Source organism: Scatophagus argus, chromosome 7, assembly GCF_020382885.2.
Source record: "Scatophagus argus isolate fScaArg1 chromosome 7, fScaArg1.pri, whole genome shotgun sequence".
Classification (NCBI taxonomy): domain Eukaryota; kingdom Metazoa; phylum Chordata; class Actinopteri; family Scatophagidae; genus Scatophagus; species Scatophagus argus.
In genome coordinates this window covers 2142913-2201078 of record NC_058499.1, presented here as the reverse complement: position 1 = coordinate 2201078, position 58166 = coordinate 2142913, and the positions used below count along the sequence as shown (strand labels likewise).

The following is a 58166-nucleotide window of genomic DNA, read 5'->3' as shown; positions in this document are numbered from 1 at the left end:
ACACACTCAACCTGACAACGTGTTTTCAGGTGTGTTTCTGCAGCCAGAGAGGCTGGTGAGATTTAGAATACGACGTTAAAGAACGTGTTTGTTTTTAGTCATGAAATGTCAGACAATGTGGGTCAGGCATTCACCTTCTCCTCAGGATGAACCCTTAAAGGAGACAGTTCACCCAAACATGCAAAGTCAGTCATTATCTACTCGCCCTCACGCCAGTCGAAAGTCAGGTGGAGTTTCTCCGTCCACAAAACATTTCTGGAGCTTCCCAACAAAACAGATTGTGACTTTTCTTTGGTCTCGACTTGGGTTCAAGTGAGTTCAAGCTGCTGCATCCACTTTAGACGAGGTGGTGGTGGTTTTAAAACAAGCCGCCAGCTTCTTCAGTGGTTTTAGGAGCGAGCTGCAACACCGTTTAACTGTGGAGCGCCGACTTTTCATCAGCATGGAGACGAGGAGCTCAACCTCCCGTTAAAACGCAAGCCTGCACGGAGCAGCCTGGAGTCAGGTGTGGACAGCCGAATGGATTAAAATGATGGCAAATCTGTTGTGTGCAAGTAAAACACAAATCATCATCAATCAGTCAATCATCCAAATCACAAGCATAACGTTAGCTGACAGAGAGAAACGTTTTGGTGAGCAGGCCATGCAGGAAACGGAGATGAAGGCTGTCAGATCCACGGAAAACAGATGACAAACTGGTTTGATGTCCACCAGAAACATCTCTGAACGCACAGCAGAGCGCAGACGTTAGAGAGGATCTTTGGTTCTGACAGTAAAAGTCTTAAAGTCAGTGTTTGAAAAAACAATCGATCGGCGCGTCGGTCATCACTACGCAAACTGATCGCCAGCCGGCACAAACCCACTCAGGAAGAGTGACTGAAACTATCAATCAGAGGTACAAGTAAACACATGTGTTATTTCTTATTTCTTTCATTTGTACAAAAATGTTTCCCATGTACCACACACACACACACACACACACACAGTTCAGCTCCTCCATTTTTGATGAGTGTTTCATTTTTAACGCTGAGTTCTCAGGAAACAGGATCATCCAGTCACTGCAGAGCTCCACCTCCCAAAACAAACTCTTATTGATTAGTTTATGGAGGCAGCGAGAATGAAAACCTCTTCAGGCCTGATCAGAGCAGGGACGTTCAGCACCATCAGGCTGGTTTAAAGGGACAGTTCACACTAAAACACACTGAAAATGAGGTTTGAAAGCACCTTCGCATCCTCCGTGAGCTGCCGTGTTGATTGGACGCCAAAGAGCCAAACTGACTTCCTGTCACACCTGTCGCTCTCGCGTGTCTCCCACTGATGAAACCTTTGCTCTAACATGACTCACATTTAAAAAATAAGAAGAAATCAACTCGAGAAGATGGAAACCCTGGACTTCATATGTGAGACAGATGACCAGCTGAGAGGGGAGGAGGGGCAGAGAGGAGAGTGAGGCTGCATTCGTCACCCGTCCTGTGACAGAGCGTCTTTACACCATGTGACACTGAGGAGGAAGAACAAGAAGAGGAAGATGAGGGTTTGTGGTATCGATGAATCAGTGAGCGGTTCACCACACTGAGGTCAATAAACTGGAGGGAGGAGAGCTGTGTGTTCAGAGCTGGAAACAGTCTCTGGAGGTATAAAATATGAAAGACTGCACACACACACACACACACACACACACACACACACACACACACACACCTTTGATCTATTGATCTTTATGTTCTCTCCTTGGCTTAAAATGTCATAAATAAAATCATCAAAGCTGCAAACAGTCAGAGGCCTTGGACACGCACACACACACACACACACACACACACACACACACACACACACACACACACACACACACACACGCACACACAGGTGATGTGAAAAACTGTGTATCTCTGGTGATTTTTAGGTTTTCAGGAAGACAGATAAAAATTTCATTCCTCACGTCTGGGTGAAAACGCAACTTTCCCATCCGAGTTTTTCCAGGTTGGAGTTGCTCACTCGTTTGGTCTGTAAAGGCAACACGACAGCAGACTGAGACGGGGTCAGGCTGCCAGGCCGACTGATCACAGGTCAGTTTTGGTGGCACACAGATCACAACCACAACCAATCATTTACTTCATAACGATACCTTAGAGCAACACACTACTGCGTCTGCTGCCAGTTCAAGGACAAATAATGAACAGGCAGTTATGTGTCAATTTACTCATCTTTACAAGGATTTTTTTTTCTGTAATTCATTATTATTTTCTGAATAACCGATTAATTGCAGGAGGCATCAGGCTGATGGGAAATGGGAGTCTTCATTTGGAGGTGGGATGAAGCTGACTGATCATCTTCATCACAGACTCTTTTAAGGAGAACGACGGGGTGTGATTACTGCATATTGTGATTTGACACTAAGTTAATTCTTCATGACTAATCACTAATTAACAGTTGAACTGTCATCGCTGCGATAAAGAAACCTTTGTTAAGCGGCAGCTCCTGATCTGAGCTCTCTGTGACTGATTAGCATTTATCAGCTCAGAATAAACTCCAGACAGCTGAACGAATAAATCAGTCACATCGGAGTCCAGCTTCATGAATAAACTGTGCATCAAAGTGTCGCCGTGGAAGCTGCGTGTGCGTGGCAGCGTCATGTTAATGTTCCCTCATCAGCTTTGTAAACACATTCACACTCGTCACTTTAACACTCAGCTGTGGCGATTAAAGATTTATTCATACGTCAGGCGCTGGCAGACGGGTTGAGAAGAGACTCTGAGTGACAGTCAGCTGACTGAAGAGCCGTGAAGTCAGAGGACCAACATGATGAATGGAGGTGCTGCTGCAGATGTTCAGCACGGGTCTGAACCTGAACCTGAACCTGAACCTGAAACCCGATTCCCGTTGTGTTTCAGGGCAAAGTGTCCCTCTAAACAGCCTGCTTGTGCTGAACGTCCCTCCTCCAGTCCGACCTGAAGGGCTTTGTTTGGAGGGTGGAGCTCCTGTTTACCGAGAACTCACAGCTTCAGAAATTAAACTCCCATCAAAAGTATCTGGTCATTTTAATACATATATTATATATCCAACATATTTTGTAAGAACATCATAAAGTCTTGGACTGGACCGGCCCAGAGGACCAGGACCTTATTTATTCTTTTATTTCCAATTTCGTTCGCAGGTCAGTGGTGCTGCTGCCGTACACAACGCTGAGCTTGAACGTGTTGAACGTCCAAATTTCAAGAAATCCGACAATCCACCTCCAATCAACACACCTGCCACACAGGAAGAGGATCCAATGAGCAGACGCACAGACTGTTAGAACTCTCAAGGCCGAAGTCTTCTGGATCCACAAAGCAAAACACCCAAACTAAACGAACTGAAACAGACTTTATCTACATCGAGTTTCTCTAAAGTGAGATTTGAGTCCCTGACTGATGACGAATCAACACTTCGGCAGAGTTAAGTTAGTGTGGCAGGTGAGTGTTTGTGGCAGACAGAAGGGAGGAGGGGGTCACACAGAGCCAGAAGCTGAAAACCGGATCGGGCAGGACTGGACCTGAGGCACAAGGAAACCTGAATTAAGTAAAGTTTGAGCCAAACGGGTTAGCAGCCCGAAGTGTTTTGGCAGGACGGGCGACTGAACGATCTGAGGGTCTGAGTCAGTCCAGCTGAAGGAGGACAAGCAGATGACCTGATCAGACGCAGCTCCACAGGTGAGCAGGCAGGTAGAGTCAGGTAAACACACACACACAGTGAGGAGGTGAGCATCCATGTGTGGAGAAACAACATTTTTCACCTCAGATTCACAGTCTCTTTGTATTTTTTATGCTTCCTTCAGGATGTCAAAACATTTCACGGGCCGATGATCCCTTCAGTCGTTTTAGACTTTGGATCTACAGAAACCTTTTTTTGCCAACAGAAATGAAAAATGAAAAGCTTGAATCTTCAGAGTCAACATCTTGATTTAATGGATTTAGACTTGTATCTCATAATTTAGGTCATCTCCACTTTTCCTTCTGCTGCAGAAATGGACTTCGATAGCAGAAGATACAGCAGGTGTATTAAACTCACCTCATTACGGTGAAAAGTGTGTGTGTGGGTGTGTGTGTTTGACCGTCCTGAACATCATTTCCAGCTCGCTCACCTCCTCGAAACGGAGGCATTTGTCTTTCTTTCCTTTAATTAAAAGTCAGACTGATTGTTTGTTTGTGGCCCAGAGCAGCTCCAATCCTTCTTCCCCTTTTGCCAGGGTTTCATTTTTCACCAAACTGTTGGCCAGGATGAGGAGGAGGAAGAGGAGGAGGGATGTTTTGGCAGTGAGCGTGAAGAATCCATTTTCCTCGGCCTGCTGCTGCTGCGGCGGCGGCGGTGGCGGTGTGAGCGACAGCGGCGGGGGGAGATTAGGAGCTGATATCCTGCCTCCTCATCCTGATAACACACAGCAGGATAATGGCTGTGCTATTTCTGCTGCCGCTGAGACGATGACGGTTGTTATCTGACTGCTGGAAGCTGCTGTTTAGAGCTCCAGGAGGCGACTTGGCAGAGCGATCAGTCAGTATCAGTGATGGATTTGTGGAGCTCCTGCTGGTTCGAGCCGGAGCAGCTGCACTCAGACCGTTAGACTGTTGATACGCAGGAGCATCTGTCACTTCTTTAAGTCAGAGTGAAAACAGAGGAAAGTTCAGATACTTTTGTCTTTTGTATAACATGTTGAATGCCTATCAAATCCAAACAGGCTCAGGTAGCAGCCTGGAGCTTTAGTGGCTCCTCCTGCGATTCGTCACCTTCGGGATGCTTTTTGTTGCAGTGGACGTGGCTGAGAGTGGCTGACTCTTGAGACTCATGCAGATGCTCAGTCTGGAAGCAGGACAAACAACATCTAAGGATAAAAAAGACACACACGAGGATGTTGTTGCAGAGCTTTATCCTTAAACCTGAAATCGAAATTTTTTCATCCACTTGCGGGCAGCAGAACAGTCTGTAAACACCACAGCTGACACAGTATCAGCTAATGAAGTCATCACACACGGGGTAGGACCCAAATGCAGAAGCAGCTCAGTGATTTTAATAACCAAATGAGATACAAAGCCAAGGATAGAAAGCAAGACAGTCAAAACGAGAGCAGCAGTACAGCATGTGCAGCAAATCCCGGAAGGAGCAGGAATCCAAAGTGCGATAAACATGCAAAAGGTCCAACACAGGTGAGACACAAACAGCGAACCAAGACACAAAGCACATGGAAAGACAGCAATGAGGTGCAGGTGGCTGCAGGGCTGATGACAAGTGGGAACAGGTGAGTGGTTGGGTGGGGTCGGTCAGCTGATTGCAGGTCTGGGCGGTTGAAAGTAAGTTCACGGCCTGGGAAAAGTGAGCGAGCGAGGAGTCCTGGCAGCTGAGGCGTCTTACTTCCAACAGGATCATCCTGTTGATCGTGTTTGTGTCCTCCTGCTGAACGTAGGCCCGGTATTCACGCCTTTTAGCTCTGGTTTGGTCTCCGTCCAGGTTTTATTTAACCTCCTCAGTCAGGGAATAAAGTGATCCCCAACAGAGACGTGGTTTACAGACAGTCATGAGACAGATGTCAGTGGTGCGAGTACGTCTTTTCAACCAACTGTAAACTTGTGGTTTGTGTTTCTGCCCCATAAAACTCGGCTAATACACCAGTTTGTCTGTTTTAACTATCATTTCTTATTACTTAGCATCTGTTCAACGCTAAGCACACCCTCACAGAGCCACTGACTGGTTGCATCAGTTTTAATCAGTACATTAATTGAATCTGAGGGTACAAACATGCGCACACATCCTTTTTTCTTTATGGCTGTTTTAATGGTTGTTTCCCCTTCATGCAGATCGTCTGACGGCCATTGGCTTCATGTCAGTGACCACAGTCGGCTCTCAGCCTGTGATGTAATCAGCTGAAACGAGTCTGCAAAAACACCGGACGGCCCGGACTCAATGGTCTGAATCATGTTTCATGTTCAAATGAACTCAGATATTTAGTGTGATGACTCCAGAGAGAGGAGAGCAGTTAGATGCGGAAGATAAGTTTGAAGACCTTCAGAGTCTCTGCAGAGCGACGGAGAGACGTTAACATGGACGAGTGTGGAGCAGCTTGCACAGACGCAGACACACTTTACTCTGATTAGCCTGCAAATGTCTCAGGCAGTGAATCCCAGCCAGGGGTACTTCTGTCGTCTAAGGGTATCTGGAAAGACTGAAGAGAAACCGAAACCAGTTTGTGTGACAAGTCTGTAGATAACGAGGAAACATCTAACTTTCAACCACTAATCCATAACTTTTAACAGCAACGACAAATGGTTAAACAGATAGCCAAAAATCGTTATTAAATGGTTGAAATTGTTGCCTCAAAGTCATGGATAAACTGCAGCAGTTAGCTCGCAAAAACTACAAAATGGTGAGAAAGTACTGGATTGGAAAAAGTATTGGAGTACTGGATAAATGGTTGAACTGGGCGGCTCCTTCCAGCGAGTTCTCAGCCCGTGTCAGGAAAACGTCCAGAGGGAAGCGGACTGGAAATGTCGTGATGTTTGAAGCACACGGATCCTTTTGCCATGAAGGAGCATCTACGTTCCAACCTTAAGTCTACCTGAGACGGCAGATACAAGGGGCTGAAACAAAATCCCTCCGAGTGTCCGAGCTCCTCACCTTTGGGTTGAGCTCCAGCTTCAGAGGTAACTCACTTCAGCCTCTTGTCTCCACGATCTCGGATGGTCTGAGGGTTGGAACGTAGACTGACCGGTAAATTGACAGCATTGGTAAACGATTTTGAGAAATACGCTCCTTCCCGGACAGAAACCGTCCAAATGATGTGACGTCTCCGTTACGTAGAACAAACCTACGAACTTCCTTCATATACAGCAGCTTTATGTAACGGTGGTCCGTGTTGGAGTTATTAAAGACCCGAGCTATTTAAGTCCTGTGCAGCAGATGTGCACTGATCCTAATATCGACTCATTACAGTCACTTCACTCTATTTTTGAAACAAAACATTCATCACTGTTTTAATATTTCGTCTGTAATCTGATTCAGTCAGAAAGTCTTTCTGCTGTTCTCCTCCTTCTCTTCTGTTCCCACCTTACCACGATGTTTCTTCTGCTCTGACCTTTGATATACTGCACGTCTAAACATTTTTTGGTTAGACATAACTTTGTTTTATTTTTAAAAATGTTAATCTTAACTGGGTTTGCCCAATTTGAGTCGCATTATGAAGAAAAAATCAACAATGAGAAAATGGTGTGAAATGAAGTCAGACTTAAAGGGACACGATGCAGGATGAAATGACATAAATAATAAAAAAACTGGTTTGCTGTCAGGGTTATGTTATTTTTCACTTGTAAGAATACATTTGCTATGCTGTCTCACGCTTCCTTCTGCCTCGTCCACGCAGAAAAGCTGACAGTGCATGAAGCAGAACTCACACAGAGTTAATTACAGCATTTGTGGATTAATGACTTAATGTCATGGGAAAACAGACGAAGAGGAACATCACGTTCAGCCTAACCTGAACAATAAAGCAGCAACACAAACTGAGATGCTACAACATCACCGCTGGGGGCCATAACACCAGTTTAGGTCACGTTTCCCATGTGGCAGACTGTCACTTGACGGTCACCTCACAGTGCAGGCTGCGATCCGCCTGCTGCTGGATGCTGGTCTGGGGTCAGTGCCTTGCTCAGAGGCTGCCTGGGATTAAAGCCCTCGTCAGAGCAGGATGAGCTGCAAACTTTGTCTTCTGTTTCAAACTGAGACGAGTTAATCCATGCTGACGTTCATCCTGATATCTTATTACAGCAGAAATCTGAACAGTTTGAGTTCAGGCCCAAAGTTTGGAGGAAACTTTTCTATATTCAGTTAATCCACTTCAAACAGAGAACATTTCAGCACACTCAGTTCTCTGAATGAGATCCACGCAGAACGATGAGGTTCCTTACCTTCAGTAAGGCAGAGAAGGAGACGTTTCTGCTCAGTACAGAAGACGAGCAGAGCAGAGCTGCAACTAAAGGTCATTTTCACTTAGTGTGATCGAATAGTTTAGTTTAAAACCTGTAAAAAAACAACAAAAAACTTCTCATCACGAGTGACGTCTTCAGATTTCTTTTTTTTACTTCATTTAGATGACTTAAATGTCTTAAATGACAAAGAAAAGCTGCACAGCCTGATGTTTAATATGCTGGAACCTGCAAATGCTTGATGAAAAATGATTATGAAATCAGCTGTTTGCCTTGTTGGTCACCATACACATTTCTTCTTTTTCCTTCTTTCTCCTGAAATGATGCATCTGTTATAGCTTTAAATTCGGTGGATTCAGTCTGAAAATGCCTCAAGTCTTCTTTAAAAGCAGAATTAGTTTTAACTCGGTGTCTCTGTCAGCTTTTTAATTTCCAGGAGTATACACTATGTCCATTTAGAAATAAGAAATAAAGCTCATTTGTAAGCTTCCCATGACTTAATTTGTGTAATGAGCCGCTGCTGCTGTTTCTCCTCTGAAGAAATATTAAGCTGCAGCAGATTAAATTAAGTCTCTGCTGAGCAGGTCCATCCGGACTCGGTCAGTCCACTCTCACACTCAGCTGTGTCTTCCTGCACGTATTTTCCTTGACTACACCTACTTACTTTTATTTAAGTGTCATTGTCAGTGCAGGATGTTGGGCTTTATTATAAATATTTTGGAAGTAATGCGAGTGGAAACAATAATTTCACTTGCACGGTGTGAGGCTTTCGGGCATTTTCAACCTTTAAATCCTCTGTGCAGCAGGTGTGAAGTCATTCCAAGGGTTTTATTCACATTTGATGGCCCGTCAGTTGAGTTCCTGCAGATATGATCGTCTGGGACACGCGGGGCGCCGTCCTCCATCTGCCCTGTATGTAAAGCGCTCAGATAGATGGGAAGCTTTGGTGTCCCGGTGGAAATGAAGCCTGCAGGTGATCCTGAAAAGCAGGCGATAAGAGAACAGGATGAATCAAAGTCTTATCAGAAAAGAGCTCTTATTGCTCTTTTGTTTACTGCTCGTCCTCAAACGAATGAGCTGCCAGGGAGCACCGTCAAACATCGGGTGGAGGTTCCTCCTCTGGGTTTAAATAAAAGGCTGCAGGGTGTGAGCGTGTGAACACAACGCTGTGCCGGGGAGGGAACACGGCAGCTTGGACTGCAGCACAGATGGAAACGTGGAAGTAAAACCTGGACGGAAGTCATTCCTTGTCAAAACGCATACTTCAGCGTCGAACAGTAATCAAACCCATAACTTTTGGGCTGCTAACTCGACTCTCTGAGCTGCAAAGTAATTACAATAAATACAATCATACGCGTTCTGAATTTAAGTTTCTCTTTAACTGAACTTAGACGAGCTTGACTGCCTCATTGACCCATCGTAAAACACACTCCATCAAGTGAAATGTGAAAATATTTCAGTTCCCTTTGCTGATGCTGGACTCTCTCTCGCCCTCGTGTCTCTGCTGGAAATGCTTTTGAGGAGGTCTAATATATTTCATGAGGGCAGCCGGTGTGATATGAAGTCTGATATTTGAAACCTTGTTGTACTGCAGTGAAGAGTACTTTTCATGTACTGCTGATGCTGTCAGTGCAGCAGCCTCATTGTGTCCTGCACGCAGTACAATCGCAGTCTGCGGGGGGAGATGAAGTGACGGCCTGGTGATGTATCACCTCAGTGTTCCCTTTAATTAATCCTCCTCCTGTGCAGTAAAGTGAGTGTAATAATTCCACACAGGAGGCTCTGATCCGCCTGATGTGCTGCTCTACCTCTGACTGAAAGCTGAACCATAAATCCAGCTGCAGCAGGACCTTTAGAGACGCTGGCTGAATAATACACCTATTAGGTGATAAGGAGGGACGCAGCAGGTGGGCGTGGCTAGGACGGGTGGGGGTGGGGCTCCCCCTCAGGTTAACCTGTGAGGGGAAAACCTGGACGACGGTCCTCGACTCTAGAGATCTGAATCCTCATTGTCTTGATTTGATAAGTGAATTTAATTGGCATGTTGAGTTGAGTGGATCTTGACTGAGCAGTAACTGGTCTTTTAGTGGATTTGATATGACGGTCATCTGTCATGGATTTTATTTTCTCTGTGGTATCCATCTACACAGGTGTGCCACAGGGTTCTGTATTAGGTCTTCGTTTATTCAGCTAGTGGTTTTTTTTTACCTGTGTTTGATTCTGGGACACCTGAGGTCACGGTTCAGTCCTCATCGTAAAGCTCTGATTGTGAGCTCTGATGCTCAGACAGGATGGCCTGAACGTCCACCCGTCACCTCCCACACCGTGTGACTTTGTGTGTCAGACCCGACGCTTTGCATGAAACTCAAAGACTTCAGCAGTGCTTTGAAAGGCTCTTCAGGATGTTCGTGCTGTAATTTATGTGTTTACACACCTGACTCGTAGGAATTTCTCTTGTGTAAATGTGAGCATGTGAGGCTGCTGTGCCTGTTGTATTTTGGGTTTTCTGTCAGTAGCAGAATGTGTTTGTTTGCTGTCTTCCTTAAAAAAGAGGTTCTTAATCTCCATGAGACTCTCCTGGTTAAAAGATGGTCAAACACATTTTAAAAAATCAAAACTATATTACTGTATTAAAACGATGTCATAAAGATCAGTGCGACTACAGCAGAGTTATGTTGGGGTGTACATGTCGTCTGAGAATAATTCGTGCTGACTCAGTTTGCAGTATTTCACGTCAGGTTTGAATGACAGATTGAAAAACAAACGAATGTTTTTAATTTCTTTTATTTTATCCCGGCTGGATTTCTGCCCTGAACGAGAGACGGAGGGAGAAAGATGCACTCAAGTTTTATTTCACTTCTCTCAGACATTTTATGTGTTGCCTTGAGAAACTCTGTGCTCTGCATAGCAATGACAGGAAACAGAATGTAAATTTCAGATTGAATTTGGATGAAATGTGCTCACTGCTGACCTCAGGCCAGTTTCATTCACTGCGCCCTCCTCCTTTTATGGGAACATTAAATTTGTTTCAGCTCCGTCTCAGGCGGCTGTGGAAGTGAACCAGTCTTTGCTCGCAGTCCGTCCAGACGAAGTTTTTAAGTCCCGCCGTTGTTTTACAGCCGCAATATCTTCAGGAGAGATGGCTCTTTGGATTGTCTCCGCTTGTTTTTAAGACGGTTTGTTAAAAAGTCCATCCCTCATCTTTACTCCAGGCAGAACTCGAAATGAATCGCTTAAACGCACGATTTCGCTGCACACATGAAGCAGCAATGAAACACAAAGGTCAGAGCCATAAAGAGCTTCATTTCAGACTTTGTTGGTTTTTACATCTTCAGAACGACAGAACAAAGAGAACGAAATCCTGCTCCGAAATCCTGCTGGAAGTTTGTTAACGCTCGCTCGTCTTCTTCTTTGTTCCCTTTGGACAAATCAGGAACCACAATCAGAGGCTTTCACGCGCTGAATGTTTCCATGAGCTGCAAAACTCCAGTGTTGTCCCGCATTGAAAATGTTAGCATTGAAAGGCCTCAATGCAGAAATGCGTCCTCTGTGGCTCATGTGATTAAACATTAATATCATCGCTGATGTCTGAAAATAGAAAACACTTTCTACAGGAAACTGCTCACAGCGAGCCGTGTGAAGGACGTCGGGTGACGCAGGATTCCTGCCAAGTGACTTCACTCTTTAGTTTTTTAAATGTACCTTTGTGGCGTTTTATGGCGTCTACAGGTGATTTGTCATCCAACTCCATTATAGTTAAGATGATGTTTTTATTTTTAGGTGAGGATTTTCTTGTTTCTATGCAGCTGAAACGTGCGTTTAAAACATTTGATCAGCAGATCATTTCAGATGATCAGACTGCAGTCGGTGATTCACTAACTCACTCGGTGATAAAACGTGTCGTGTTTAATCACTGACACTTAAGTTTTTATTGCTGCTGTGTGTAATCAGGCTGCTGCTGTCAGGCACTCGTATTTCACACACACACACACACACACACACACACACACACTTCTAGTATAACACTCCCTGATTGCAGGACTGACAATGAAGGACTACAGCGAATAACAAAACTTCAGGCCAAACGTGACAAAGTGTTTAGCAGGAGACGGGATGTGATCAGTTGTTGTTCGGATGGTTTCTTGGCTCACAAAAACCAAAGAGTTTTAGGCTGAACTGAAGCTCGTTTGGTCTCTGAACTGAGTTTCCATGTGACTAACGTTTCTGAAGGTCACAGCGAGAACACACTGAGCAGATCCACATCGGACGAACTTGGTCCACCTTGATTAAATGTCATCTTTACGTGTCACAAGCTGAAAGCCATCGAACGGGCTTCCGGCTGGATGGGCTTCACCGAGCGTCACAGAAACATCCTGAGGGTCCAGACGGGGGAGTCTGACAGCCCGAAGGTTCAGACTTTCAGGAGGAGACGATCAATTCAGCCTCTCCGCCGAGGCTGACTGCACTGCTGATGTTTTCAATCCTTCTGCACATCACGAAAGGTTGATGTCATACTTATCACAAGTTCAAGTTCGCACCAATTTTATCGTGAATTCCTGCTAAACATCAGCTTGTTAAGGTCACCATAGCATCTAGCTCAGCGCTCTTCAGGCCGCTCTTCAGGCCGTTTCCTCTCGGCGGCCACCCTGACCGATCGAAGGCGGAGTCGCACAGAGAAGCTCGTCCTCACACATGAAAGGTTCTTCAAAGATCAGCTCGAATCAAACTGAGTCAAGTTTACTTAGGAAGCACATTTCAAAACAAAGCTGACCCAAGTGCTGCACGAATTAGCCCATACAGAACATGAAAAGGGACTTGGCGAGCCACAAAGTCTGCTGGCTGGACTCAAACTGGGGGCGCCGCGACGCCATTAGCAACTTAAACCCCTGAGGCTGACTGTGGGGCCACCATTAAATGTTGAAACAGGTGTCTCGGTAGTGTAGAAAGACAAGGAAGCGTGTGTTTCTTTGCTGTGAACCGTTGAACCTGTCGGTCCTTCACTCACTCTCTGCTCATCGACAAATGAACTGCGTTGGTCAGAGCGAATCTGTTCCTGCCGCCGAGTTAGCGTGACCAAAACACGAAACGCAGACCCTGAAGATCCTCAGCTCAGAGGCTTCGCCATCTTTTCAAAGGATTGAGAAGAATCGCTCCTCGTTTTAAATCCCGCTGTGTCGCGTTCGGTGACTGCGTGCACTTTTCAAACTGTTTCCTCTTCTTCCTTCACACCTGCTGAGACTCTTTGTGGTGCAGTCTGGAGGAGTTCTTGCAGTTTTGATGGCGAAGCACACATGGCGCCGATTTCCATGACATAAACAAAAAGACCTCCCGAAGGGTTTTTAATGGAGTTTACACTCCACCAAAGAAAGACGACACGCTTCACTTTCAAAAGGAAAAATAAAAAACAAAAGCAAACTGAGCCTGCGGTTGAAGAAACTTGATGGTGCTGACAGACAATTCAAGTGTGCCATCAGGTCTTAAAAGGCCACCATAAAAGAGATCATCAGCGTCCAAATCACTGAGGACACACACCTGCAGTGGTCCTCATGTCCACGAACAGAAAACGGGTGAGACACATATTAAAGTCGGTTCCTAAAGTCTTCCTCTGGGGCTCGTGTGTGAATCACCATGAAACCACTTCCTGCCAGCATATTTAGATCGTCTGTCCTCTGGATGGGAAGTTAACAGTCTGTGGTCAGAGTGATGTGTGTGTCAGGTGTTCAGTTCAGACTCTCTCTCTGTTTTGACTGAACTATCTTCATCTCCACCCGACTCTCCATCCTGTAAAACTGACAGTTTTCATTTCCTGTGCTGTTACGGACACCACACGAGTCCTGACAGCGTTTGTGTTGATCCCTCTCTCTCCAGACTCTCCTCACGCCGACCGACGGCTCTGCGGAAAGCTAATCGATGGCAGGAAAAAACCTCGGCAATAATCACCTCCGCCCGAGGCCCAGAGAGGGCGACCTGACGGAGACGGATCCCACGTCAGGGCAGGAGGGCGGCGGTGACGGAGTCTGTCTGACAGCCCGGAGCTGCTGAGAGCTTTGATAAGAGTCTGAACGTGAAGCCGAGCGATCAATCAGCGTGACGGAGAGGAGAGACGCTCTGCTGCTGTCATCCAAACGTCTCCATCAACAGCCAACGGTTTTATCTGCCATCACTCATCTCCAAGCAGCCAGCGTTTCCACGTATCTCTGTCTCACAGGGACAGCTCTCTGCTGGGAAGGAATGTCACTCCCTGCAGTTCATGCTTATTGTATTTTCCTTTTTCCACGATAAATCCGTGCGTTTGGCTCATCGTGGACCCACGTCACGGCCAAGTCCTCATTAAGTGTGTTTTGTCCGAGCGGTGTTGCCGTACCCCAGCAGAAGGTAAAGTCAGGCTGTCCACTTCCTGTCCACTGAGTTAAACTGGACTCTCATATGAGGCTGCATCACATGAAATGAGTTTTCAAAACAGTTCATTTCACTTCACTTTTTAAGAACGACTCTGCAAAAATATACCCGTTTTGAAGGCCTGTTTGAGATCACACACACACACACGCACACACACACACACACACACAGTGTCCTTCTCCACACATTTAATTCATCCAGCCTTTTTCCTAACAAGCCCACATAGGGAGCTCAGGTTCCTCACCACCACAAATGTATTCTGTTTCACACACCTGAATACGAAGTGAATTTGCAGGTGAAAGCGCATCACACCGCGTGTGCTGACTGCAGCTTCGGCCTCCACAGGAGCTGTGAATAATTCATCCTGTTATGGTGAGAGTCAGGTTAGAGCGGAGAGTAAAGAGCAGCAGATTGCAGATCAGTTCAGGAAAACATAAAAATAGCGGCTGGCAGGCAGATTACTGCAGTAATTCATGTTGTGAGTCAACAGCTGAGAAACTTCATTTCATCATCTGACAGCGACAGACTGTTTGCTGGAACATCCTCATAAAGCAGCTTTATGTGACAAAACACTGCAGTTTAAATCCGCTGGAAAACTCGCTGATCGGCAGAAGTTAATTAAAGTGACACAAATCTGATTTGTGTTTTCTGTGAAGCTCCTTAAAAAGAGGACATTTTTTAAAACCAGAGAGAGAAGAGAAGGACACATCTGCAGAAGTACTCAGAGCACGTACTGCAGTGCCATCAAAATACACCTGAAGTACCAGAAGTACTCACAGAGCGGAACACTTGAGAACAGTTATTGTGAGCGAAATACTGTGAGATGTGATGAGAAGCGGCTGAAGCTGTCAGGTGAGTGAAGTGAAGCAGAGAAAGCCGGAAACACGACTCAGGAGCAGGAAGGAAACATCTGAGGCAAACAAAACGGACAGTCAGTGACGGTGAGCTCCTGTTGGCTGCAGCCCCGCGAAGAACACTCGCTTCGGGTTGCCAGTTTGGACGCACGGTATTGTGACCGGAGTGACGTCAGTCCGTGATCAGACAGAGAGACAGACAGGCAGACAGACAGGGAGGGAGTCGCTGTGGAGGCTGCAGTTCGCGGCGGATCCTCAGACGGAGAGGCAGCAGCTGCATCTCCTCCTCCTCCTCCTCCTCCTCCTCCTCCACTCCTCACCGCCGGGCACCGACCAGCCGGTCTGCGGGGCGACAGACCCGGCAGGGAGACGCTCAACATGCCCGCTGAGCAGCTCCAGCCGGAGCCGGTCTCGGTTTTTCCACTCCTGGAGGGATTTACGCGGACGAGCGGACGGGGACTCCTGGCGGACCCGGAGCGCAGTGAGCTGTAAGTTGGAGGTGGGAAACTGGAAAACTTGATATTCGGAGCAGTTTTTGAGCTGAACATGCTGTGGTGGAGGGGGTCACCCCGGACATCTCCCGCTGCTGCTGCCGGCTGCTGCGCACCGTGACGCGCCGGGGAGCGCGGCCAGATCCCGGAGAGTCCCCGGGGAGGCAAAACAACAACATCACTGCTGCCGCTGTGGATCTGTCACTTCAGTGTCGCGCGTGGTTTCTCATCCCGGAGATGCAGCCCGTCCCTCGCCTCCGTCCCCCTGTGGGTCGGAGCAGGATGGAGGTGGCGTAGTGAGGAGACACCAGCCTGCGGATAATCACAGTTTGGACTTTTTGGCTCCTCGTGCGGCTCGCGGCTCTCCCTCATGCAGCTCCTCCGGCTGGCCTGGGCTCTGACTGCCGCTGCGGTCTGCTTCCTGCTCCTCCTGCTCCTCCACAGCCAGATCCTGAGAGAAGGTAGGCCCGCGGACCTGAGGTCTGGACACAGGCTTTGGGGTGGTGTGTGTGTGTGTAATGTCAAACTGAGTGTCCGGAGTGTATCAACAGGTCACATAAAAGGTGTTAGAATGTGTTCCAAAGCCATTTTTACTCTGATTTCTACTGATTTCGCTTCGGGGTCTGACGGCGTTAAAATCTGACGCGTGTGCGCATTCGTGCGTGTTTTGCGCACCTGTCGTCCCGAGTGTGTGTGCAGCAGTGGGTGATAAAATGACAAAAGACGGGAGACGGAGAACTGATGAAACAGCAGCAGCAGCAGTGAGAGCACCGGACCGGACCGGACCGGACCGGGTCGGACCGTTCAGGAGGCGGACTGAGCTCCAGCAAAACTCCGCTGCTTTTCAGTGGAGGATTCCAGAAAGATCAGAGAGGAAACAGTGTGATTCTACCTCTCTGTCTCACACACACACACACACACACACACACACACACACACACACACACACACACACACGCACACACACACACTCACTGCAGTCTGCTCCCCTCATTCAAATTCACGTTATTCGAAAACAGATCAGCTAGAAATGAACTGCAGTCAATGATCACTTTCATCGCTGACGGATCAATAGATTTTATTGATTGTTTACTGTACAAAACGTCCGTCAGGAGTGAAGCTGACTCAAGTCCTCATCGTCTCCGCGAGCCGCGCACTAGTGGAAGAGATTAAAGTAGCCACAAGGAATAAAATAAATAAAAATAAATAACAAAAACAAATTGTTTTGTCACCAGTCCAACTCAGACTGTAAAAAATCAAAATCGAGAAAATTAGTGAATCATGGTTATTAACTCACTTTTTAACAATTCAAATACATATTTTTAGATGAATATATTTACTGTACACGTAGCCTGCTTGTACTTTACTTGAGTATTTTCCATTTGCTGCCACCCACAGTGGAAATATTGTGCTTTTTTCACTGCATTTATTTAAACACTGAAGTGACTTTGTTGATTGAGATTAATAATATTAGTCTGTTGCACTTTTACCAGCTGCAGGATGCTAAGCTAACCTCTGTTGGTATACTGCAATATTTCTGATCAGTAGCAGCTTATTTAACAAAGCTTATACCGCGAGGGGCTGCAGGTCCTCCTGCCGGTCCTTCCCCCGGTCCTCCAGCCGGTCCTTCCCCCAGTCCTCCCGCCGGTCCCCCTGCTGGTCCTCCTGCTGGTCCTCCCTGCTTCTTTTCACCCTCCTCATTTCTTGATCAGCTCTTGAACACGGAAGCAACAATGGAGGAAAATAATCCTGCTCGAAGCTGAAATGCCTGAAATGCACGTTTGTTTAAGTTCCATCTCAGAAGTACACACACCTGAACGGAGGGTCCAGGTGGGTCGATATAAAGAGCTGCCAGCTGCTGTGTGCTGCTGTGTTGGCTCCATGTAGGCAGCCAAGCCTGCAGGTGAAATCACCTGGATAAGTTACAGATCTGAGCTCCTTTTTTTTCTGGTTTTCTATTGGGCAGCTCATGTGCCAATCAGAACTTCCAGTCGACAGGAAGTCTCACGGCAAAGTCCTTTTACTCCTCAGGTGCTGGTGTTTTCCATGTAGAGAATTCCAGTCTTAACCGGCTTCTTTCTGATGCCTGAGGTCTGATTTAAACTCTTTAATTCTTGTTTGGGGACACAGTTTGATCACAGGTGAGCACATGTGCCAAGCGGTTAGCATTTCTGCTGGCAACAGACATGCTAAAGCTAACCCGTGTGAGGTTCTGCTAACGTAGCGTGACGACGATGACGGCGACGCGATGCAGTGCTGGAATGAATCTGTGAAGAGAAGAGGATGCTTTAGCTCTGCTTGGTTTGTCTGAACAACTCGACGTGGACCCTGAGAGGAAAAGACAAGATGGAGGAAAACTTGTTGTCAGGTTATGACTGTACGACGTCCAACCCGACTGATGCAGGACGCAAGGGCGAGATGAAATGAGCCGAGGTGACGGCCATGTTGGTGCTGGTGATGAACTTCACCAAGCGGTTTCACACAAAACTAAAAGGTTCTTTACTATTTTCCTTATTTTAATTTGTTCTTACTTTCTTCATCATGAAAGTAAATCATGGCACAATTCAAACAGGATCAACAATGTATTTGTCTCTCCTCGTTAATTTATTTCTTTTCCAAACGAGGTCCTGCGGGGGACACCTGAAGAGGAGGGACTTCACCTCTCAGCGGCAAAGAGGAAAGGAGCTGCCGGCGCTGTGAGGTGAAACAGGAAATGCCGCCGTCGTTTTTTAGCCCTATTTTTTGAAAGCTTTTCCACCACATTCGTGTGCGTTCCTGTTCCCAGAAGACGCAACATAAATGATGAGCCTGTTAGGAGAACTTTGCTGTTGTTGGATCGTGAAGGTTGGTTGTTCTTTCTTCAAATCCTCCTTCAGACCTTCAGTTTCTCTTTGGAAAAGAAAGGCGCATGTTAATATTTAATATTTCGCCGCTGAACATGCTGTCAAATACAACATAACCATGAACGATCTGACATTTACTTGTAAGTTACTTAATTTTTTTATTTATTTTTTGGCTGACAAACAATTTCATTTTAGTTTTCTGTCATGAATAATTCGACGTGTCCTCTGAAACCATGATACTTGTGCTGACCCCGAATGAGCCTGGATTGGCCTGCAGCCTGATAACGAAGCCGGCGACGCGTCTTTGTAATCCTCAGCAGTAAACGACAGTCCAGTCCAGAATCAGAGCCTCGTTTGAGCTTTAACAGAATCAGTGTGAACGATCCCCTCGGCCTTTAGCTCAAAGAGGACAGACATGAAATAAAATCAAAGGTGTGTGTTTCCACCCCCTCGGCAGCGGCGGCGGCGTGGGATCCTCGGTGAGGCTTTCAGGTCTGCGAGCAGCTCGTCATCACACTTTTCTGCAGCACTGAATTCATCCCTCAGTGAGACGCTCTGCAGGGGAGCGGCAGCATTAACAGCCTCGAGAAATTAGACATGAGATGTGAGGAGGACAAACACCAGATGAATTAAACGCACAGTTTTGATTTCAGAAAACGTCGGCCCATCATCATTTTTCTGCTTGTGTTCCAGTTTCGGCCTTCAGTCCTTTTCCAAAAGAGACTCGAAGCAGGCAGCAACGTGTTTTATGCAGCTAAACGTTAAATTATGAAGAATAATTAATCAATAATTAATCTCAGTCTGACATACAAGTGTAGCCTGTGGAATCAGATGCCTCACAGGACAAAACTAATTCTGGGTTCACCATCTGCTGCAGCTCGTTTTGACAGGGCGGAGGGTTTACTGTAAAGCCCCTTTGACCGGCGGCGGCGCTGAACCACACACACACACACACACACACACACACACACACACAGCGAGCACTTTGGCTCTGATCCCGCCTTCCCACAGGATGCTGTGCTTTACACTTTAAAAACCTGGAACATAAAACAGTTGGAGTTGTCCTTTAATCATGATCTTAATCTGATTGGAGTCTACATGTTGACCTCAGCAGGACAGGAAGTGATCCCTTTAACCTGCTGACGACTGAAATCTAACACCCAAGGGTTTCACTGACATGTTTTTACATACGAATATTCAATGCGTAACCTGTGCCAGTGTCTGACCTCAACCAACGTCTTCATCGCCTTCACCGTGACGACGAAGCTCAACAAAAGCTCCGGCGTCAGCAGCTGCTTCTGACTCTCCTCATCATGTGCAGATGTTTCATACAATCAGGAGAAAATCAAATCATCAAATTCTGCAGCTGCTGCTTAAAATTCAGCAATGAGAGCTCAAGCAGACTCAGCTGAGCAGGACGAGGCTCGAGGTCTGTCAGGTGATACAGAACAGGTGAGACATCGGATCAGTGGCAGGACGAGGCTCGAGGTCTGTCAGGTGATACAGAACAGGTGAGACATCGGATCAGTGGCAGGACGAGGCTCGAGGTCTGTCAGGTGATACAGAACAGGTGAGACATCGGATCAGTGGCGGGTCAGCGTGTGCTGCGATGTGCAGTCATTACAGTTCAACATGGGAAATCAGATGCGAACACAAAGGACCGGTTTTAGGAGGCGTGTCTGCTCTTCATTGATCATCTCAGTGTGAAAAGCTTTAATGAGCACACAGAAGAGACTGAATTTATCATCGTCTGCTGAGTTTCTCTTTTCTTTTCTCTGCCTGCGCATGAAGCTCATTCAGATCCTGGAAACAAGCCTATTATGCAGCAGACTCACTGCTGTGCCTGCAGTGTGGAAAGCTTACCTAAAGGAGCCTTCGGAGTCCAAATGAATTGTCAATGCTCCATTAAGTCGAGCGTGTATTCACGGGAATTATGAACACACTACGTCTGAACGAAAGAGAAAATCAGAAGCCGAGAGTTAAAAAACACAAACAAATTAACGGAGCAAAAAGCTGCAGAGGGTATAAATTGGATTTGAATAAATTCATCTGGAGGAGGAACGTCAGCGAGTGATTCAGCACTGAGCATGACGGAAGCCGTGTTTAACAATTTAAATCACGCCTCAGCTGCATGACAATAACCCCCAAAGACAAAGACAGGATGATCAACGGCTGCGAGCCGCAGGAATCAACGCTGACGCTGACGGACATCAGAACGAGAGTCGCTGCAGCAGGAAGCCAGGAAAATACAAAGCTGCACTTTACTTTAAAGCTGCAGAGCGCGACTTTTACATATAAATGAACATTTATTACATCCAGCTCACATCGACCAGCAAAAACTGGTTTGCCAGAGCTGAAGGGTGGAGCGACCGCAGCGATGGAGTAGGCCACAGCTAACAGCAGTACGACAGAACTTTGACCGTGTTTGTGTTATTACTCACACTGCCTGAAGGGGGAGCCTGAAGTCCTGTGCTGCACGTTTCACAAAATTTAAATTCAGGGGAAACGTTTAAGGATTAAATTCAGACACTCATATATTCGTGTCAGTGTCCTTGACTGATGTGGTGGCAGGCAGCACAGACTGTAACTGACAACACCTGCCTGTTGGTGTTATAATCACTGCTTTACCACAACACCTGAAAATATGCAAAACCCCTGAAGATGGACGGATGGTTGGTATCGTTTCAGAATAAGAGTCAGTGCAGCCTCACGGGTGTGTCAGTTTTCTTCTTCCTGCAGCAGTTCTGATTATAAGAAATGTTTTAGGAAGTGTACATGAGGGGGAGACTCAGAAGCAGCTGCCAAACAGTAACTGACAGAGACACAGACCTTAATGTGGAGTCGGTTCCCCCTGTGCAGCTCTAACAGCTTCCACTCTTCTGTGAAGGCTTTCCACAACATGTTGGAGTGTTTCTGTGGGAATTTGTGCCCATTCATGCAGTAGAGCATTTGTGAGGTCACACACTGATGTTGGACCAAAAGGCCTGGCTCACAATCTCCGTTCCAGTTCATCCCAAAGGTGTTGGATGGGGTTGAGGTCAGGGCTCTGTGTGGGCCAGTCAAGTTCTTCCACACCAAACTCATCCAACCATGTCTTTATGGAGCTTTGCTTTGTGCACTGGGGCACAGTCATGCTGGAATAGAAAAGGGCCTTCAACAAACTGTTGCCACAAAGTTGGAAGCATAGCATTGTCCAAAATGTCTTGGTGTGCTGAAGCATTAAGATTTCCCTTCACTGGAGGTCAGGGGCCGAGCCCAAACCCTGAGGAACAGACCCGTAGAGAGGGGTGTCTGGATACTTTTGTCTTTATAGTAATGCAGGTGTACGGTGCAGTCATGGAGGTAACAACAGCGATGTCTCTTTGCAGAAATCACGACCCGGTTACAGAATAATCCACAGACCTTTGCTGTGAGCAGTTTCACGTAGGAACTATTTTCTTTCCGTATCTCCGAGCAGAGCGAAGTGTGTATCTGCTCATGGATGAAAGGCTGGTCGACGTTACAGTCGTTACAGTCAAGGAGGACCGTAATAATGTTTACATGTCGGTCTGTGTGGTGTCACTTCCTGTCATGAAGCTGCTCTCAGGCTTCATGTAAAACAAACCCGACAGCAACGACTTCGACTCGTCTGAGAGTCTTTTTCTTATTTCCAAACGTCTTCAGAGACTTTGTGTCCAGCCTCATGTCGGATTCTGGATTTGTGTCCTGCCGCAAAGACTCATTAACTGTCATCAGAGGATCAGAAAACAGCCGCCGCGTCACGTCAAAACCAATTTCAGCCTCATCATTATTCTTCTGTCTTCACTCTCAGGACAAACAAGGCGACTCCAGCGTTGCTGCTGTTGTTCTTCTTTTCAATTTGCAGGGAATTTAAAAGAGATGACGGATAATAAAGGCTCAACCAGAAACTATCAAGCAGGTGTCAGTTTATCTTCCCTCCTCTCAGTCATGAATAGATTACATGTCAGCTGTGATGGAGGAAACAGCCGTCCGAGCGCAGAAAACAACGTGCTGTAATTTCATTATTCTGCTGTAATGTGAGCGAGCTGTTCGGGGTCTGTTCGGAGACGCAGGATTCGTTCCGCCCAATCATGAAGTCAAATCAAAGTACGAGACTTTTTACTGCAGAGATCAAGAAGGAGGAAACTGATCCCTGCAGGCAGGAAGTCGCATGGCAGCAAGGAAAGGAGGGAGTAAATATATAAATAAATAAATAATAAGAAAGTTTGGAGTTACCACAACCTTCAGTGCAGTCATTAAAGTTTCACTGCTGCTCATCACATCACGTTTCTGTTTATTACGCCGTCGGCTGCACACCACCTGAAAGCTAACAACAAATTAAACTAAATAAGAAATCACTTTTAAAGTAGCAAACATGTCGGTCACGCAGGCCGATTAAATGTGATAAAACGCGAAGAAGAAAGGACAGCTGAGACTCTGCGAGCTTCTCGTGGTTCTGCTCACTGAGCCAAGCTGAGACGACAAATCGCCGACACGATGACGCCAACATGCGGTCCCGTCGCGACAGACGAGGGGCTGCGCAATTAGACGACCTTCACCTGAAAACAGGCCGCGGTCACGCTCTGCCGCGTCCCTCCCAGCATCCTCTGCTCAGGGATGAGAGACAATAAGCTGCCGCCGCCGCCCCTCCGCTCTCTCTGTGGTTACCACGGGACGCCTGTAAGCGAGCAGCGTCTGACATCATCGGACTGAAACGAGGAAGTCAACCTGTGATGTTGCATGTGTCTCACCGAAGCGCTGAAGTTCATCCTGTTTGTATGAACTTTGGTTGAACTTTAAACTACAGTTTACAAAGCAAAATGGCACAATGCAATTTGTATGTCCTGGCAACTGCGTGGAGCCCATAACCACCTGTAAAATAAGCAAAGTTAGCTTAGCGTAGTATCGAGACAAAGAACGGTGGGAAACATTTAGCATCGCTCTATAGTGGTTAGCACTGTCGCCTCATCGCAAGAGGGTTCCAGGTTCGAATCCCGGTCTGGGCCCTTCTATGTGGAGTTTGCATGTTCTCCCTGCATGGGTTTTGTCCGGGTTCTCCGGCTTCCTTCCACAATGGTTGTCTGTCTGTGTTGGCCCTGCTATTGACTGGTGACCAGTCCAGCCGCCTCTCGCCCGTAGTCAGCTGGGATAGGCTCCAGCTCCCCCGCGACCCTGACGGACAAGCGGTATAGAAAATGGATGAAAAGGACACTCTTGCTGCGTTCTTTTCAAACACGAGGGCACGAGGAAGGCAGTTGAATTTGTTCACTCTGCCCGTGGTTTCTGATGTGTGTTGGCCTCCATCCTCTGACCTTTGACCTTTGTGTCCACTCAGAGGGATGAAGGTTAAAGCGTCCTCTCTGGGGTTTGTTGTGTCAGTGACCCTTTAAACATGGATGTACACAAACTGCTGAGTCCATGGAGCTCGGGGAGGTCTGACTGACTGTACTCACAGAGAGGAGGAGGAGGAGGAGGATAGCCTTCATCACAGCAGCTCTCAGACACAGACGAGTTTATTAGCTTCCTTGTAGCCTGGAGGCTAACAGGAGGAGGAGAGCACATCAGACAGAAAGCAGCAGTCGTGGTAATGCGGGCTGTCAGATGTAATTACGAGCTTCATTAAAACTGCAGCACATCTCAGCTCAGGTCTGAACGGTGTTGGTGTTTTCCCTTAAATCTTTTTTTTATCAGTTACAGCAGCTAAGGTTTTTAAGTGAATCCTTCTGAGCTCACATCGAGACCACCACTGTGTCACTGAGGATTAAAGCATATTCAGGTATTTTTACGTTCCTCTAAATCATTTTTAGGTCTTTGAACTCTCCAAAAGTTCCTCTCAGTGTGCTCACATTCAGTAATTACTAACTGATACCTCACATGTGATGCCTGGAAGGTCATTTTTAAAATATTGTTTCCTCGAGTCTGGAGCTGAATGGCTTGTGTTTTAGCTAACAGCAACGTGTTTCACAGGACGCTTGAGTATCACTTTGAGCGTTTTTATTCATTCCTCTGATTTTGCTGCAGAAGTGGAGGAGCTTGCGTGTGTTGTTTAGCGGCGCGCAGACATTAATCCACCTGAATGATAACTCACCTGACGGACAGCAGCGTAGGCTCTGAGCCAGCAGGAACAACAGCAGCTACGTCTTCATTCATGTTCCACGAAGACGCCGCTGACAGCGAACGCCGCTCGCCGCATCAAACCTCTCAGCTCCTGCATCGTGTTTCAGGCTGACAGCTGAGGCTTTTCACCCCGACACACAAGACTTGAAACGACAGGGCAGACTTTAGCAGCAGCACAGTGAAACATCATGATTTGTCAGCAACAGAGAAACGAGGTTTTCTTCTCGCATTTCCTCTCAACTAAAGACAGAGAAAACTTCTGCAGATAAGATTTTAAATTTCTAAAAGGACCTTTTGGGGGTCCAGTTAAAGATGCATCACAGCAGTGCAGCGGCTGGATTCACCTGTTTGGAACACAGGGAAATGGAGGCAAAGGAGTTCTCGCCGCCGAGGATCAAGTGACCCTCATACTGAAGGTCTTCACAGTCCTCCAGAATCTTTTGAGTAGTTTGTGTTTCTTAGAAAGACTCGTCTGAAGCAACCAGCTGCTGTTGTTGTTGTTGTTTGTCTCGCTGTGACCCCGCTGACCTCCGTCTTTCTGAAGAACTGCTCCCTCTGTTCTCCTTACTCTGAGGTCCTGTTTGTTGTAGGTCTGGTCCTTTCTGAAGAGGAGACATCCATGGCTCTATTGATGACGGTTCATTAGCATGCAGGGGGGGCTTCTGCTGTCACCACAGCAACCAAATACAGCCCCCCCTCCCCAACTCCCAAAGCGAGTGTCCCCTCCAGTTCACACAACATTCATCCCTCCATCATTCAGCCTCTGCTTCAGCTGAACTCACTGAAGATTTTTTATTTGCATCAGCTGAGTCAGAAGTTTATCTGTCCTGTCTCTCAGCTCCCAAAGTATTAATCCAAACATTTTTATCCACTTTACCAGCACGGCTTCATGGTTCCCTCACCGAGGAGGTTCTAGATGTTACTGAGGAGGTTTTGGCTGAGAGCTGGTTGAGAAAGCTGAAGAGATCATGAAAAGGTCCCAGGGGGTCCTTGAGACGGTTCCACAGATCCCTGAGGAGGATGTAGAGTTGTGTGAAAAGCTGTTAGCTGCCTTGGAAGTATTTGCAGGGTTGATGAAGAGGTTTCAGAGGTCATTGAGGAGGTTTAAGAGGCCCTGAAAAGATTTGTGGGGCCCTTGAGGTGGTTATTGTGGTCCTCGAATGGGTTTTAGATGTTCCCTGAGGAGGTTGTTGTCGTTAAAAAAGCTCCAGAGATGCACAAAGAGGTTCTGCGTGTTCTTGAAGAGGTTGTAGACAGAGCATGTCTAGTGGTACGCTCTGGTTGAAGTGATATGTTTCTGTGTTTGTGATATAATTTTCATGGTGTGAACTGTTGGACGGCTGTGTGAGGATGCGGTCGGCGGCCTGACAGGTTGACTGACGTGCAGCAAAACAGCTGACAGGAAATAATCAGCCGTGAGTCAGTTCAGACGTCCAGCAGCCGTTAGTTCAGCATCGCAGCCGCGGAGTGAGGAAGAAAACTTCTTCCTGTCGTTTATCACAGGAGAGCGGCAGTCTTAATGGCCATGTGTGAGCTGATCGAGACAGAAAAAGACAGAAAAACCTGTTTATTAATGTTTGTCATTTTTATCCCAGCTCAGAATCAACCCCTTTCCGTCAATAGTAATTTTGTGAGCTGAGCCTTCTTGTGTCTGTTCCAAAGAAGCAGAAGAAATATGATTTTTCTTCCCGTCTGTGTGTTGCGTTGTGGTCTAAAACCGAAGCAGTTTGGCAGTTTTGACACTAATGAGGCGAATAACAAAATTAATGACTGTGACTCAGAGACAACAGAAAACAGCAGGAAAGCAACATTTTACACACACCTGATGCTGATGGAAGATGTTCCTTTAATCTGCCCCCCCCCCCGATTGCGTTCTCCAATCGTATCGCAGAGATCCTGATTATGAATCACCACATCTCATTATGTGAGACGTGGTCAGTGTGTGGATACAGCTGGACAACGACAGTTTGCTCTCCGCCTTTTGCTTTTTCAGCTCGTTAAACTGCTGGAACTGTCTTTACATCCACAGGTATATTAATGTAAACTCCAGCTGTATCCACACACACCTTTCCTTCAGTCGTGTAGACTTCTCGACACCGATCACGCGAAGCTTCGGTGTCCATGTGGAAATCTGTGAGGTGATCGTATTGGGAGAGTCGTAACCGGTGAAGACTCGTTGAAAAACTTTCTCTGGTGTTGTCCAAGCAGACCCTGCAGGTTTGGACCATTCAGTGGTTTCGTACACTCATAAAAAAGCATCTCATTTTGCATCATGTGATCTATCTTTTAACGCAAACACAAACGAAAGCACTGCAGCGGTTTGTTGACTCTCATATAAAATGTGTGTCATCACAGTTCCAACAGCTCAAACATATGACTACATGATGTCCTTCCGTGCGTCCCTCAGGTCAGCTGGCGGCGGGGACCTGTGAGATCGTCACTCTGGACCGGGACAGCAGCCAGCCGAGGAGGACCATCGCCCGACAGACGGCCCGCTGCGCCTGCAGGAAGGGCCAGATCGCCGGGACGACACGAGCCAGACCGGCCTGCGTTGACGGTAAGACGCTCGCCGTCCTCTGAGGGCGGCTGGTTTAGACGCAGTGTAACACTGCAGTTTGGGTTAAAATGACTACTTCCTTACGGTTAAGCTCGAAGAACCAAATGGAACATCAATGGACAAACGTAAGGTAAATGTAAAGTGACCTTGAGTGTCTAGAAAGGCGGCCATAAATAAAGTGTGTTGTTGTTATTATTGAACACTGATTGTGGTTAACGTCCAGTGTTTTGTTGACCCATCCATCCACCTCAGTCTGCCCCTTACATGGACGCCGTTGCTCATCGACGATGTCACTTCCTCTCCGGCTCGTGTCATGGCGGTCTTTGTCACTTGAAAGTCACGGTCCAGATGGGAAGAGCCCAGAGTTGCATTGCATTTCATCACCGGCTGTCTTCTCCTTTCTCTTTGTCTCTCTGCCATCTGGAAACAGCAGCAGCAGCTGGAGGACTCGGTCTGCTCTGCAGGGATTTACAGGCTCTCCTGGTGACCGCCGGAGACTCTGAGCTGCTGTTTAGCTGAGTGAAAGAACCTCTGCGGTCTCTCCTGCTGCTCTCTCCGCACTGAGAACTTCAGATGTTTAGAACTTCAAATATTTTCTCCTTCAGGTTTGACTTCAGATGCTCGTTTTCCCTGAGGCCACATCAGCATCGATGTCTCACAGTCAGGACTCTGCCCAATGATCACATCTGTGGGCTTAACCGCAGCTTTATTTTCACCTAACGAGCCTTTTGAGAGAGTCTCTGTGGGTATCCGTGTTGCCGCTCCGCTAACAGCTCTCCTGTGAGGGACTATAAGCCTGCTCGCTGCACAAAGATTAGGCTACAGCGAAGACAGTATTGTGAGTTTGCCAGGCTGATCTTTGGGTACCGTGTTCTGAATGATGAAACTGGTGTTTTCCTCATCCGAGCCAAACTTAAATATCTTACGTGTTTGATTGCAAACGCTTTACATTAATCTTCCTCGCTGATGGAGCTGAGGAAGCGCAGCGTCCGGTCAGCAGTGCTGATAGACGGCGCTGGAGCTGAGCAGGTTGAAGTCTGTTCTCTCAGCCATCAGAGCTGTTCGAACGTGCTTTAGGAGGATATTCTCAGCCGACTCGATGTGAGAACGTCGCTGATCGCCGCGACCTGTTTTCTGAGCTCAGAGGCTCATCAGCAGCTTCCGCTTTCCTTCCTCCATGAATTTCTCTGATAAACTCCAATCAAACCTGCTTAAACTCTTACTGAGCTCTGCATTGCAGTGGATGAGCTGCTGCTGGCCGCCGAGAGACGGAAGCAATAAGTAAAAACTGTTTCTTCAGCAGCTGAGAAAGTGAAGAACTCTGACATACACACTTTATTTCTTTTAATCAGTGACTTTAAACATTAAGAGATGAGCACTGAGGGATACTTTTAGTAGTAATCAAGTCAAGAGCCAAACATCTCCCTCAGGGCGCAGACTGATTTGATGCATCGATCACTAATATTCAGCCGTGATCAATATGAATAAGAAATGGCTCTCCAGCAGAAAGAGTTTGTTCAGTTCAGGGCAGACTTAAGCCCTCATACGAGCCTCTCTGTGACCTTTACAGAGCCCCATGCTGGTATTTATGTCAGTTTGAGTTTTCTGTTTCAGTCTCTTCAGGGTTTCAGGAAGGAAAACTGCAGTTCAGATAAAATATGATTTTGCTCAACTAAATTGACTTTTTGTTTTTGGAGGGCAGGATGTGAAAAAACAAGTACAAAAACCACAGAAAGCAAAAAGTATCTCCAAAAGAGGTAAACTTTCCACCTTCTTACTTTTCAGATATTTTAACTAAAGTGCAGTGAGCGTTCAGACGGTCTCCTCCGTTCGGATGTCGCTGACCTTTCCGCTGTATGTTGGTATTTCTGTCAGCTGCGGCCGCTCGCTTTGCTTTTCGCTGTTCTGCAGCCGAAATCCGCCAGCACAGCTGCGACCGCCGAGCTCAGAGGAAAGACCGGACCGCCTCAGGTGACTTTAACTAGAAGACTGAGTCCTGGTTCCCGTGTGGAGGTCTTGCTCTGAACAGGACCGTCTCAGCATGCGTCGCAGGGGCTCACACTGAGAGTGATTATCATGCAGAGAGGACCAGCAGATACAGAAACCTCGTCGTGATGGAAATGCACTGTTCAAACCGGCCGGAAGAATCTGTGAGAGCATGAATCTGTGTCTCGAGGTTTGATTCTCTGAAGCAGCTGCACGTAAATCATGAAAAATCATGTGAGCAAAATGAGTGCGGCTGCTGCTCGTCCACCTCCTCTTCTTTTCACACCTCGTCGAAGCAGCGAAACGAAAAGCTGTTGCTGTTTCTGAATATTATTTTGTTTCAGGCTGGGATTGACAGCCATGAATAAAGAAAAAAGGCCCCGAAGCTCTGAGGCCGCAGCGAAAACAAACAAACGAGAGACGAGACCTTTTTGCTTCTCATCAGGTGGAAATGAAGCGAAAAGGGCAGAGAGGCGGTGTGTTCAGGGACTCCGAGGCGTTCGGAGTGAGTCTGAGGAACGCTAAAACCTGACCTCAAGACACAAGTGAGGGAAAGAAAATGTGGAAGGAAGTGAAAGAATATCACAGAAGCGGCAAATGGTTTTTACCAAAAAAAAAGATTTTTTTTCTTGTATTTATGACTTCTGTTTTTAATATTCATGATATTTATCTCAGAATTAAATAAATGAGATCTGTATTTCAGCTACTTCATTTAAATATTCCATATCACATAATTACTCAAACTTTTATTTTGTCATAATGAAATGTGTGCTTTGTAATCACAGAGAAAGGTTGAATTCCTATGAGAAAATGATAACACAGAGATCTTCCTCTTCCATCTGGTTGTTCTTCGCCTCGTTTCCTCTTCATTTGTTCCTCGTTCTTTTGTCTCCGTTGCTCTCGTCCTCGGGGGACCAAGCAGCGTCCTTCCTTCTGGACGGCGTCTTTGATGAATGAAGCGATTACAAAATGGCCTCCTCTCTTTTCGGAAAAATGAACCGTGCTGAGCGGCGGCGGAAGGATCTGCGTTGCGGTCGTTCATTAATCAGTGCTGTGATGCAGCACTCGCAGGTGTTCAGGTGTTCACCGATACCTGAGATTAATCCACAACACTGTCTGTTAATGTGGAAGTCTGTTTTCTATATTTAACACCTGAAAAAACACTGATTCCCCTTGAAACTTAACTGAACTAAAACTCCTAAGCATCGCTGTAAATCAGATGGTGGAGTTGGGTGTCTGCTGGTTTGATCACCGCCTGCTCCTGTCCACATGTTATCGTGACCTTGAGAAGGTGCTGAATCCCAAACAGTGACGTCACCTCACACCTAGGTGTGAATACACCTGCAGTTCAGAGTCTGCTGCGATTGTGACCTTGGATTTTGAGCTGAACCCTTTTTCTTTGGTCTTGTTGTTCAGTCTGCTGTTTCCAGAAATCAGCTGGAAACAGCAGACTTCACGGCTTCGCTGTGAGGCGTCTGATTAAATGCTCACACACTGCTGAGGTAATGGAGGCATTATGGAGTGTTAAGCGTGCGGCGTCCGGAGACGAGTGAAGATGAATCAACAGACGTGGTGGCCCGTTGTCGGCTTCCATCCCCGTCCTCAGCAGGAAACTCGGAGGAGCTGTGATTACCCGCCGTCTTCTCGGAAACAAACACAACTCTGCTGCTTCCTCCCACTCTGCTCTCCAACGCCTTTCATTGTGACTCACAAGGGGATCTGAGCGCGCTCAGTGCTGCACTGCTGAACCACAGAGGAAGAGGTGGGCAAATGTTTCCATACGGACCAAACCTGAGGAAGACGGCACAGATACATCGAACAGGGGGGACATGACAGGTTTAACAAATGTCCAATCAGCACTTTGTCTGCTCACGCAGGCGTTAGTCAGGTTTCCATCCAAAGGCTTCACACAACACACAACTGAACTGATCTGAACTGAGACCATGATGATTATTAGGAGTTGGTTCATTGACCAACACATCGACCAACACAGACTGGCCAATCACAGCGTACCATCAGCCAGTTCAACAGTTATTATGTCTGTCCTCCATAGACTCTCGTGCTGTCGTTTCATGTTATGTGGATTTTGAGCTGGTTTATTTGTTAAATCAATCACTAACAAGCATGCATACTTTTAATTATTGTAACAGTGAATGGTTTCTAAATGTATTTGGGTTTGTAAATGAGTAATGGGTACAAAAACTTCAACCGTCAAAGTTTGTCCACTTAAAGTGCTTGATTTAGTCTGACAACATTATGGAAAGGATCCTTAGAGAGGCAAGTGTTTTTATCAAAGAACAAGAAACAGCTGCTGTGCTGCTCTCGCCAAATCAGTAAGGCTTTCAAAAAGGCCGGGGTAATTAGAGGTAATTAGCAAAGGCTCCAGTTGGGTGCTATTATACCATTGCAGAAGTAGAAGAGGACACAACAAGTTGACATTGTGAGCTTCAAGCTAGCAGTTTTCACTTTGTAAAGTTTGTTTCTTAGTCACTTTTATCTCAGAGTTCATTTTAGGTCTCCTTAGCATAACGTTCGCTTAAAGATCTTGTGGGTCCAGTTAGGAGAAAATTAGCTTCCAAATCCAGTTATCCTAGACCTTCGAGGTCCAGTTAGCTTAAAGTTAGCTTTTGCCTTCGGTTAGCTTAGAGCTTCTAGGTGCAGTTAGCTTAGAGTTTCTGCCGTGGTCAACAGAATGCTTTAGTATTTAAGTTTAAATTTTTAGCTGAAATTGTACAACATGTAATTTTTCTTTTCCCTTACGCCTGGTGCTAAGCTAGGCTAAACATATGCTGGATGAATCACTGTGGCCATCATCTTGTCTTCTCATGTGATAAGAAGGAGAAGATTTCCCTAAATGTCAGAATTACATTTACTTTTAAGCTAATGTGTAACTATCAATCTTAACCTAAAACTAAATTCTTTAAAAAAACCTTTACATAAATAGACTAGTTGTATTTGCTCATTCTGGAGGATGTCTGTCGCTTTCTGTCTCCACAAAGGTGTGAGCAGTGTGGGAATTTAATTAAGTAACATGGCTGACGGGAGCCGCTCCTCAGTAGGAAATTGATTTGGTAATTGGGGGCTAACAGGCTATCACAATCACACCACTGCTCTTCTGCTTCAAAGAGAGAGAGCTGATTACCTGGTTATGTATGACAGGCCTGTAGTGCTTTTCATTCTCTTCATCACTCCCCGGGCTGCGCTCCGGGAGTGTAATTTAGTGCCGGGAAGGAGATCGAGGCTGTAACGGCGGGAATGACTGGGTCAGAAACACGCCGTCCAAACAGCAGGAAATCCCTCTGAGTGAAGAATTCATTTCCACATGATATGACGGAGTGACAGAGACAGTGTGTGTGTGTGTGTGTGTGTGGGGTGGGCTTTCCACAGGAGGCACCCGAACACACACTCAGGTTATGCTAAGTTCAAATGCCCTCACATCTGCTCATTTTAGTGCCTGAAAAAGCGGACTTTAGAAACCCGTGACACGAATCTCATCATTTTGCGGCGTGTGTCGATGATTCACGTGAAATCTTGTGGACGGCTTTTAATGACTTTTCCTTTTGCTAACCCTCTGCTGCGTGTTTGAAAAGCAAAGCCATGCTGTCAGCCAAGCTCATTTATTATGAACTAATGCTGTTTATGAGTTAGTGTGTTACGTAATGCATTAACTATTATTAGTTAGATATTATAATTATATTCATGATAATTATTTTTAGAGAACAGGCCATCTATTGAGGCCAATGATTACCAACGTTAATCACTTTTGTTTCAGGAAATGTTTGTCTGATTTATGTTTTACTCCTCCTCTTATCTCTCCTCTTCATAATAAGCGACATCACCTCCCTCCACACTTTTGTCCCGCTGGGGCCGGCGGCCATGTTTTAATGAGATGTTAATTGCTGACAGGCGTTTGTTTGGTATTCTGCTGGATGAATGGACATTATATTCTTCATGTTAGCGAGCGTCATACATGATGATCACAGACACATCTGCTGCATCACTGCAGCCTTCGACCTCCTCAGCACTGACTGTCAGTGACTTTGATTGGCTTCAGATTTGATGTCTTTACTTAAAGGGAATACACACAATGGAAACACGACTACTTTAACATGGCTATAATATCTTCATAAAGAAAGTGTTGAAGGCGGCTGAAGGATGTTTGTGCGATGAGCAGATGATATCGTGTTGCATTATGGGAAATGGAGGACTCACTGTCCCTACAGTGCGACCCACATGGGAATCTGACCCGATGGGCGTCCAGTGATTCTGTTATTGCTTGTTAGGTGTTTCCTGCTCAATTAATTCCTGGTTCCTCCTCTTCATCACCCCTTCCTCTCTCTCTCTCTCTCTCTCTCTGTGGGCCAATCAGGCAGCCACCGTATGCAAATGGTGTGAGAATGTCCTATTTCTGTATAAATAGCTGATTGCGACGAAGAGGAGGCGTGTTCGGTAAACAGAATCTGTATTCTCATTTTTTTCGGTTTGGTTATTGGATTTGTGAGTCCACCCACACTTTAATTTCCCACAGGAGGTTCAAAGGTCACACGTTATGAGACAAGTGTCATGAAGTTAAAACATTATGAGGTTGGAATCGTTTCAAAGGCATGTTTGAGTAAGAAAAATGACTTGTAATATTATACTTTATTATCATAAAGTCATATTTTTAGGAGAAAATAATAACAAGAGTAAATTTATCGTTTCAAAAGAAAGAAGTTCTTTGAGAATACCAGGATGTTTAAAAGAACAGCGACTTTACGTCTCGCAGGAACAGCAGCTAATATAAAGGAGCAATAATAACGCTTGAAGAGTTTTGTTAAGAGCAATCAAAATGTGAAAGTGTGAAGAAGTGGATTAGAAACAGGAAATTAATCAACTCAATCAGAAATTCAAAAACATCCTAAAACTCACACGTGGACATAAAGAAGTAAAAATGACCTGCTGGCGTACAGCAACATGAGAAAACCACTAAGTGGAGCTGATTTAATTCATCATTTATCTGAGAAATTGTTGTTTATGGCTTCTGGATTGTTTACATTCTAAACATAATAACATTAAAGACAATAAAATCATAATTTGTGTGTGATGGAGTGAGTGTTTGAAGACGCTCTGCAGGAAGTGGGTCACAGCGCACCGAGTCACTGGGGAAAGGTTTAAAAATAAAAGATGAAAACAGAAGATGAAACAAATAAACTCACCTTTCTCCCCTCCTCTTCCTCCTCTTCCTCCTCTTCCCCCTCAGTGCGTATCGTCTGGACTCGGCAGTGGTGTGAGATGACTCCGTGTTTGGACGACGAAGGCTGTGACCTCTTGGTCAATCAGTCGGGGTGGACCTGCACGCAACCAGGAGGCCGAGTCAAGACCACCACGGTGAGAGCAGAACCCAACTGGACCCGACTAAACCAGAACCCGTTCGCTCTGAGCATCCTGAATCAATTACATTTAGTGACATTGCGAAAAAAGTGCAGCAATGTGAAGACTGTGTTCCACATTATTGGTCAGATTGCACCAAATGATGTGACAACACCGTGTAATCATTAATAATTATTAATTCAGAAGTACATTAATTGTAAAGCGTCTGAGGTTCTCAGGCAGAGTAAAACTGGTGCAGGGTGATTGTGAAGGAGGGAGGTTTGATTCATAAGACTGTCTGTCTTTCCATATCACTGCCACAGACATAAATCTGTTGATTTCCTCTGTAATGCGGCTTTTCTTTATTACAGCAGTGGCTGCAAAGGGCGAACTATATTAGAAGAAACTCAGTGGAAATGTTGGCCCTTCAGTCTTTGCTTTCCTCCTTTCTTTCTGTCCTTCCTTCTTTCTTTTCCTCCTTTTGTGTGTGTTTAAGTTTAGTCAAAAATCAAATTTTATCATCAGCTTCTAATAACATAATGACATCTTCTAACAAGAACGCTGCTGGCCCTAATTAAAATAACAGCCTGTGTGTGTATGTGTGTGTGTGTGTGTGTGTGTGTGTCTGTTGATTGAATAATTGCTAAGCACTCTCTTTTCCATCTGCCACGCTCACAGCAGCTGATTATCAGTTTCGAGAGCCTCTTCACTTCAGCAGATATCATCATGTCAACCAAACCCCATTCAAGATTTGTTGATTTTTAAAACACGACTCTTCATCCCCTCCCAGTTCTCTGAAGACTGACGAGGCTGATTATCTGCTGCTTGTAGTTCTGCTGCTCTAATCCCAGACTGTGATGACGGGAAGCAGGTCTCAGTTGATGTTTGTGAGATCAGATTACGGCAGAAAGACGACCGTGACCTTCTGTCTGCATGTCAGAGCTGAGCTTCCTCTCGGTTTCTGAAAGCCGATGGGCCTCTCTGCTCACTCTTTGTCTCCTGCGTTCTGGTTGGTTGGTTTGAGTTGAATGGACTCGCTCTCTGAATAACGAAGGCTGTCAAACCACTGCTGACTTTCACACTTCAGGACGCCTACAAACCTCCCTTCTCTCTGCCCTGTCTGGGAGTCTGTCCACCGTCGGGGACTGGTTGTTTTAAAGATGGACTGCAGAGCGAGGAGCCGCCTGCCATCACAAAATTCAGAGTCGGGTCGCTGGAGCTTCGTCTCTCGTCCTCCTGAGGAAACACACTGACGCTCCTGCAACGCTGCAGGACATCTGAAGTCAGATACGCGCAGTTTGACTGTCTCTTTGATTTTAAATTGTGTGCTTTTGTTTTTGCTGGTCCAAATACGTCCCTTTGTGAAATACATTTATAAGTTTCTGTCTGTGGTGTTACGAGCATTTCAGTGCAGTCTGGAAAGATGGCAGATGGAGGTGATATGATCACATAAAGAAGATGAAGTCAGGTTACTCTCATCATGTGACCTTTGCTGTCACAGTCATGTGACCTGCAGTCACACTTTGGTCAGGTTCAGGGTCGAGGTTAAAAAACTGAACTCACAGATGAGGTTATGTTTTAAAAGTTTATTCATGTTGTGTGTAGTCACATTTGCTGACTTCTTTCCTCACTCTCTGACTCAAATCAAACACACTGTTAGCTGAATGTAAGTACACACCTGGACAAAACAGAACAAATCTGGTTTTTAGACATTTTAGTGTGAAAATGCTGCATTAATCTTTAAGATTGTCATTGGCGTCATTAGTTTTAATAACTCTGACAAAAATATCCCTTAATTAACAGATCCTCCAGCGGGCGAACTTCATTGACTTCCTCTCATCTCTCGCCTTCACCTGCTCGCTCACAGCTGATCACACGGTTTGAGAAACGAGCGCCACACAAACAAGCTCGTGCGCTAACGAAGGACAGCAGATCTCATCGCCTCCCTCGAAGGCAAACGAAACGAGACGTGGCGCCGAGTGGGCGGGCCGGCGCGAAGGAATCGGCCTTCGTTTAAAGCTCAGAAAGCAGGATCAGAGGAACAAGCAGTGATCAGTTAGGCCCGAGCAGGTTTACAGGCTTACAGGGATGGAGAGAAAGCCAAGAGGATTTAACTGGTGATGTATAATGAGTCTGAAGGAGGAGAATAGACTCTTTATATGGCTGATGGAGACTTTACAGCTGTTGTTCTACAGTATGTGACTCCTTCACAGTACTCAGAACACGCTTTCAAACAAGGGGATAAACATAAGAACTTCTCAAACCTCTTCAGGCCTCTTTACACTGACGGGATTGTGGTCTGTCCCAGATAAAAGAAAGAGAAACTTCACAAATCTAAATCACACTGTGAGACGCAGACGCTTTGAGAGAGCGGGCAAAAATCTGACGGCGCCTGAACTGTTTGTCAAAATCTGGCAGTGTTTACTGTGTTTGAGAGAAAGAATTTCATGTGACCAGAGAAAATGAGAAAAAATAAGGACACACTGGATGCTCTGTGCCGTCGGCTTTCCTCATCGCACGCTTTAGAGCTTTAGCTGACGCAGAACGCGTTTCGACCTGACATGTTAGCGCGGTGACTGGTTAGCTGGTTGGCTTCGATGATAAATTTCTTGTTTGTGTGACTAAGAATCAGCTTTGTAAATAAGAATTTTGATCTCTCATTTGGCAGCACGTCTGCGTCCACGGCCTGCTGAGAGGTTCTTTTCAACAGCGATGTAGTTTGTAGTCGTATTTTTGGGCGCTAGCAGCACCCGGATAACCAGAAACAGCCTCCTTCCCTCTCGCCAAAGTCAGAGGCAGGCGGTGGTCTGCTGAAATAAATTCACCGAGTTCACCGCGTGAGATGTGAGGATATCCTGCATGGCTCTGTCAGTGCTTCACCTGAAAACTCACCTGTGTGCTGCAGTCTCTCAGGAGGAATTTAAACATCTATAGGCTCTGAGAATATTAAAAATGGATCCATAGGTCGCTTTAATATTTTAGGGAGCCGACGCTTTGCGGTGTTAATGTAAAGACTTGTGGCTTGTTTCCTCTCTGGAAGTGAAATAAATAGTAACTGAGCTCATTGTTTCTCATCAGCAGCTGCAATTCATCATAAAGCAATTATGTTGGAAACAAGGCCGCCTGCTTTCCAGTTTACTCCCAGCCGCAGTGTTTATCATGGCAACAGCAGATAACACACACACACACACACACACACACACACCTGATAACTGAAGGCTGTTTTATTTGCTTTTGTAGAGCAGTAATGTGATTCAAACTGATGTGTAGCTAACACCACGGTGAAGCTCATTTCTGTCTCTCTGTTCCTTTGTGATATTTTTTCTCCTCCCCTCAGAGTCTCTGATGATATCTGCTGCTTCAGTTCTTCTCCTGCTATTCTGTCTGTGGGCCATAAGCTGAGCTTGTGTGTTAACGAGCAGCAGACAGTAATGATCTCTTGTTAGTGCCGGCTGCTGATTTGATGCTTTTATTTTACTGCATTTTTTTTGTGTCATTGTCAGACAGGAAACGGTGAGTTTGATATTCAACCCGTCTTCCTCCGAGCTGTCTCTTATTGTTCAGGAGGTTCAGGATGTTTACGCGCTCGGGATGCTCTGGATGGTAACTGGAATAACGTAGCTACTGTAAAATCCAGAGGTCAAACTGGGCATCTGTAATCGCTTCCTTTTTCATTTGAAGTAACTGGTTGCTAAAATCACAACAACATCCCGCTAATTCCTACACAGACATACGATTTGTTGTCGTTTGTTTGCTGCTGACTCATCGGTTTCAGGGATACCTCAGTGTAGTTGTGCAGCTCATCGAAGTGTTTTGTTGTGTCCGTCACACAGAATTCATTTGGACACACACACACAAAAAACATGCAGCCACAGGAAAAGCTTTGATTTGTCGCTTATGTCGTCTAACCGGAGCCTCGGCTTCTTTGTCGCAGCCTCGGTTTTCATTGAGCCTTGAGGTGGTACTTTTGTGCACTTGACCGAGTAAATGCACCAGTACAAGACGACTGACTGGAGTTTTCTTCAGGGGCACCTGGTTATGTTTTAAAATGGTGGAGTGAACTGTGGTCCTGCATTTCTGCACCACCAAACCAACCTGGATTAAGTCCGGAAAAAAAAGCCAAAAAGTCAGCTTCCATGAATGTGAGTACGAATCTGACACATTTTACTTGGGTGGTACTTGTAAAAAGTACCAGTACTTCGACAAAAAGCAAAAAGCTTTGATTGTCTGTACCTGGTTCCAAGTCAGTGTGGATGGTCAAGGAAACCAGGAAGAAGAGCCTTCAAACAAAAGGACACCACACTTTGGTTGTCCACTTACTTCATCTCGGTTTGTGCTGACGTTCTTCAGAGAACCTGGGGTTATTTGTCTAAACACCTGGCTGTGAATTAAAAGCTCTCTCCCAGTGAGGGAAGGAGATGGCCATGCGTGACAGGTGCTGCGTTCTGATCCTCTTCCCGTAATTGATCCCATTGGGCCGTCAGGATTTAGCGGGAGCCAATCAGAGGGCTTGTTTAAACTGTGTGGCCGCAGCTGCTTTTGTGGAGTCGGCAGCAGGAAGACAGGAAATGTTTGATCAGTCGGGTCGGTCCTGCTGAAGCTGCCATCCCCTGATGACATCCACTTGTTTTTAATATCCAATCTGTCATGACTTTATGTTGTTTTCACTCGTCCGGAGTACACTTTGATAATGTCATGCGAGATCCATCAGCTTCTGATTTTATTTCTTTATTTCTTATTGTTTCGACTCGTTAGAGATCAATAAAGAATAATATCAGCTGAGGAAGCCATCATCTCGTGGCCAAGTTTTTGGCACTGCGTCGAAACCATCCTTTTTAATGTGCAAGACATTTTTTATCTCCTCATAACTCTCCAACGTCTTTGTGCTTGTGTATCTGTGATCCTTTTATTGATTCTAACAAACATATCGATTCAGCTTTACACTCCTCGTGTTTTCCTGAGAGTTTGCTTCATGTTTGGTTGTTTGAGGGAGACGCTGGGACCAGTTTCTAATGCCAAGCTAGAGTTTCATGTTTATTCTAAGTGATTCATGATACAATTCACCTTTGTGCATATTTGTTGTATTTCTGTCGTGTCAAGCAGCTAACCGGGCTTGTTTGTCTTCTTTGTTTAAACCGTACAAAAGCCCAGCATGTAAAGGAGTTTTGTTTCATGAGGAAGGTTCAGTTTCCGCAGAGTGGAATTTTAAAGAGGTGTGTGTTTCTTGTTTGGCGGAGCCGAAGAGGCAAAACCCTGCACGTTGCTGTTCGTCTCTTTGAGCAATTCGATGTTTCATTTCACCTCTTCCAGCCGTGCGCGATCATCGCGGTCTGCACAGCGAGGTCGTAATTTGCAAAGGTGTAATCAGGCGTCGCAGCAGAAAGCAGAACTCATTTGTGTCTCACCTGGAGGGTTTTTGTTGTTTCATCACAACACGACTGTCCTTGAAAAAAGTCTTTACCCGCCTGTATGTTTCTGTGTGTGTGTGTGTGTGTGTGTGTGTGTGTGTGTGTGTATGTGTGTGTGTGTGTTGAAGCCTCCTCTCTGGTCGAGCAGGTACTTTGAATTTATTTTCAGTCACACCAGGAGAAAAAGATAGAAGAACAAATCACAGTCTGCTCAATCAGACAGAAATCCAATTCTCCTTGGATGGAAGGTGAACATGAACTCGGCATGATGCAAATTCAGAGTGTGAATATTCTGATTTGTTTTGTTTCTTTGTTTGTTTGTTTTGAAACAAAATGACTCCAGCTGCTGTTTTCTGCTCAGGTGGAAGCTCTCAGAAGTAGTTTGAAGACAGCCATAAAACACGGCCTGTTTTCCTGTCCCTTTCCCTCAAACCGAGGATGTCCTGACAGGAGGATCAGGTCCTGGAGGACAAGTTCCACGATGGCAAGAATCCAGATTCATTAAGCTGTGATCGGACAGAAGCTTCTTTCTTTCAGACGGTGCTGACAATGAGCTTTCAGCAGCAGGGAAAAGAAAATTCCTCTTTTTGGAGAATCGCCCACTTCAACTTTCTGAGCTGATCCATTTCATAGTCAACAGAGTCAGGGCTCCAGGATTTGGATCATCTAATTATTTCTTGTTGGGGTTGTCAACATAATAGATTAAAGATGACATTTTGTCCCTGTTATTTTGTTAAGCTAAACGTAGTTAAGGTTTGGTCTACAGTTGCAGAAACATCCCAGATGAAGGCTTGAATCCTTGAAACTGTGGCTGTTTTTGCTCAGCTTCAAACATGCAGTTAATATCTACACACTCTCTAGACAAAAATATTGGGACACCTGTCCATTACACCAACAGAGACTTTAATGACGTCTCATTGTAAACACACAGACAGCTTTGCAGCTCTAACAGCTTCCACTCTTCTGTGAAGGCTTTCCACAACATGTTGGAGTGTTTCTGTGGGAATTTGTGCCCATTCATGCAGTAGAGCATTTGTGAGGTCACACACTGATGTTGGACCAAAAGGCCTGGCTCACAATCTCCGTTCCAGTTCATCCCAAAGGTGTTGGATGGGGTTGAGGTCAGGGCTCTGTGTGGGCCAGTCAAGTTCTTCCACACCAAACTCATCCAACCATGTCTTTATGGAGCTTTGCTTTGTGCACTGGGGCACAGTCATGCTGGAATAGAAAAGGGCCTTCAACAAACTGTTGCCACAAAGTTGGAAGCATAGCATTGTCCAAAATGAAGCTTGTGTCTGGATACTTTTGTCTATATAGTGTATATATTGACAGAGAAGAGCTTCAGTGTTCCAGAGATATGAAAACCATCACACATTGGTTTTGTGGTGTATGCGTCTCTTTTTGTTGATTTTCAGGTTCCTGTCTGATCCGTAACCATAGAAACAATCACTGCGTCCCAGCACGATGATAACGAGGCAATTAATAATAAACGGACATGTTAACATTAGAAGTCATGCCTGACTGACGAAACTTTATTCATCCTCAAAGAGAGTGTCGTCACTATCAGGCTTGTAAGTATGGAGGACCAAAAGGTCTTCCCGTTGTGTCCTCCAGAACAGGAAAACCGACACCGGGCCACCGTTTTGATGCTGTGCGATTGTCCAAACATTCGCTTTGGTCTGAGCTGACCTGAGTTCAGAGTTTTCCTACAGAGGCGCCTCAGCGTGTGCTCTGACTGCAGGAATTAAGCAGCACATCTGAAATGTTCCGATCACGCCATCACCTCCATGTTTAATCAGCTGTGAGCGGTGCGTTTAGGGACGGTCTGAATGCTGATGCTGTTTCAGGGTGATGTATGGTTCTCGGTGTAATCCGACTCGTCCTTGTCCGACTCCTGCGGCTCTTTTAAGATTCCAGCTGCAGTCAAACAGGATGGACATGAATAATTCAGGGGTGAGCCGCTGCTGGCTGCTGCCGCCGCTTCTTCTTCTTCTTCTTGTGAGTCTTCACCTGAAAGCAATTACAGAGAGCTCTGCCTGCACAGAGGGGACAGAAATGAAGTGTCCCTGCTTGTCCCCAGAGCTTCATGTTTTTAATCAGACTCTCAGAGCCTTCAGGAGGACATGTCCACACTCTATGAGATGCAGGCTCCACGTGTTGGGTGGAGCTGCTGTCACATGAATGTGTCGTGTTGTGGATTTCTGCATAAAAAAGTAACTTATGATTCATACAGGAGTGTAAACTTAGCATCTGTCAGCATTTGCTGGTGATGAAAATGTAAGCTGACATTTTCACTTTCCAAATGTAATCTATTACGTGGTGCCAGTTACTTTCATTTAAAAGTAATAAGTTTGCATTACGGATGAGTAAGTGCACCATCTGTGTTTATGCCCGGACTCGGAGTGGGTGTGGCTTGAGAGTGAAGTGGGTGTGGCCATTTGTAACTTGTCATTTTAAGCCTGAACTTGATGTGGGTTAATCAGAAGTTCCTATGTAGATTTATTATATTTATCCGATACTTGGCAGGACCTTTACTCATATGTATGGATATAACAAATTGGATACACCATTAACAATATTTATTTGGGCTTATTAACAGTTTTTGTAATCAATGGTGGTGTTTCTTTCTCACACCTGCTGACGCTCTCATTGGTTGATTTCTGTCCTCCAGGTCTCCTGACAGCGGCGGCAAGGACAGACTCTCCCCAGAGAAAGACTTGTTCCCATTGTCCATCGCCCATCATCGCCAAGCGGAGCATCCACCGCCATCGCCACCGCCACCGCCGCAGCTGCTGCTGCTGCTGATGACCAACCGTCTCTCGCCATCAGAGCGAGGTGCTGGCGCTTCATGTTTGGGTGACCTGTGAAACAACAACCTCAAGTTCTTTCTGGGAAGTGAACGACTCGGATCACGACGAGCTGCTGGATCGATTTCTTATGTTTGGCACAAAACTCTGTTTCGTTTTTACAGACCAAAGATGAACAGAGCCAACGATGAGACGTTTTTAGAGGGACGGAGACTTTGAGAAGCCCGGCCACACACCGTCATATGTAAAGAAATGAACACATTGTGATATTATACAGTAAGTGACTTCAGTGAGCAAAGTAAACTTGTACATGAGTAAATGATAAAACGTGTATATGTGTGTGGAGACAGGAAGCTGGTGATGTTTCTGATTGGACAACACAGCACTTCATGGGCTGAACATCCGTCAGGTGGAGATGGCCAAAAGTCGTGAGGCATTTTTTATGATAAGAGTGTGAAACTTTGTGCACTTTCAGCAGATGAAACCCTGAGATCAGAGGCAGTCCTGAGCTGTCAGTCAACACGGCAACCAGATGAATGTCCTTTTACAGAAAACAGTCACACAAAGAGATTCAGCACAGGCACTAAATTAACCCTGGATAATGAAATAATCATAAAAAAGAATAATGAATGCATTTATCAAAAATATAAATAACTGATATTATCAGATATTTTATTCATGCTAGCAGTTCAGGTTCTGACTGAAATATTTAACAACTGCAACTTCAGTTCAGATGTTGATGTTCCCATCAGGATGAACTGTAAAAACTTGAGATCCTTTAACTTTTTATTAATCACCCTCATCGGGTCAAACTTACACGTGTCCACTGGAAAACTAATGAGATTTCCATCAGACTCAGCTGTCTTAAGCACATTAGTAGATGTTAGCATGCTAGTACACTAAACTAAAGGGCTGTTTGCCCTTTGCTGGCATGCTAACATTTGCTAACATGCTAGCACACTAAACTAAAGGGCTGTTTGCACTGCACTTCTTCTAGCCTTGGGTAAAAGGTCCGTAGGAACACACAGGTATGTTTCCATCCTACATTTAGCCGATTTTAAAGGGGACCCCACAGACTCTGGGCTAACGCCGCTCAGGAGCAGGTCCAGCCAGTCCAAGGCTAAAGCTAGCGTTAGCCCACTTTGGAATGTGTGAGAGCCGTCTCAGCCTGAGGATAAAAAGGTTCATGCTTTTGAAGAACCCTGGCTAAGTGCTAAACGCACAGATGTCCTGATACCAGTTACAATAACTGAGAAAAGACACAAATATCAAGTTTTCTGACATGTTTTCAGTTCCACTCGCTCTGCATTTATCTTTGTCGGCTACTTGCACAATAAAAAAATCCACTTAAGTTAAGTTGCATACAGACATATGGGATGCTGCTGAAAAGTTGTAGGGTCCCATTTTTAAGATAATAAATAATGTGATACCAGATCGGTTCATAGACTCGTGCACTCGCCAGTACCTAACATTTTCAGGCAAATAAACAAAAGTCTTGTAACAGCTTGCTCATGCAATGTAGCGCCCCCTAGTGGACCGATGACATTTCCTCTCACACAACATCTAAATTTTGTCCAGGACGTTGGGAACCATCTGGTGCACAAAGTTTATACTTCCTGTCATAAAAACTGCAGAATTCTAAATGATTTCTGGCTCTTCTCCATCAGACTGCATTACACATTAACTCAGATTTTACATTTTTCAGAGCAACACGCAGGCACAACCTGGTAGGTTTTAATGAAACAACAAGCAAATCATTTCACAGTAGAAGTCGAGCTGTCATGTCTGTTTTGGGGGGAAAGGAGAAGAATTAAATGTATTTTCAAAAGCCTAAAGTTCTATATTTAACAATTTTATATGTTGTATCTTTGTAGAAAACTTTATTTAACACTCATTTTGCTCGTCATGAGCAGATGCAGTTTGAGATCACTGCTGTTCAAAGTCACCTCAGCACAGACGAAGAAGGACGTTTCAAATCCACTTTCTTGCATTTACAAGTTGTAACTAATGATTTTACAGATTTTTAATTAATAATAAACTAATACTGTAGGTGTGCTGATATGTAAACTTCTGATTTGCTGGGTATGAATGAGAAATCCTGTAGTTAAGCAACAAAAAAACCCATCAAGTCTGCAGTTTTAATGTGATGTTAATAAGTTGTTAATAAACAACATGAATGAGCTGAGTTGTCATAATAAAAAGACAAATCACCAGGCAAAATGGTTTTTAAGATGATGGTTTAGTTAATTCACATCAATAAAGTCACTAGTTACAACTTAAAAGTCTTACAAAGTAGAAAGTGGCGTTGAGTTTTTCTTCGGTTCTTTTAGTCATGTACACCAAATCCCAGAATGCAATGTGTCTGTGGGTCATTGCTTTATTCGTGTCAGTCTCAGAGAGTGAAGACTTCCTCTCGGTCTTTGTTTTGATGCTCTGCCATTAATTTTAATTAAAACGCAACACAACACGAGTTCATCTGTTTATCATCTCAGAGGTTTTCCTTGGAAGAGGTTTGTGTTGAGGACAAGCGGAGCTAACGAGCTCAAGCTAAACTCAGTGTCATGAGAAAACACACTTTGTGCACGTTTTTAAACCTATCAGTATTTCACTTTATGTTATCTGAACAACGGTTGAAGGAGTTGAAGGAGCAGGATTCTGCCTCGCTGTTTACTCGTGTGGTCCCAGTCACGATTTAACCTTGAGATGATGTTCGGAGATGATGTCTTGAGAAGCGGTTTGATATCCTCAGATAATGAGCTGATTAAACGCAGGATGTTCAGATTTCATATCTGACAGAATCATCGAGTCCTGACCTTCAGTTCACTCTGATAACAGACAATATAATTAGAAATCGTGTTGTTTTGCAGCGTAGAGGTGGTTCACAGTGGATGACTAACAGGCGATTTGTACCCACAGCTGGTTCCTCAGGACCTCAGGCTGACAGGTGTTACCGACTCAGTCGTCACAAGCCTTCAGATCTCCAGACGTCTTCCTGCTGAATTCACAGAGTGAACGTGTCAGTTTTTCAGGCGTCAGATGAACTAAAAATACCGAGCAGAATGTAGGCTGAGCTCTCAGAGGCTTCGCTGCTCTTACATTATCCTCTTTTATTTATTAACTTTAAATTCTGGCCTACTTCTTCTGCTCAGCACTATTAGCCCACTTTTCCACAGAGAGGAGGAAATCACCAGAAACCTGCTCCTCCTCTTCGCTACGTGGATCAGTGAGCGCTGACAGGACGTCATCACTGTGGCTTTAAACTGATTTTAGATCAGCTGAGTCAGTTTTGTGATAACTTTTATTTGGATCATATGAATCCTAAAGTCTTGACTTCCTGCACCTGCAGACTCATGAATTTGAAAGGCAGATTCCCGAGTTGGCTTGTTCACTGTGAAGATAACCCATAATTTATATTGTGACATTTAAAAGAAAGGGATAACAATCATAATCCTAATCTCGGCGACAGTCTGTCTGAGTTAAAAAGGGTTTAAAGACATTCTGTCACTGATTGGTACCAGGCAGGATTGCACTCTTTCTGTTGGGATGAAGACCTTCATGGATGAGGTCTTTGGGTTTCTGTCTATAAGTTAACTCAAATGAACTGAAAGCAACGCCGAGCTCACACCTGGTGAGAAGAAGAGGATCAACTGCAACCGTGCAGAAAGAACCAAGTGACGAGGCCTCAGGCTTCAGGCTTCAGGTAAGGCCTGCATCGGAGGGCACTCGGCTTGATCTGTGATGATTTGAACACCAAACAGAGAAGCGAGTTTCAGTTGGACAGACTGATCACAGATTACTTACCACCTGACGAGAGCCTGGTGGAAACAGCATAATTCCAATAAACTAAAAAAAGAAAAGGATAGAACAGTTGCTGAACGTTTCACTCACATGACTGAAAGAGAAGGAGAAGCTGCTGTCGCTGTCTTCACATTCTCAGATTAATGTCTACTTTCCCTCAGATGGGTTTTGTTCTTCCTCCTCCTCCTCCTCCTCCTCCTTCTTTTTCTTCAAGGTTTGCAAAATAATTGTTTTCTGAGTTTGCGAGTTTGCAAGTTTTCGATTTAGATGGAAGCTTAGCTTGTCACTCAATTCAATTCAATTCAATTTATTTATTTAGCACCTTATACAGTCAGAATTGTCTCCAGGTGCTTTACAGAGACCCAGAACCTGAACCCCCGAGCAAGCAGACAGTGGCAAGGAAAAACTCCCTTTTAACAGGAAGAAACCCTGAGCAGGACCCGACTCACAAGGGAGAACCATCCTGCTGATAGTCGGCTGGGTGAAGGAGGAGAAGAAGAGGTAGACAGGACAGAGAGGATGAAAGAGAGAGAGAAACATACATGCAGTAAACATCATACATTACAAAGGACAAACATGACAGGCTGTTATAATTGGAATTGTGAAGACGTATGTATTTGTTTTTTAGCTGATATGTTGATATGTTCGGTCTGGGACGCTCAGACGAGTCGAAGCAGTTTGTCATGTGATGCTGACATTGAACGTTAACGTCATGATCTGTGGTTCCTCTGTCTTCTCCGTCTCCATCCTCGTGGCTGCACGCAGTTGAGCTGATGTCAGCCAGTCGTCAGGCTCCATTTACCATCACTAACACCTTTTATTACACCTCTGCTGCTGGGACTCCCTGCACGGAGAGAGTGTGTGTGTGTGTGTGTGTGTGTGTGTGTGTGTGTGTGTGTCCAACTGCAACTGAGAAAATAAATTAATAATTAAAGTATGCCGTGGTTTTCCACCTGTCAGAAGCTAACTGCTGCCACAGAGGAGGTCCAATGAGACGGTGACGTGTGGCTAACGAGCTACAAGAACTTCCTTCATTTGGCTCCGCCCAAAGGACTGAGTTATCAGGTCAAATGTACAGCACATCTGTTGAATTAGACAGTGGTTAATACCTGCACAGGAAATTAAAAGTGCAAGCTTCAAGGCCTTGTTTCTTCTTCTGTGGTGCCTGCTATATCATCCTATACTATCATTTCTTTTTTTGTGCGTACATTTTGGTCCTCCTCAGTATCATATTGTTTCCCTTCACATGTCAGTATTTGGATCAGAGCTGGCACTTGGCTCTTTAACGCTGCTAGCTTAAAGTTCTCAGTTCACATGCGCTCCTGTTTTGATTGATTGATTGATTGATTTCCTTTGTGTGTGACGAGTATGGAGTTTGTTTACATGGAGGTTCTGCTTTATTATCTGAGATCCCGGCGTTAACAAGTGCTAACCAACATTAGGATCACCTTTAAGTCGGTGCATACAGGATTTCTGGCAGAGCTGCTTTGTCTCACCACAAACACATTAGAGCTGTTTTCATCTGGAGCCTCGCAGTCCTGATGCAGACTCTCAGCGTGTCTGTGAACCAGTCTGTGAATGTTAAAACCTCGCTTGGCAAAGCTCAGCAGAGCTCTATTAAGCCCTGCCAGCCTCGCTGACGTGATGCCATTAAAATGTGACCCACGCGTGTGTGTGTGTGTGTGTGTGTGTGTGTGTCCTCACACTTGACAGTCCTGCAGTGTTTCCCAGTAGTGTGGGAATCTGGATCAGTGTTATTTAGAAAAGCTCAGAGCCAAAACAAAGTGAAAATCTGAAGTATTGGATGACTGAAAGCGCAGAGGAGAAGAAATGTCACGATTTGGAGGTTCAGTTTAGTTAATTCTTGTGTTATTTAGTAGTTTTCTCCACTTGTGTCTCGTTTACCTTTAAATTTCCTGTCTTTGTCTGTTTTGCCGCCTGTTTTGATTGCCTGCCCCGCCCTGATTGGTCCCACCTGTCTCTCGTCTCCTTTGGGTATATGAGCTGTCCTCCGCTTTGGTTCGTGCTTTTCTTTTGGATGTCAGGGGAACTTGAGGTTTGAGTGGACTTCAGACTGAAGTTTTGCTGGGACTGATGGTGATTCACCTCAAAGCCTGAGAATGAAAATAAAATATTCCCCGAGCCTTTCACACTCCTCTGTGCTGGAGAAGCTGGTGTATTGATTAAACCATCAGGTCTGTGTTGAGCAGCTGCAGTCTTCCTCAGATCAGTACAACCTGAAAGTGTTTCAGGTTCGACTGCAGCTCTTCAGGTGGTGTCAGCACGAGATGAAAATGTGCATTAATTCATTTCTCTCTTGATGTTTCTCTGGAATTTTGTTTATGTTTGGTTGACTTTTTACTTATCCAGACTTTAAGCCAAAAGCCAACACACTCACCATTGTTGCAAAACTTAAACCTGAACCTGAGCTGTTTTCTACCTGTGACAGTTTTAGAAATAAAATAAAAACTTTTCCCTTGTTACACATTGAACACAAGGTGTTTGTCTTTGTTGAGCTCATCGTTCAGGGGTAACTTGGACTTCAGAATCATCTACATCTGCAGCTTATGTTTCATTCCGCCCCAATGAGTTTTACCTTGAAAGGTTCAGTAACTAAATGCAAACGTATGGTCATATACGTGTTTTTATACATATTCATATACCAACCTATCATTTGCCTGAGCACAGACAAACGAGCAAACGCAGCAGCAACTTCTGTGTCCTTGAAAACTGAGCTGAAAAACTTGGAGGAGGGAAGCTGTGATGTGAAACAGTGCCAGACATTAGACTGAGCCGCAGCTAAAGCAGCAGGTTTTTATCTGGTTCACCCGGTGAGAGAACTGATCTCAGAACAGCTTTTTGTTGCCTTTAATGGGAGGCTCCAGCTGGACGATACAGCAGATAAACTCTTGTTCTCAGCCTGCACTCACAGCTGCAGGATGAAGCCGCCGCCCGTCGCCGCTGATCACAAACGCTCGCCGTTGATCTCGGCCTCAGAGTGCGGAGCTGCGGCGGCTGCAGGAGGCATGAAAAATGCAGCAGTTTCCCCTTAAACCCTCGTCCTACACATAACATTAGCATGACAAGACACACACACACACACACACTTTATCAAACACATGCAGGCTTCTCACAGCAGAGTAATGCCTTTTCCCATCAACCTGAATTATGTTTCAGACTACATACACATGCAGAACATATGTACATATAGTGTGTGTGTGTGTGTATGTGTGTGTGTTGGATGGTTTTGAATAATTCTAGAGCAGCTTCATGCTTACTGGATGTAATGGACATAAATTCTCATATTTACAGCACACACACACACACACACACACGCTGTATATCGGACACGTGAGAAGTGTATTCTTACATCAAACATTTTGATGGCTGTGATGTCTGATCTGAACCTGTCTGTCTCAGTTTCTGTCCATATGAGTATTTTATTAATCCCAGATCAATAACATACGTGTTAACGTTTGGACAGTCGACTCGAACACGTGAGAGGCCTCGTTTCCCCCAGTCTTCACTCCTTTAAGGGGGTCAGGACCCCGAACAGAACAGGTTTTTGGGTTTATACCACGAAAGTACATTATACAGACAAAAGTATGCAGACGCTCCTCTTTATGGAGCTGTTTTTCAGGGGTTTGTTGGGTTTGTTGGTTGAGGATCCTAGTTTTGACGCTTGGGCTCGGCCCCTGACTTCCAGTGACAGGAAATCTTAATGCTTCAGCATACCAAGACATTTTGGACAATGCTATGCTTCAAACACAGAGTCCCATCCAACACCTTTGGGATGAACTGGAACGGAGATTGTGAGCCAGGCCTTTTGGTCCAACATCAGTGTGTGACCTCACAAATGCTCTACTGCATGAATGGGCACAAATTCCCACAGAAACACTCCAACATGTTGTGGAAAGCCTTCACAGAAGAGTGGAAGCTGTTAGAGCTGCAGAGCTGTTTTTGTCCATATAGTGTAACAGCGTGTCACAGTTCTGTCAGGTTTTAAATGAGTTTCCTGCTGGGTGATGGTGTTAAATGTTGTGTTTATATGAAGACTGGACGGTGAGAATGTATTCTCAGTCTTCCTGTCGTCCAGCGAAGCAGAGAGGAAAGTGACATTCAGGAGCTTCTTCTCGGATGTGAATCAATCAGCTTCGGTGTCCAGCGCTCTGGGACGACCAGCTGCTTCACAGCAAAAGAACCGCCGCTTCCTGCCTCCTGTAATCCTGTTACTACACCTCCATCACCCGGAGGAGGGTTTACTGTCTGAAGGATGGAAGGTCACGGAGACTTCCAGAGAAAACCTCAGCTTGTATTATCAGACAGGAAGTGTGCTGTTGCTGTCCAACACACTGGATGTTGGATGTTCTGCTCGACCTGCTGCACCTCATTTTAATTCAGAATACATGGAAACACACGCGCCTCCTCTGCAGACACACAGGTTTAAGTAACGGCTCCCGCACACTCAGATAACAGAGGTTTTGTTTTTGGGTGAACTTAAAGAGGGTATCAGTTCAGACTTTTATTTATCCTGCGGGTACCTGTTCTGTTCAGTGACAGTTTGACCTGAGCACCGAAGCTGGAAGTGTGGGGGAAGATGGCGTGATGAGCTCTGTAGCTTCTCAGTGTTCTGAAGAGCACAGCGAGCTCCTGTGGAAGCCTTTCACTGAAGCAGCCGTTCATGTGTTTAACGTTACTCCTGTACATTCAGACCGCAGAGCACGGGATTTACTGAGCCTGAAGTTCTTTTGCTTTGCCTTTTTGCCACACTTAAAGATAAAAGTGCCATAACGCACACTTCGAAGGCAGCTTTACCACAACAGGTCATTCTGCACATGAGCCTGGCTCACATCTTCTCCTGCTCCTCTACTGCTTTCTAATCACACTTGGAGCTGATCTTTATAATGACCTCATGAATTGATAATGTGGAGCCTTTTAGGCGTTCCTGGACGAGAGGGGAGCATCTCCCTGTGGGACAGATTCAGAAATCAGATTCAGATTCAGAAAACAGCTGCAGATCACATAGCAGCAGGTCCTTCTCTAGTCTGTCCTTGCTGTAAGACCGTTTGACCAGAACATAATTCACTGGGAACTCTGTGCTGTATTAAAGAAGACTTGACACTAGAGGCTGAGACCATAAACTCCTCTGGAAACTTTTTACTGAGATCAAAAATCAACTGAGAAGTCGGCTCATTTTCTCATAGGCTCACATACAATCAGACTCCTGTTTGAAACCAGTGGAGTCGCCCCCTGCTGGCCATTAGAACGAATGCAGGTTTAAGGCACTTCCTCACTGGCTTTTCTCTGTCCACTGTTCAAACTGTCTCTGTGTGGACCCCAGGAAGTTTAGCAACTGCTCCAGCAGAAGTTAACAACAAATACTTTGCAAGTCGATGTTGGTCATTCATGATGTATTTCGTACAGAAAACTACTCCTCTGTTGGTGAGAGGCTCTTGTTTAAACTAAGAGGACATGTGGAGACTGACAAAGAAAATGATCTTATGCTCTTCACTGCTTCTTCCTTTACTGAAAACTATTACTTAACATTAAAATCAACCCCTCAGACATTAGGATCCTTTCCCTGGTCCAGGTTGTGATCCTGATCCAGGAAACCCGGACAGCAGCTCAGTGAACAGGGTTTGTGATCCATTCATCACAGTCAACGGTCTCTGACAGTCTGTCCTCTCGATCAATACAACCTGTCAGCGCTGCATTTCTGACGTCTCCGTGTTTATTAAATGTCAGAAGCAGCGGCGTGGAGAAGTGGATCGAAGTGGCTGTCATCTTATTGAGGTCAACATTGTTTCACTTTGCTATGTTTTGTCTTTGCAAAATAAACTTTAAATCCTGTAAAATATACCTTAATATTTCAGCACGTGATTCAGTTTCTGCCTGTACCTCAATGATCCACAAACGTGACGATCAAATCTAAAGCAGCTGAGATGCTGACTGTCTGAGAAACTCGTCTCTCCGTCAGGATCACAGACGTCTCCAAGTGTTCCCTCTGGGTCTGACTTATTAAAACTCTCTGTGACAGAAGTTTAGCGTCACCTCACCTCGTTTAACAACTGAAAACTGCTGATTAAAGGTGATGGTAAAACCTGGCAGACGCTGAGGGTCCCCTGAGATCCTGGATCAGGAACAGCAACGATGAAACCAGACTAGAAACGTTGATGCTACACGTGGGGCATCACGGGACTGATAGAGTCAGTGTTCAATTTAACTGAAGTCTTTCTGACTAAAAATAATCCTGTCTAAAGATGGAAGGATGCTTCTGTGAAGACGCGTCTCTGTGAACGCACTCTGAAGAAGGCATTATGGGTAGCTGTAGATCGCAGACCGCAAAAACAACATCAAAAAGTAAAAACGTAAAATGTAAGTTTTTTCTTTTTTATTCATTCAGATCCTTTTTTAATTTGATTTGGTAACGATTGGTCCGGGATCTATGGGGAAACACTGATGCTGTCTCCTTCTTCTTCTTCTTCTCCTTCTTCTCCTTCTTAGCCTCAGGCGAAGAAAGCTTTCACACTAACACATCCTGTCACATTTCAAAGTGGGCTAATCACAGCTTTAGCCCAAGACCTGGAAACTGAAAAAGGTGCCAAATGGGGCAAAAGTAAACAAGTCTTAGTCCAGGACCAGGACCCAAGGCTAAGAACGTGCAGCGTGAAAAGACCTGGTAGTTTTAATTTGGTGCTTTTATTCTGAAAGACGGTAACAAAGACAAATTGACTTTCACTAATCTCATGTACTCTCAGACACATTTTAAACACATGGCCAGAAGTATCTGGACAGTGATATGAATTGTTAGCGTAGACTGAGCCTTTTATCTCTGCAGAGGAAGCAGAGCAGGTCCTCTTGTTGCACCGCCATGTTTCTACAGCAGCCCAGAATGGACAAACCAAACACTGACTTTAGAGAGGAACTTTCATGGTTTTAGCAGGTAGGCAAGTGAGGCAAGGCAGTTGGTTAAAATGTATGACCACACCACTAGATGGCGCTAAATCCAACTCACTGGACATTTACAGAAAACGTTAATATACGTGGTCATGTGACAACCTTAAAGTGACAGGACATGGGGAGGTCACAAGGACAGAGAGACATCAAGGAGTCCTGAAGGACGAGGAGGGGGGTCGATCTTAGCCCGGGAAAGGAGGCGAGATCCCGGGAGGAGGAGGGGAGGGAGGACAGCTACGACAGGTCGGTCCCTCTGAGACACGTCGTGGGAACAGGGAGACGATGCTGCCTGCAGATGATTAATGTCGGGGTCAGAGCGGTTTGCTGAAGGTTACATGAGGACTGAGGCAGGTGAGGACTGAGGCGCCGTTCCCAGCTCGCCACCATCGCACCTGTGGACAGGAACGGAGTGGTGATTCGTTCGAAGGACTCCCAGCAGGGGACAGGTGAGGCTTCACTCGTCTCCCCTGAGCTTCCCCTGCATCACTTTTTGTTCCATATAAATTACATCCCAGACACATTTATCATCTGTAGAATTCAGAAGTGAAATTTAAAGTGGTCTGGTTTTCTTAACTGACATTACTGGATTTTTATAAAGCGCAGATTTATTTGGTCAGTGGTCAGTTTGAAGGCGAGCGCGATGCCTTTTGGTGCACTTGAACATTTAAATGTAGTTGCACAGGACATGTTTAGACAGCTGGATCAGGCTGTGACTCGTGTGCTGCTGCATGAGCTCAAATGAGGTTTCGTTTAGACTTATTATCCCCAAAGGACAACAACAAAGAAACTCAGTGACACTAGAAATTAGGAAAATGAAACTAATTTCAGCCTGAATTAAAGCAAAACAACTTATTCTGAAATCTACAAGGTCAACAAAGCAACAGACGTTCAGCCACATCCTCAGAACTTTTTAATTTTAAATCTAGAGAAGAACTTTGAGACAAGACGTGTGCATATACAAACAGTCTGAACACACATCACGCAGACGGAAAAACTTTTAGATTTCCGGTTATTTCCTCATATTTCCATGAAACATATATTCTCTATACATGATATAAATATATGATGACCGAATGCATTTTTTATTTTCATGTCAGATGTCTCATCACACGTGGAAAAACATGAATCTGACGTGCACTTCAGCAATGAGAAGATTTTCCTCTCTTCCTTCTTTTCTTTCCTTGTCTTCCTTCCTTTATATCAGAATTTGTTAAGAAAAAGAATAAAAATCAGAAAATGAAAAGGAATTAAAAAGAAGACAAGTCAAAGGGAGAGGGCAGCAGGAAAGGAAAAGGAAAAGGAAAAGGAAGGACAGAAGTGACTAGAAAAGTAGGAAAGGAAGGGTAAAGGAAAAGAAATGCAAGAAAGGAAAAAAGAAAACAGGAAGGAAGAAAAAGAAACTAATGCAAGAAGAGGAGGAAAGAAACACAGGAATGAAGAGAGGAAGGAAGACAGAATGCAAACAATGAAGACGGGGACAAGATGAAATAAAGAGAGGAAGACGAAACGAGTGTGAAGAATGTAAGGGAAGGAAGAAGGAAAGGAAAAACACGTGGAGGGAAGGGTGGATGGATGGAAGGAAGAAGGAAAGGAGAAACACGTGGAGTGAAGGGTGGATGGAAGGAAGGAAGAATTTAAATGAATGAAAGGAAACAGGAAAAGGAACTAACATGAAGGAAAAAAGCAAAACAAAGAAAGAAAGGAACAGAAGCGGATGATTTCCTCCCTCCGTGTTCATCCCTTCCTTTCAGGGTCATCGTGGTGAAAATGTCCAGATGGACCTGAAGCACGCATCAATGATTCAATGCTCGTCTACACTCGGAGGTCAGCGGGAGCCGAGCGCAGCCACGTTCATTTTGCTGCCGTCTTTAAAAGGAAAATTATGTTTCCTTCATCGGGCCGTGTGCTAATGTGAACTGATGTCATGCCATGTCACATCACATGTGGAAATAAACCTTATCAATAAATAAAGTGTGGCTGGGGGTCCAGGAGCTGCTGGTCAAAGCAGACTGCAGCACGGTGGGCTTCTTTTCATTATCCATCAGATTAACGGCGAGTTATTTCCTACCACACTAATTATCATTAAATGTTTCTTACTTGTCTAACTTTGTGGCGGGAATCTCCGTTCTTCCCTCAGCTGACCTGCTGCAGGACTTTTCTCATCACATTTGCTGCTGTGTTACCCGCATTGTTCAAACTGTTCCTGCTTCAGACTTTGCTCTAAACTGTCAGCGAATGTCTGTGAAGCAGCTCTGTGTTGAGTGCTGTTTAACCTGCAGTGAGACGCTCGGCCTCCTGGGAAACGTGTCCCGTTCCTCTCCTGCAACATCCATCATGGCCGCCGAGGGAGGCGGCAGGCGGTTTGGTCCCGAGAGGAAACACTTTGGGAGCTGCGAGTTTCTGCTTTAAATCCACACTCGAGCAGAAGGACGCAAGTTCTCACGCTAACCAAACGCTTTGTGTGAAAAGAATCAGTTTCAGTGTCGCAGGATCACAAAGGATCCAGACGAAGAACCCGCTCTTACTCTATCAGCTGAAAAACCGCAACACCAGGTTTAATTTAGTCTCTCCAGTCGCTTCAGGGGAGGAAAAGTTCACTTTTTGTTCCTCTAGTTCATAATTATTCTTATTTATGCATGCAAATATTCACATACAGAACACTTAAACTTTTTCAAAAGATCTAAAATATAGATTCTATCTCATAACTTGCCTACGTATTATCTGATAAGCAGCAGTCGAGATTAATCTCTTTAATGTTACCACAACATTTGTCTAAAACTGTAAAATTCTCCCGTCAAAAGTCTCCAGTATTCATATTTCTTGGCTAATTACATCAAGATGATCAGATGAGGTTCTCACAATTATGACATAAATTTTGATTATTTTGACTTAATGTGACAAACCCCGAATTTTCAGGCTGCACTTCAGCAAAACTTTCCCAAGATTTATTTGAGTGTTTGTCCCAAACAAATTAGATTATTTTTATCACACCCTATTTGTTATGTTCCCCCAGGTTTTAAGCAACAATTTTGTCTCTATTGAGAGTCCAAATTGTTAAGTAAATGCTTCTGATTTTCTGCTACACATCCTGAATGTTGTCTCTGTTTGTGATTGTCCTGTCACTGCTTCCCCCTCAAACGTTGTGGCTGCAGAGTTTACAGTCATTTATTGTAAAACTTTTGATGGTTTTTAGCAGGTTGCACTGCTCACTTTCATTGTCCACAGTTACAGTGACAATACAGCTGGACTGAACTGAATTAAAGTCAGCTTACTTATGATGACTTTTTAACTAATTGCTGAGAAATCTGGGAACCTCATATGGTTCAGACTATGAGGTGGAAAAGGACAAGGAAGCGTGAGTTAGACTTACCTCTCATGCATCATGGTCCAATCCTACCTGGTGTTATTTTAGTGAAGATCCCATCAAAATATTCTCAATCTGATTTTGAATTTTGACTCTGAATTTTGATGGAAATGTGTCAAAAACGATGCGGTGGACATGAACACTGTTTACATGTGATGCTTCAGAAAGTACAAAACCAGTCACATTATCCTGAAAATGATGACACGAGGAAGAAGAGTGAGTTAGAAATGTGCCTTCTGGGTTTTAATCTGCAATCCTGCTGTTACTTCCTCCGTGTTACAGTGTTCCTCAAGCCTGCTGGTGAAAAATAAGCTGCTCCCACAGCCCAAGCATTTTCAGGTCATCGATATGGTAACTTTAATTTGCGTCGCTTGGCTAATTCAGAGTGATTTTACAGTAAAGTCTAAACTCTCTGCCGTCCCCGCGGCTGTGAGAGTGTTTTCTAAAGATACCTTCCCCACACGGTTAGGAGGGCAAAGAAACCTCTCTGGATGAAGCTGTGATGGAAACAGAGTCGGTGTAGCATCGCAGTGACACTGAGCCAATGACACGCAGCGCGCCCGGCTCCCACAATGCATCAGCTGTCCTCAAATATCAATTTTGCACTTGACTTCACACGGCTGGCTTCCCATTGAGGGCTCCGCCGGCTCCTTCCATCCATTTGTCATTAGTAGATCATCAGCGGGGGTCAACACACACACACACACACACACACACACAGATACTGTATTAATACCACAGGCAGAACAATTCAAGTCTGCTTTCATAGGCACAGTCTCTCATCAACCTGCTCAGACAGAAATAGTTCAGGTGTCTGAAATTAAGTCAAATAAACTGAGAGCACCCGGAGTCTGAAAAGTTTGGGATGTGGTGGCGTTTCTTTAGCACCTTTCCAAAACCAAAAACACGAACAAAAAGTATAAACAATGGTTGAAACTTTGCCTGCTTTAATTTAAGCACATCTGGCTATTGGTTAATAGCTTGAGTACATGCTAATATTCTAATGTGATCGCTCTTCAGTCCTCTCTAAACCAGGACATTGTGTGAAAGATGCTCTTTGGGCTCGAGTCAGACATGGAGGCTGTAATTACACAGTTTGACCACTACGTCAAAATGACTTCAAAGTCCACCATTTTTTATTTGCTTTAAAATATCTCTCTCACTCTCACACACTGCTGTGATTCTGAATCGATTCACAAATGTGAATAAAAATTGATTGTCTAAATGTTAATGTTAGTAACATGATGGTGACAGAACAAAGAAGGTGGAGCATGCAGCATGTGGAAAATC

The 58166-nt window shown here is 45.1% G+C and overlaps 1 protein-coding gene and 1 long non-coding RNA gene across 3 annotated transcripts; both read left to right on the top strand.

The window, feature by feature from the left end:
* The first annotated feature begins 2894 nt into the window (after nt 1-2894).
* On the top strand, nt 2895-6596 carry LOC124062602. Of its 2 annotated transcripts, XR_006843956.1 has the most exons (4): nt 2895-3025; nt 3155-3689; nt 3974-4032; nt 4226-6596. It is a non-coding gene; the product is annotated as an uncharacterized LOC124062602 (long non-coding RNA). The 2 variants fall into 2 exon arrangements; XR_006843955.1 differs by having other exon boundaries at nt 3155-4032.
* An 8521-nt stretch (nt 6597-15117) lies between these two features.
* On the top strand, nt 15118-43486 carry LOC124062359 (chemokine-like protein TAFA-5). The gene is made up of 4 exons (XM_046395067.1): nt 15118-16151; nt 27058-27207; nt 34433-34560; nt 42622-43486. The coding sequence occupies exons 1-4, from the start codon at nt 16061-16063 to the stop codon at nt 42628-42630; spliced, it is 378 nt and encodes a 125-aa protein (XP_046251023.1). The 5' UTR covers nt 15118-16060; the 3' UTR covers nt 42631-43486.
* The last annotated feature ends 14680 nt before the right edge of the window (nt 43487-58166 follow it).

Coding starts and splice junctions, on each gene's coding strand:
- LOC124062359 (XM_046395067.1), top strand. CDS start 16,061: ATGCAGCTCCTCCGGCTGGCCTGGGCTCTGACTGCCGCTGCGGTCTGC. Junction 16,152..27,057: donor CAGCCAGATCCTGAGAGAAG/GTAGGCCCGCGG, acceptor TGCGTCCCTCAG/GTCAGCTGGCGGCGGGGACC. Junction 27,208..34,432: donor CAGACCGGCCTGCGTTGACG/GTAAGACGCTCG, acceptor CTTCCCCCTCAG/TGCGTATCGTCTGGACTCGG.